At 36.1% G+C, this 72,089-nt stretch overlaps 1 pseudogene; it reads left to right on the top strand.

The window, feature by feature from the left end:
- Nucleotides 1–29,125: 29,125 nt before the first annotated feature.
- LOC149840268 (uncharacterized) lies at nucleotides 29,126–60,961 on the top strand (annotated as a pseudogene).
- The last annotated feature ends 11,128 nt before the right edge of the window (nucleotides 60,962–72,089 follow it).

Here is a 72,089-nt window from a genome sequence, read left to right as displayed (position 1 = left end):
AAATTTAAGAGTCTAAATTCTAAAAACAAAGAGTTAAAAACTGAAAATTTAACTCTTGACTCTCAAAATAAAGTGTTACTTCAAGAGATAGAAGATCTCAAGAAGGAAAATTCTTGCCAAGCATTTGAGATAAAAGAAATTGGAATTAGAACCAATCTCTTACAAAAAAAAATAACTAGTCTAAAAGAAAAATCAAATGATCTTCTTTCTATAGTGACCAAATTCACAAATGGTCAAGAGAATCTAGAAAGACTTCTTGGTTCTCAAAGATGCTCAGTTAATAAAACCTGATTGGGATTTAGTTTCTTTGATACTCAAAATGGACCAAACTATGTTGTGAAAAATCAAAAACAATATTCTCAACCATTTATTCATAGAACTAAATTTTCTAGTTCTAATAGAAATGCATCTAAACATGAAACTTATAATGCTTATAAGCCTAGACATGATTATTCTAGAAATGCTAAATCTTTTTATAGAAAGAATATTTATTATCAAAGGAAACCAAAATCCAAATGGATATGGGTTCCTAAGACTAACTCTCATGGACCCGAAAATAAAAAGGGGTCAAATGCTCTGTCTTCTAATTTTGTTGTAGGTACACAAAATAAAGAGTAAATGGATATTGGACACGGTTGTTCCAAACATATGACTGGAAGGCCGGAGTTATTTTCCACCCTTCAAAGTAAGGATGGAGGAACCGTCACCTTTGGTGACAATAGCAAGGAAAAAGTAATCGGTATTGGTAATATTGGTAATCCAAAATTTCCCTTGATAGAAAATGTACTTTTAGTAGATGGTTTAATACATAATTTATTATCTATTAGTCAATTATGTGATAAAGGTTTTCATGTTTCTTTTGTAAATGATTTATGCTTAATTTTTTATTTTCAATATAAAAAGATCATTTTTAAAGGTAAAAAAAAGAACAATGTGTATGAACTATATCTAGATGAGTTACCCACTTTTAATAAAAAATGTCTTATTGTTTCAAATGAAATTCAATGGTTATGGCACAAGAGACTTGGACATGTTAACTTTAAAATTATTTCCAAGTTATCCAAGAATGATCTTGTAAGAGGCCTACCTAGAATACCATATAAGAAAGATCACTTATGTGATGCTTGCCAAAGGGGTAAACAAATCAAAAGTTCTTTTAAAGCAAAAGATATAGTTTCAACAAAACGTCCTCTTGAACTTTTTCATTTAGATCTATTTGGACCTTCTAGAATTCAAAGTTTGAATGGTAGCAAGTATGCTTTTGTTATAGTAGATGATTATTCTCGATTTACATGGGTGATTTTTCTAAAAAGTAAAAATGATGCTTTTTCTAAATTTTCCAAACTTTGTAGAAGAATTACAAATGAAAAATCTACATCTATTATTAAAATTCGTAGTGATCATGGTGGTGAATTTGAAAATGAATCTTTTCTAAAGTTTTGTGATCTACATGGTATATCTCACAACTTTGCTTTTCCTAGAGCGGCTCCACAAAATGGAGTTGTTGAAAGAAAGAATAGAACTTTGCAAGAATGTGCTAGAACCATGCTTCAAGATAAAAATTTACCAAAATACTTTTGGGCTGAAGCAATAAATACATGTTATGTTTTAAACTGTGTTCTTATTCGACTACTCTTACATAAAACATGTTTTGAATTGTATTATGATCGTATACCAAAGATCTCATATTTCAAAATTTTTGGTAGTAAATGCTTCTTGTTAAATACCAAAGATAATCTTGATAAGTTTGATTCAAAATCAGATGAATCAATATTTCTTGGATATTCTTCTAGAAGTAAAGCTTATCGTATTTTTAATAAAAGAACATCTTGCATTGAAGAATCTTTACATGTTGCATTTGATGAGAATTGTGAGCAGATTAAACCTCTAAGCGAAGGAGAAGAACTAATACTTCAAGAAGAACCTTTGATAGAGAGTACTTCTCAAGATAATGTTCCTCTTCAATCAGTTTGGAAAGAAGTTCCTAATCATCCACATGAACAAGTTATTGGAGAAATAAAGAGTGGTGTCCAAACTAGAAGGCAATTAGAAAAATATATTGCAAATATTGCTTTCATATCTAAAATAGAACCAAAGAATATCAATGAGGCTTGTGATGATGAATTTTGGCTTTTGGCCATGTCTGAAGAACTTAACCAATTTACTAGGAATGATGTTTGGGATCTAGTTGATAGACCAAAGGATCATCCAGTAATTGGAACAAGATGGGTCTTCCGAAATAAGCTAGACGAAAATGGTGAAGTCATTTGTAACAAAGCAAGGCTAGTAGCACAAGGCTATAATCAAGAAGAAGGCATAGATTTTGATGAAACCTATGCACCAGTGGCTCGATTGGAGTCAATTCGAATGATGTTTGCTTTTGCTAGTTACATGAACTTCAAGTTATATCAAATTGATGTTAAGAGTGCATTCTTAAATGGACACATCAATGAAGAAGTTTATGTAGAGCAACCCCCAGGCTTTGAAAATGAGAAATATCTAGAAAAAGTCTACAAATTAAAAAGAGCTTTGTATGGACTTAAACAAGCACCAAGAGCGTGGTATGAAAGACTACGAAATTTTCTAGAACAATTTGGTTTTTCCATTGGTCGGGTAGACTCCACTTTATTTATTAAAAATCTTAATTCAGATATTCTTATTATGCAAATTTATGTTGATGACATAATATTTGATTCTACTAATGATTCTCTTTATAAAGAATTTGCTAAAGCTATGTAGGAAGAGTTTGAAATGAGCTTGATGGGCGAATTAAACTACTTCCTTGGACTTCAAATAAAGCAAACTGAAGAAGAAATCTTCATCAATCAGGCTAAGTATACAAAAGAACTTCTCAAGAGATTTGGGATGGACTCATCGAAATCAAGAAGGAATCCTATGAGTATAACTACTTCTCTTGATAAAGATGAAAATGGTAAAAGTGTGTAGATACTAAGCTCTACAGAGGTATGATCAGATCTCTATTATACTTAACTGTTAGTCGACCTGATATAATGTTTAGTGTTTGTATGTGTGCAAGATTTCAAGCTAATCCAAAGGAATCTCATTTAACTGCAGTGAAACAAATTCTTCGTTATTTGAAAGATACTTCAGATTTCAGTTTGTTTTACTCAAAATCATCTTCCTTTGATTTAGTTTCATATAGTGATGCAGATTTTGCATGAAGTAAATCTGATCGCAAGAGTACTAGCGGAACTTGTCATTTCTTAGGAAATTCCTTAGTCTCTTGGTTTAGTAAAAAGCAAAATTCAGTGTCACTCTCAACAACTGAAGTAGAATATATAGCGGCTAGTTTAGCGTGTTCACAAGTACTATGGATGAAACAGACCTTAAAAGATTTTGGTTTGAATTACTCCACAACAACTATTTATTGTGATAACACTAGTGCTATAAATCTTTCGAAAAATCCTGTTCAACACTCAAGAACTAAGCATATTGAAGTTAAACATCATTTCTTAAGAGATCATGTGTTAAAAGGAGATATTTCATTAAATTTTATTTCTACTAAAGAACAACATGCCGATATCTTCACTAAACCACTTAAAAATGAAGTTTTTATGAGAATTAGGAGAGAACTAGGCATTTGCTCTTTTTTGGATTTATAAAAATGCTGATTTTTGAACAAAATATCAAAATCGCACTATATTAGTCGACTGATGCCTTAAAATTTTTAGAATGAATCGCACAATATTAGTCGACTAATAAAATTTCTAGTCAACTGATGTTTTAAAAAAAAAAATTAGAATGAGTCGCACATTCTTAGTCGACCTATAAAATTTTAGTCGACTAAAATTTTTTAAAATTTTTAACTAAAGGGACCCGATACCCCTTGGATTTTTTTTAACACCCGTTTTTTTTTTTGCATTGTTTCATTTTTGTACCTTTTCATTTTTTTTAAAAAAGGAACGAAACCCTTAAAACGAAACCCTCTCTCTCTCTCTTTCCTCTCTCTCTTCCGAAAAACCCTCAGAGTGTCATTCGAACCTATCCTCGCCAGAATCCTCTTGTCGTGACAGGGAGATGCCAAAATCCTCTTGCAGTAACTGGCGCATCTTCAAATCTCGCCGAAATCCTCTTGCCGTGATGGTGCATCTTCTGTTCTCGCCGGAATCCCCTTTGTGGCAGCCTCCTCGCATCTACCATCATCCACCGCGGACTCCTCCTCGTCTATTCACTGCTTCTATTGCATTGGTTCTCCTTCACAACGCCGGACAACATCTTCCTTCTGTCGGACGTCGTTTGGAAGCTGACATTCTTTTTGGTAAATCTGTTTTTAACCATGCCTCGTTCGAAGACTGCATCTGCAAAAGGTTTAGGTTCTCCTCCTCCTACACCTTCTTCAAGACATGGATTTTCTCTCAGATTACTCTGAAATCCTCTTTTATATGATACTTTTGGATCGATTTCTGCACTACCTATTTTACCAGACCGAAATATACTATTTCATATGTTTTCTGTTACAAAAAAAGAGAATTATTTCCTGGAATTTCACATCTTTTTTATGCCTGTGCAGACACCCTTCACTATCCTTTTCTGATTCACTTGTTTTATATGAATTTACATTTTGATCATGAAACTGGAGTTTTGTCCTCTCTTGTTCGTGATGTTGAAATCGAGTTTGATTCTAAACTACTTGGAGAAATCCTAGAAATTCCATCTTCAGACACTCCTTTTAATACTGTTGAACTGAATGATGAGAGAATTTTTGAACAAATTCTTCTTCCAGGTGCACCTGACTTTCCTCCTTTCAAAAATACTAATCTTCAAACTCGTGCACGCATTGCTGGATGAATCCTTGCCCACAATGTTCTACCTAAAACTGGTTCTTTTGATTACTATTCCACAAATCTATCTACAGCTCTTTATGTCTTATTTGGAAATATTTCTGTAAATTGGGCCAATGTGAATTTTACAAATTTGTGGAAACAAAAACCATTTCTTCCTTATGGTTGTCTTCTAACTCGTATTTTCAGACATTTCAAAGTTCCCTTAACTAATGAAAAATATATTGAGCAAAAAGAGTTCTTTGATCAAACTATTTTTAAAATGATGAAAATCAAATATATGCCTCCTTTAAATGTTAATCAAACTGAACCATCTGATCCTACTGAACCATCAATTTCTGAACCCTCATCATCTTCTGCGACACCTTCATCTCAAGCAAAACGAAAGAAATTTTCTATAAGTCAAGACAATGATGACGTTTTGCAGCGACTGGAAGCTTTGGAGCTGCATCAACGCACTTTTCTTGAAGATGTGACTCAACAAGTTTCTTCGATTCAGAAAGTTGTTACTATAATCAAGGACTTGCTCAACTCACTTTTCTGATCTTTATTTTTTGTCTTTACTGAACTTTAATACTTTATGGGTTGTAATATTTTAAACTTGTATTTACATTTTGCTTATGCTATTTTTGCCCTTACTCTTTTTTATTATGACAAAGGGGGAGAAAAAGATAGCATTTTGCATAAGAAATGAGAAAAAGATATACCTTGCATGAGAAAAAGATAGAAATTGCATATTGCATTATGACATGGAAATTACATCATGTGAAAGAACTGAAAATTTCATTTATGAAAAAGATTTAAAACTACATGAAGTAATGATGGAAATACAAACCAATCAATATGTGATATATGTGCTTTGAATGGACTAACTTTTAATGTTTTGCAGCATATTGATAGGGGGAGTAAAATCTCCATCTATGCATCTAAAATGCTCCATCTTTGATTAGTTTGTCATCATCAAAAAGGGGGAGATTGTTACGACAATGAAGTCGTACATGATACTTCAAGTACAAGGTTTTGATGATGAGCAAAGTGAAATCAACTGCATTTCAGCTAAGGCAATGAAAACATTGAAGATATCGATGAAGAATCTTTGAAGACTAGTGTGCAAATGTTAAATTCATTAAAAGTCTTATATTCTTGTAAGAGCCTTACTTAGAGTGCATATTTCGGTTGCATTTCAACTAAAAATCTTTAGAAAAACTTTTCTAAAAGAACCCCTCATGAAAATCTTTTTAGAAAACTCTTTTCTTAAATTTTTGTGTTTATTAGTCAACCAATAGACTCACCAGTCGACTAATCCTTTCGCGCCATATTTTCTAAAAAGTTATTTTTGTCAAATTAGTCGACCGAAGGTTTTATCAGTCGACTAGACAGAACATCTGTTTTCTGGAAATTTAACAGCAGTCAACTAATGACTTTATCAGTCGACTGGACAGAACATGTGTTTTCTGAAAATTTAGCGGCAGTCAACTAATGCTTTTATCAGTTGACCGGACAGAATGTATGTTTTTCAGAAGATTTTAGCAGTAGTCGACTGAAAGGTTTTTCAGTCTACTGATGATATTATCAGTCGACTAACTTTTCTCTAGTCGACTAAGTTTCAAAATTTCAGATTTTCAAACGGCTCGTTAAACATATCAGTCGACCGACGATAACTGTCAGTCTACTAGCTACTGTTCCAGTCGACTAATTTTGTCGTTTTTCGTGAAACTTTAAAAAGGCGTGTCTTTTCATTTTTCAAACGTTTTGAACGTTCAAAATGGTCTGTTTTGACACCCTTTCATACCCTCAACGTATGAAAACTTTCAACTATAAATATGAGTGCATTTTACACTTAAAAGCACTTCAATTCAATCAATTTGAATCATTTACTTTTTGCTTTTCACTCATATTCATTTTCTCACTCACGTGATATTTTTCACTTCAGCTTTTCACTCAAATTCCTTTGAGAGATAATGAATTCGTGAGTAGAGTATTTCAACAACCTCAAAAGCCAATTGCATCTCATTTGCATTCAAAAGAAGGGCTCATAGGTTGTATTGTAAGTTGTTACTTATTTCAATTTTCTGTAAAATGAAGGACTCCTTGGTTTAAAGGAGTTGTTTGCTTTCAGTAGGTGTGTTACTGGAAGTCGGACCGGATTTGGTCTATGTATGATCTTGTAGTTACACAAGGTTGATAGTGGAAATCTCAAGCGGGTTTTGCTTGGGGACTGGATGTAGGTCGGGAAAGACCGAACCAGGATAAATTCTTGTGTTCCTTTGTGTGATTGCTTTTCAAATTGCAAAATCCGTTAATATTCCGCAGATAATTTTTAAAAGTACTATTCACTCCCCCTCTAGTGCTCGTTGCCTTAATCATACTGCACTTTCAGCTTTGTTGCCCCATAGTGCAAAGGCAATGAACGATTTGTCTTCAGAGCCATCAAGTCCAAGATCCTTCCTTATGTCGTCCCTTGATGACACGCAGAATTCAGAAGCAGGTCCTCCAAGCATTCAGGAGCCAACCAGTAATACCCTCTTGCTGTTGTACACCATCTACCGTGTTTAGCATATCACAGTATCTTGCTGGAATTTTTTACTTTTTTTCCTTCTCTTCCAATGTTTTCATAGCACATCAGCCCACAAGGCTGTTGTGGCTTCCTGTGCTTCAATAGCACAGCAACCCACAGGGCTGTTGTGGCTTCCTGTGCTTTAATGGCACAACAACCCTAATGTTGCTATAGCTTTCCAGGCTTTTGCAGCATCACCACCTTTCCATAGGCACCTTCTCTCATTCTTACTACACGTCTTCCATCTCATTCTCATTAGCCTATCCAACATCCCATCACAGCACTTACTACAAGTGTTGATCACCTGCCACCACCCAGCATACCCTCAATGTACCTGTTGCCATTGCACCTACTATATCCATCTCACCTTGTGCAGATTTTCTGTAAAACATACTATTCACCCCACTGTCCTGTGCACAGCCCACATCCCATGTTATTTTTATAAACCGCAGCTGCACCTCTTGCAGCATCATGTTGTCCTATATAGCAGCAACTTGCTGTGTGATTACATCATTCCCTGAACTCCGTTTCCTATTGATGATGCATGAAATGCATATCATTTTAATATAATATTCATGCATTTTTATGTGATCTTAAGGTTTAGAACCCATGATTGGATGTATTTTGATATAAAGAAGTCTTGGTTCAAATTTCAATTAAATAGGAGTTAAATTGAATGAGATATTGCAATTTTAGTGCCTGGGCATGGATTTCAAGGAAATTTGGATCAAGATCCGACCCAAATAGATCATCTCGGGTCTTGGATCAGTTCTTAAACATCACAATCCATCTCACATGGGATCCAAACCCAATGTATAAAATGTTTTCAGAAAACCCCCTTCAAAAGAGGTGCATAACATTTCTTCTTATTTTAAACCTCTTTTTGAAATTGTGAAAACTGTAGCTCAAAGTTTAAATATGCTTTTCTGAAAACCCTAGGATATTTTTTGCCTAGGGATTTGTGCCCAGCTGAAGCTCTCATCCTCCACCATGCCTCCCTCTTCACGCCATCTTCTTCCTTCCCCATTTCCAAGATTTTCTAAGCCCTCCTTCCATTTTTCTCTTATGCACTTCATTTTATATTTCCTTCATCTTCTTTCCCTTAATATTGCCTTCATTGTTTAACGTGTGCTTGTTGTTTTTACAGGTTTTGCAGATCAAAGAGGATCTATTCCTAGCTGGTGTGTTGTCTACTCCACTAGGAAGGATCAACCCTATCTCTTTGGTCTTCTTCTCCACCCGAGCATGGCTTGGTTTGCCTTCCACCCCTCGGCGCCTCTATTGGGTGTATCTCTTGCAGCAGCAGCATCCATGTTGTCATGACAGCAACCCCTAAACGAGTTCAGCATTATGAATTCTTGGCATCAGCTGCTCTTCCTTCCCCTCCACTCGTCGGACTACCCAAGAGGTGAGTTGTCTTCTTCCTCAATTTCTTTCCGGTAAAATCCAGTCTACCTATAGTCGAGTCTCCTTAATCTCAAACCTCCCTTCTTATTTTTCTGTTTGTTGACAGCAAAAACCACTGTCATTTGCATGCTTAGATCGAGTCATAGGGTATTTTATAGAGTCCAATCGTTTGGTGTTAGTCCAATAGGAAAATCGGCTAAGCCTAGCTTAGCCGATTGGGACGTGTGTCCAGTTTTATTTGCTTTGATAAAATAGTTTTTTTATATACAGTAGTTTAGTTTAGTTGAATGTTTTAGATTCATTAGAATCCCATTCAGTCATAGCTTAATTTAGCTTTCATAGAATTTTGTTTTGTCTTCGTGTTTTAGTTGATATAAAAAAATTTCTGCGTGAATTAAAGAAATCGATTTTTGTGTGTTAATGGTTGTCGTCTTCTTCATGGGAGAAGGTAGCCATGGCTGTAGCTTAGAGTTTAGGAAAGTGTTGTTTAGGCTCCAGATTCATTGAATTGAATTTTAGTAAGTTATTGATTTAATTAAGTAATTTAGTTTTGTGAGTATTAGCCAAAATAGTATTTTTCGAATTATGTGTTACATTCCATTCGTACCCTTACCTTTAGTGGTGTAAATGTTAGTTTAGTTAGGTTAATGAGAGTTTAGGTTAGCTAATTATTTAATTTTGAATTTCAGTACAAAGGGCATGTTGGTATTTTTGGTTAAGGAACAGTTTTGGTAGGTGTGGAATCTTATCTAATTTCGTGGAATCCCATTGAGGCAATTGTGACCCATCCTTCTAGTCCAGCCAAGATAGAAGTATCTCTCCTTTCAATTTTGGAAACAATTTGGATTTTCAATTCTCTTTCTAAAATTCGTGTGCAAGGTTTTGGGAAAGAATTTCAAAAGTGGCTATATTCTTTTAATGAAAAATTGAAACCGTGTGGGCCCATTGAGCTGGACGGTGTTGCAATTACAATCCTTCTAAATGGGTCCCTAAGGTAAGGATGTATGGGTGCTTTCATTTCCAAATTCGTTGCTTAGTATTTACATGCCCTCTCTTAATTCCATATCTTGACCTAGCATAAATATAGCACTAACAATTTTAGTAGGTGTTGACTTAGATTTAGGCTTTCAAAATCGTGATTAACAATTTAGGTAAGTATTATGTGTCTTCAATAGTGTTAGCTTGAATTCCATTTATGTGCTTGACTTAGATAGACTCATTACTTTTTATTTCTTTCATTTTCGTTTTTAGTAAGTAGTTTCTATTCATTAGGTGTCCATTTTAATTTAGTCTAAAACTCATTAAACCTAGTGGGTCCACTTAGGTGGGGCGTGAGTCTAGCCAAGGTCAAACATAACCCGTCCTCCTTATTGCCTTGAGTCAACTAACCCTAGTTAGATACTAACTCTCTTAGATTCAAATTAATATTTAACTCTAATTTAAAAGTATCTTTAGAATTAATTTTTGTGTTTTAGTTAATTAATTAGTTAGTTTACAGTAATTCAGTTACATTGGAGTAGTTGATTCCATTGGTTAACTGATTTAACTCTTAATTGTAGGATAATTTGACTTGACTTAACCTTTGCATTCATTCGAAGCATTTTATTATATCATTCATTTGTAATTTCCACAAGTAATGTAGATAGTTAATTTAGATTTTATGTTCTTAGTGCAATTAGTTTTATTCTCTGTTAGTTAGTAAGTATTAGGTTTGTTGATGACTGTATTGCATGTGTATTTAATAGATAGTGCACAAATTGGATTTTAACAAATGAATAGTACACTGAAATAAAAACCAGAATTTTGCACCGAATTGCATTCGTCAATTTGTGTGAAATTTTTCTGACTTTTTCCAAAAAAATTATTCTATTCTCTTTATCTATGTGTTCACTGTCTGTAGACCAAAAATCAGCTCATTTTGAGTTGATTTGCTTTGATTTTTAAGCATTTTTCAAAATCAGCTTTTTCGCTTTTTCAAATTTCGGGACATACGATTTCCAGATTTTATATGAATTTGAAATGCTTATATCTGGAGCTTCCAGAAGAGTTTTTCAAATCCGTAAAGTATGGCAGATTCTTGAATCTGTCAAGAACAGAACAAAAGAAAAATTGTGAAAATAAAACTTTGTTTGCTTCTTCAAATTTACTGTTTGTGAAAACCTATCAGAATCCACTTTTGCACTATTTGAGGGCAAAACAGTCATTGTATTGGTTGTGTGATTTTCGGTAGTTTTTGTTGTTTTTCTGCATGTTAGTTAGTATAATTGCAGCAACTAACTTAGTTAGATTTAGAATAGTTAGTGGATGTATTGAGAAATGACATTTTAGTTATTTTGATTTTTAATTATAATTTAGTTCAGTAATTCCAAGTAGAATTAGGTTCAGTATAATTTTTAGAAGTATTTATTATAATTGTGCACTAACTTTATATCTTCTTGTGTTTTAGGTTCATAAAGTTCATAACAGGTCAAAAGGTTGATTCGGAATGAGAATGAACATGCATATGTGGTGAAAGGACAAAATTGCCCCTGGCGATCTGGAGAAGACTTTAGAAATGTGTTTCTAGTTAACTGTAATTTCTAGTTTGTAATTTTCTTAGAATTGTATTGTTTAACTTAGATTAAGAGTTTGATATTAATAAATTGAAATTCTTAGACATAGATTGAATATTTCCCATTCCCTGAGTATTCGACTTGTGCTTACCATATTCGTGGAAAGTTGGTTTTTATTATTTTTGGTTGACAATTTTCCAAACCTTTTACTGAAAAATATCTTTTAAAAATACCATTGCATAAAGTTCAACCAAATTTTGGCGCCGTTGTCGGGGAACTGCGAGTATATTCTGTTATTTCTTCGATTTCAGATTATTAATCTGTATTTAGTTAGTTGTTTTTAATTGTTTTAGTTAGTAGGATTAACATAGTTAGTAAATATAGGATTCACTTACTGTTTTCCTAGGATTCACTGAAATACATACTTCAAGGAGCCATTAGACAGGTGGGTTTTAGAGAACATAGTTTGTGATTTTCTGCATCTCTTTATTTTGGTAATTTAGATTAGATTTTGTTTTGTTATTCATATAGCATAATTAGTTAATTCTGACATAGTTAGAGTAGTATTCTTTGCTCTTGTGATTTGAATTGCAGTATTTAGATTAGTTTAGTTTAAATATTTTGTAAAAATTGAAGATATGCAGTGAATTTTGGAAGATAGCCTAAGAGTGTAGGCTCGGTGTGACTAGTAGAAAGATGTTGAATCTGGGTCTCGTCCATATTTCGACTAGGGCCGTAAATATGGACTCCACCGAGTTCATCAACTCCCTAAGAGCTGGTGCACGTGCCATTCGTGTACATCCATAGTGATTTTGAAATATAATGCATGAATCACATAATCATGATATTACAGAAATTCAAACTATATGATATGCATCATAATCTAAGTGGAAAAGTAAAACTCTTATTCCAAAATTGATATTATTACATCACTAAATAAAATTAAATAAAGACAATTGCAGCCTTCAACTCCTTCCTTTGAATGTCCCTGCCAAGCTTGAAAAGGGGTTAGCTCAAATATGTGGGTTTTTTCAAGCTTTTCCAATAATATCCTGAGATTATTGGACTTAGTTGGATATAAACCTGATTTTCATACTTCCTTGATATTTAAAATAATGCAAATGCAAGAAAATCCAGCAATAAATAGTTTGAAATTCGGAATTGTGGTCAAAATAACCAAAATACCCTTAATATTGAAGTTATACCTTTAAAATCAAGGATTTTTGAAGGAATTTTTGTAAAATTTGAAATTTTAAAATTTGAATTGAACCAAATGATGATTAAATGCATAATGAGACATGATTATATGATGCTAAACATATTAGGACTGTAAAAATCAGAATTTGTGTTTGAAACTTGGCCAAAATAATGAATTTTGTTTGTTTTTCGCCCGGATCAGGGTCCTGCGGGTACCCCGATTTGATGATACGGCTAAACTGATCATCAAACGGTACTCAAATCATGCCAAATTCGGTAGAGAGCATCCTTCTACCTTTAAGAACATCATAGAATGATAAAATGCATGGAATGACATGGCCTATATACAAAACTTCAAAGAAAACACTAAAATAAGCAAATTTCGTATACGGGTACGAACCAAACATAGCATTTAACGTAATAATGCGAAAATCCACCATAGAAATGTATTATATTTTTCAGGTTCTAAAGGACATTAAAATGAACATATTTGGCTTTTACAGATCTGGGATTTGACCTATGGTGAGTTCGGTAACATGGATTTGGTTCTGACAGGACTAAAATCAACATGGTCTGATATGAAAATAGATAAGTAAATATAACTTACCATCAAAACTTCCAAAAATTAAATGGAGAACTACTGACATACAAATGAACAACTTTCATTTGTATGTATTTGGCATTTGATCAATTGGATGAGAAATAAAAATACGACATTACATGCCTAAACCAGAAGAACAGATGTAAATGCCAAAACAGAAGGCTAAAATAAAAAATCCGGAACTGGCATAAAGACTGTCTTAAAATTTGCAAAATTTTAGAATCAAATAGAGGACATTAAGAACATAAAGTTCATTTTTTATAGATTCTGATTTGGAGCTATATCCAGAGAGAACCAGTCGACCTAAATCAATCCTGAGTCTTAGAAACTCAAATCAGACTATAACACATGTCCCGAACTCTCAGATTTTTGTCAGATAGCAAAAAAAATCCAAAAACTCTGATAAAATCAGATTAAATACTAGACTCAATTGTAAGTTCAAGACATTTTTTGCATCGAAAATTGGATCTCACATGATGGAAATCTAGATTTTAGAAGTCGAGACAAAAACTTCAAAACGTTTCCCGGGTCATAAAACCCGACTCAGAATTTTGAATTTTAAACACAGTAAATAAATTCAAATGCTTCTAATTGTTTTTTAGATTGTCAGGGACAGCAAAGGTCACGTAATATGATTTTTTTGGTATTTTTAGAGAAAAATAAAAACATAAAATAATGAGTGAACCGACTGACAAAAACAGGAAATTACAAAAACTAAACAGAATTGAAATGGACATTAAATACTACCTAATTAACTTCTAAAATATACTAAATTAACAAAATAACATAATAATTAAATCTAATTAATGCACGAATGCTGAAAAATCATCAAGGAAGCATGATCCTACTTAATATATGTTGTTTTATGGGAATGGTTTAATCCATCATTCGGACGAACCCTTTCTTCAAAACGAAAATGCAATTCGAGACAAGGGAATTATTTCGATAGAACAACTTAGAATATAAACTCACCTTGTGTTCTTTTTCTGTTTTGAAACTCCAGAGACGGACGGCTACAGGATGGTTCCTTGCGAATGGACTCCAGAGAGGGCATGAATTCAGAGGAAAACAAAAGAAGCTAAAAAATGGAATTCTAAGTTGAAGTTCAGATCTAACAAAGGAGCTCTCCTCACTGGGTGTGGGCTAGGGTATTTATAATTTTTTTGGAGATTTTTGAAATTCAAACAGAGTAAATCTGGACCTTCTATGTGACGCCATCTCAGAGCATGCCATTTTGGATTTTTTGAAATAAATAAATGCAATTTTTGTAAATAAGACACCTCAGCTGGATTTGAAAATATTCAAAAATAGGGTTTGCTTGATTCTCTCTGCAGGAGCTTCCCATATGGCGCCACCTCAGAGGGATCCACCTTGGAGTTTTGCTTTTATTTGAAATTCAAAGCTTTGTTTTCTGGAAGAAGGAGAGACTGCCATGTGGCGCCACCTTAGAGTGGCTCCACACTGACATGTGTCAGAAGGAAAAACAGAGGAAGCATATGGCGCCACCTCAGAGGGAGTTTGAAATTTTGAACCTTTGCTTTTTCTGAAGGAAGCAGAGACAGACATGTGTCATTTGCTTTTTCTGAGGAAAGCAGAGAGAGACATGTGCCACTTGCTTTTTCTGAGGAAAACAGAGAGAGACATGGGTCACTTGCTTTTTCTGAGAAAAACAGAGAGAGACATGTGTCACTTGCTTTTCCTGAGGAAAGCAGAGAGAGACTTGTGTCACTTGCTTTTTTCTGAGAAAAGCAGAGAGAGACATGTGTCACTTGCTTTTTTTGAGGAAAGCAGAGAGAGACATGTGTCACTTGCTTTTTCTGAGGAAAGTAGAGCTTGACATGTGTCCGCTGCAGGAGGAAACACCTCAGATGGCGCCACCTCAAGGGGGGGGGCAATGCTACTTTTCTGGAGAAATGAGAGATGGACAAGTGGCAACTCAGGGTGACCCCAGAGTGCCATGTGGCAAGGGAGAGAGAAATAAAGGTGGTGGACATGTGGTGCTATTTTAGGGAAGCTCCACATTGACACGTGGCATGAAATAAGAAAAGGTGATTGAAGACATGTAACACCACCTTAAAGAGGCCCCACACTGACACATGGTAAAGAAATGGAAGGTGAGAGAAAATGACATGTGGCGCCACCTCTGGGTGAACCCCACACTAACACATGGCAGAGGATGGAAGGAGAGAGAAAGGGCCCAGTGACAAGGCTCCTATATTTTTGGGTTTTTCGAAATCCAAGTTTTACAATAAAAAAGTCTGTGTGGCGCCACCTCAGGGTGGACCCCATATCATTTCTTTATTGAAATAAAAGAAAGAAATTAAAACCACTTTTTGGAATTTTCATAAAAACTTCGACTAACTGGCAAATAAGAAATACTTGGCCTAATTGCAGAGATTTTGAAAAGAGGTGGCCTCTGTAGGGCGATTTTGTAAAAGAATGATATTTGAAATTGCTGACAAAAGGGCAAAACTTGAGATAAAATGGCTAAGTTCAAAGCTAAAATCCATATTGAAAACTATCAAGATCGTTTTTCTGAGAAAACCTTTTCAAATTCAGCGTCCTGGGGGTAAAAGGGGAAGAATTGACAATTTTGAAGACCCAGGGTTTTGAAATCGATTTTGAAAAGAGTTGAAATTCGAATCTGGATTGAAAAATTTAAAATCGAGAGTTCTGGACCTCGAAATGACATGTTGTGCAGTGCAGTGATATGAAATGCTCATGCGATGATATGCGATGACATGTCTTATGAAATGTAATCTTGAACCAGGATTTGGAGATTTTTGTCTCCTGTCAGAAGTAAAACTTTGAAAATCTGAGCTAAAATAGAGAAATTTTGAGAGTTGCAGATGAAAGTTGGACTTTTGCAAGTTCCAGGCTCAGAAAATGACCATTTTGCTCTCCGAGGATCTTAGGGGATGAATGATGATGTTTGGTGGAAATGTCGGGGAGGTGAGTGAAAATTTAGGGTGTTTATAGATGCCCCTTTTTTCTACTAAGTCGGCTTGTGGCCGAGCTTAGTGGCAAAGAAAAGCACACCAAATTTGGGTTATATATAAAAAAAATGCCCCAGTTAGAAGGATCTGACTGGGTATAGAGATATTATCCCTAATGAAGATGGTAGTTATGAAATAGAGAATGAAGAAGAAAGATTCACTCTACGAGAGTGAAGTTCAGGTTTTGCCCTTATCCTAGATGGGACGAAAATACCTCATATGGAACGAAGCTCAAGTGTAACCCTTGACTTGATCGGGCGGAAATGAAATGCCTCATCAAAAAAGGCTCAGGTTTGTACCCTTAACCTGATCAGGCGGAAAATGAAATACCTCATCAGATGAGGCTCAGGTTTATACCCTTAACCTGATCGGGCGAAAAATGGAATACCTCATCAAATGAGGCTCAGGTTTGTACCCTTAACCTGATCGGGCAGAAAATTAAATACCTCATCAAATGAGGCTTAGGTTTATACCCTTATCCTGATTGGGTGGAAAATGAATGGAATCCTTGAAGGAAGAGACCATGATGGAACCTTCAGATTTCACACAATAAATCCGACAAGTGTTTTGCAAAAGGAAGGAAAATGGGGTCCCTAAAGCTTGAAAAGGGATTGATCTTGGGCGTCTCATTTCTGAGACTAAAATCAGCTTTTGAATTTGCCTTTTGCGAGAAAATGATTGGTGGTTCGACCTCGAACCGAAATTGGACTGTCTATGGTTGGATAGTGGGGACACAAGGAAGTGTGCGAATCTGAGAGCCCAGGCGCTCAGATTATAAAAGAAGTGAAGGAATCTTGAAAACTCCCGTAATCAAGTCCTAAAGAGGGATTGAAAATGGTTTCAGGATGTATCAAAGCGGACATCAAGCTCTCACTTCACGCCAGGATAGCTAGAAAATATTGTCAAAATGTTGAAAATTTTGTTGTTTATTCAAAGTATTTGAAGATGATACACATTGTTGCAAAAATATTCCTTCTTTTCTACTCGAAGTATTACTTCCAAACAGGATTGACTTCATAGAATCAAGATTTGGAATCCAAATTGCTTGCGATTGACCTTCTTCAAGGAAGCTATCAATTTCCTTGATACGAACAGGAAAGTGAGAATTTAATATTATGAAAGCAATTCATGAAAGAATATTGATAATAGAATTTCACAAATTTAAAGAAGATTTTTGATAGATTTGGCAGTTTGATATCCTGGGAGCTTCTCTCATGATAATCTTTCTGCACTCTTTTGGGCTTTCTTAGGCTTCAAGGGAGTTTATTACATCATCCTTCATTTTGGAGATGTCCTGACTTTTCTTTTTTTCTTTTTCCTCTCTCTCTCTCTCTTTGAAAGGGTACGTCACAAACTCCTTCAACTTGGAGATGTTCGGATCCTTCTTTGCTCTAGGGGTTATGTTGATGATGTGGGCTTATTGGTTGGAGATCTCTGGATGATAGCGGAAATTAAATATCTTTTAGGGATTGTCGGAAGGTTCATCGCATCTGCCTTCATCTCGACAGTGCTTTGGACTTTCCCTGGAAGGATCCATCACAAACTTCATCATCTTGGAGATGTTTCAAATCTTCTTTGGCCCCGGGGGTCTACTCGCTTAATTCGCCTTCATCTTGACAACAATTGAGAGATCCCTTTTGCGAATATTTAATTGCAGCTTAGGTGATTTTGAGGAGACAGGGCTTGGGTGAATTCTCTCTTTTTCTAGCGCTCAGGATATTTTCACTACCTCATTTTTACAAGAATAGTCTTTAGAGATGTGCCATAACTGTGACCAATATCAATCATTTATGGCTTTGCAATAACATAGAATTTTCTTTGCTGGCCATATCGAGGATTTATCCTTCATCTTTTTGGTTGGTCAATGGAAAGAATTTGAATTTTGAATCCTTCTTCGCAAAAGCTTTTCCCTTTTAGAAGTAATGCCGAAGGTATTCTGAGGTAAAGATTTGTGCAATAAAGATTTTGAAATCAACAGGTAATTGATTGACAAATTGGCAAAATGTTCTTGAAATCCTTAGTGAAAGAGAGAATTTGAGATCCTGCTTAACGCATCTGCGATGAAAATTATCATCTCCTTTCCTCAAAGGAGACGACTATCAGTCGACTAGGAACAATATTAGTTCAATTAAGAACGACCATCTCTGAGAATAATATTAGTTCAATTAAGAACGATCATCAGTTTGCTGGGAACTATATCAGTTCAATTAAGAACGATCATCGGTTCGCTGGGAACAATATCTGTTCAATCAAGAACGATCATCGGTTCGCTGGGAACAATATCAGTTCAATTAAGAACGACTATCTCTAGGAATAATATTAGTTCAATTAAGAACGATCATTGGTTCGCTGGGAACTATATCAGTTCAATTAAGAACGACTATCAGTTCCTTGGAAACAATATCAGTTCAATTAAGAACGATCATCGGTTCGCTGGGAACAATATCAGTTCAATCAAGAATGATCATCGGTTTGCTGGGAACAATATCAGTTCAATTAAGAACGACCATCAATAGGAATAATATTAGTTCAATTAAGAACGATCATCGGTTCGCTGGGAACTATATCAGTTCAATTAAGAACGACTATCAGTTCCTTGGGAACAATATCAGTTCAATTAAGAACGATTATCGATTCGCTGGGAACACTATCAGTTCAATGAAGAACGACTATCAGTTCCTTGGAACACTATCAATTCAATGAAGAACGACTATCAGTTCACTTGGAATACTATCAGTTCAATGAAGAACGACTATCAGTTCACTTGGAGCACTATCAGTTCAATGAAGAACGACTATCAGTTCACTTGGAACACTATCAGTTCAATGAAGAACGACTATCAGTTTACTTGGAACACTATCAGTTCAATGAAGAACGACTATCAGTTCACTTGGAACACTATCAGTTCAATGAAGAATGACTATCAGTTCACTTGGAACACTATCAGTTCACTTGGAACACTATCAGTTCAATGAAGAACGACTATCAGTTCACTTGGAACACTATCAGTTCAATGAAGAACGGGGACCATTATAGAGAGTTGGATCACTTCTATGAATGGTTTCAGGATTATCCCCTTATCCTGAACAGGGAAATGGAAATTGGATGACCTGACGGTCGAAATTGAGAATTTGGTAATTTGAAAATTAGAAATTGGGTGACCCGGAGGTCGAAATTAAAGAATTGAATGACCCGAGGGTCAAAATTGAAGAATTGAATGATCCGAAGATTTAAATTGGAAATTGGTGGACAAAAGGTCAAATTAGAGAAATTGACTGACCCTGATGATCGAGGTGACTTGGATCAACAAAGAAGAATAAAGAGTTTGAGTCAGAGCTCGAATAAAGTAATGAGTTCACGAGTCGGAACTCGGAATGACAAAGGAAAATGAAGAGCTCAAATTAGAGCTCAAATAAGGTAGAGAGATCACGAGTCGAAACTCGGATCAACAAAGGAGAATGAAGAGCTCGGGTCAGAGCTCGAATAAAGTAAAGAGATCACGAGTCAGAACCCGGATAAACAAAGAAGAAATAATTTGAAGGAAAACCCGAGTCGGAACTCGAATCTTCAAAGGAAAAATAATTTAAAGGAAAACCCGAGTCGAAACTCGTATCTTCAAAGAGAAAATAATTTAAAGGAAAACCTGAGTCGGAACTCGGATCTTCAAAAGGAAAAATAATTTAAAGGAAAACCCGAGTCGGAACTCGGATCTTCAAAGAAAAAAATAATTTAAAGGAAAACCCGAGTCGGAACTCAGATCTTCAAAGGAAAAATAATTTAAAGGAAAACCCGAGTCGGAACTCGGATCTTCAAAGGAAAAATATAAACCAACTTGAAAGTTAGATTTTGAAAAGAAAGAAATCTGAGTCTGAACTTAAATTTCTAAAAGAAAAATGAACCAACCTGAGAGTTGGGTTTGAAAGAAAAGAAGTTTGAATCAGAATTCAGATCTTCAGAGGAGAACCCGATTAGAGGATCAAAATTTTGCAAATCGCAAGTGTGGGGACTGAATTTTGGAAAGAGGACTATATCTGAAGAATTTTGAGGAAAAATCAATAGAGATTGTAAACTGAAGTTAGGGATTAATGATTAAGATGAGAAATCATTTATAGTCTCAGGATTTATCCCTTATCCTGAATGGGAAGTGAATAAAAATTGAAGAATTCTGGGGAAATCATGGAAAATGATTCAGGTTTATCCCTTAACCTAAAGGAGAAATTTGATGCAAGTTGAATGCGAATGAATAAGAATGAGTGCAAATGAATGCAAAATTAATGCAAATGGGTGCATATACATGCAAAATGAGAGATTGGTTTATCCTACCTGCATGCAGGATGTTTTGAGGTAAAGATAAATTTTCAAAAAAATGCCCCAGTGTAACTAGGAAGAAAAATTTTGAATAAAAGAAGGATAATTTTTTAATAAGGCGACATGCTTCTTGACTGAGAGACGTCCTCAAGATCATTCCTCACAAGAGAGACATTGTGAACAAGAAGGAGAAACAAATAAGATGGCGCCAAGCTATTGGAAAATTTGTTGATTTTATTGATGCTTTGAAATCGAGGAAAGAGAATGGGATTACATTATTCTTTTGAAAAGGCAAGATGAGAAATGGGAAAGTGTTGGCATTGTCTTCTTCTGGAATGATTATGGAAAAAGCTTAGTCAGGATGACTAGTCCTCCTTTTCATCTTCAACGAGGAGCTTCTTGTCAATGTAGTCTTGAGCAATGTTCTTAAGGACGAAGCAGTTTTCTGTATCGTGCCCTACTGCTCAATGAAACTTGCAAAACTGTTCTTTGAATCTGCCCATAGTTGTTGGGGGATTAGCGCCTTTAGGCAACCGAACAATGTCTTTCGCAAGCATATACTCCAGGATACTCTCTAGTGTCTGATCCAGAGGAGTGAATTCTCGATCAGTGCTCTAGTCCTTGCGCTTTGGTTTTTCCTGATCTTTCTCCTTATGCTGAGGGCTGGATTGGAGAGGTTTATCATTGTTGACATCCTTCCCCTTTTGCCTTTTGAATCTCTCCAAACTGCTACCATGATTATTCTTGTTGCCTTTGCTATTATTGAAAGATTTGGCCAAAAAAGTGAAGTGATCCTTCTTTTTGGCATCTTGACTGTTTCTTGCAATGGTAATGCCTTCATAGACTCCATTCTCCTTTCTTATCTCGAGCCATTCAGCTCGTTCAATGAGTTCAATGAAAGACTTGGAGGGTGAGGTAGAAATGAGACTCCTCAAAGGCTGTGAAAAGTTGTTCAGGATAATTTGGAGTGCATGCTCCTTTGAAATTGGGCTCCTCATTTTATTGCAGGTCTCTCTCTATCTGCGAATGAAGTCCTTGGCTTTTTCACTGTCTCCTTGCTTCAGATTACAAAGGTGATTTAACGTTGGTAGTGCTTCAGTATTGAACAAGAATCGTTCAACGAACAAATTCATGACTTTGTCGAACTCTTTCAGTTCTATAGGATTGATATGTTCCGCGTACCATTTGGCTGCGGCTCCTTCCAGGCTGCGGGGAAAGCATAAGAACAGTGCTCTGTTGTCCCTCTTGAATTTGGAGCATTCGGTGAAGAACATGGAGAGGTGGGCTTTGGGATCACCAGAACCGTCGAATTTGATGAACTTATGGGGAAGATTCTCTAGATTATCGTCTCCTTCTAAGCCATCGTAGAAATCTTCACTTGTGAAGACTTTCTTACCCTTGTCATGGGCTTGTAGATCTTTTATTACTCTAGCCATTTCCTTCAATTGAGCTTGCAGTGGGTCTTCTATTGCTTGGACCTTTGGTTTGCGAGTTGCTTCCTGAATGAACTCACATTCTTCCTCGGCATCATCGGCTGATTCTCCTTCGTCTGAAGTATCTTGAACATGCTTCTCAGAAGACTTGGTTGCTTTCTTGGCCACACGATCTCTGATTCTCTGACTGAATGGATTTTTGTCTGAGCTGGTGCCAGCCTGCTCACTCATCATCTTTTTCATCATTTTCTGGAACATAGCATACATCTGGGGATCTATGTTGTCATCTTCTTGTTGACCCTGACTCCTGACTGATCTTGGCGAATCCATTTCTTCTTCTGAAGCTGAGGAATAGATAATGTGTTGTACTGGTGCAGTCTTCTTCCATGACCTTGTCTGAATCATCAAATGCTGCGAAGGCTCTCTGCAGGATAAAGTCTTGATTAGACTCTGAGGAAATTTTGGATTGGGAGGAAAATGATTATTGACAATATGGTAGACAATTGGAAGAATATCCCATTACTAGAGATGGAGTCGCCGTTGAAATCACGAAAATTGTGTTGTCATTCTTTGCAAGTGAAATAAACAACAAAAAATGTGCCTTGTAACCTAGGCGAGGTCGTCAACCACGAGAAAAATACCATTTTTCACAGGAAAGAGATATCTCTTGGAAAAATAATCCGCAAACGGATTTAGAATAAGGAGACAGTAAGAGGGAAGGTGGATAAACAATTTTCCTTGCAATAATCAAGGTATGCATGAGGAAAATAATGTGAAGAATTTTGCAAATAGACAAAAGGATTGAGAATCCAAGAAAATAATGAGAGAAAAACATATGATTTTAGAAAATTGCAGGCAGGATAAAAATGAAGTTGAAAATTCGAGGTCCAGTAGAATGGAAAGTCACCTGGAGTTTTGAGAAAAAAGTAGATGGTTTGGAAAAATCGTCCAGGGTTTGGATAAAATAAGAGAAATATTTTGTGAAAATCAAAAAATGAGGATATTTGGAAAATGGTCTAATAGTTTGGGAAAATGAGAAATATGAGGAATTAAGAAAGGTAAAGTACATACAATCACATCCTGCACATACATTCATGCACATAAAGCACTCTCTAGAAGGCTGACTCTAGATGCATCATTTTGAAAAGCAGCTGTAGGACCCTAATCCTAACTCTAGGCTTAGATCATCTTTATCCAATCCAGTTATGTCGATATACTTGAGTCGAGACCCGAAGTACGTGGCATAGAATTTCAACTCCGGTTCTAAGGTAAGGTTTTCCAACATCCTTGAGCGCCTACTGATATACTTCGGACTGTGGCCCTTAGTACGTGGTAGGGGGGTGTCAACCCAGATAAGTGGCCCAGTTGTGAGGCTCTGTCCCGAACTAGGGTTCTGGAAGAGAGCCCAGCAACGTGAAAACCGGGTAAAGATAGGTAGGGTGGTTTGGAAAAAATGATCACATGCAAGAAATAGAAGACTCTAAGTCCTAGAGAGATAGATTTTTGAAAACTTTGGAAGAAGCATACATTGTTTGCATTCAGATCCTAAATTGAGGAGAGTTGTGTTTAGACCTAAGTCTATGTGAGCATGAAAATATCTCCTCAATATGGTCCTACCAAACCATGCCTAAGCTATATGCAATCAACAGCTAGGTCAGAATCTAGGCTCCTAGGTTCACATGATATCAGAAAGCAAAAGAGCTGACATTTTGAGAACACAGTTTCGATAATTGATCTAAGTCAAGCACACTTTTGATGAGACAAGGACAGGTCCCATCTCGGTCGCCAAACCTGTGATTGTCGTAAAAATTTTCCCTTCCCTACGAGAGAGAGGGGAAACCTTCCGCGAGTCAAACTTGACCAGAGTTTGAAAATTGTTTTGAAATACTCGCCTCCGTTTTAAAAATAGTGGGAAATATTTCGTGGAATGGGACTCGACCTGTCAGTACGAGGTTCGACCGTTCCTGCCACCTTTAACAGAGGTAATCGAACCAAGGATCAAATGTGTGCTTGACTTAGCTAAATTATCAAAATCATGTTCTCTCCTAAATGCACAGAGAATTCAGGCATGTGCTATGAAATTTTTTAAAATGCAAGTTGGAAAACATGATGTATGCTTGGAAAATGTTTTGGAGTTGGAAAATATTTCTAAGGCAAAAGATGAAAATCAATCTCTCAGGAAAACTCTGATAAAAGGATCTGAAATCTCAAAAAAAATTATAAAGATTTTGGAAAATCATGAATGGATGAAAATCCTGGGAAAGTAGGAAGAATTCATGAGAAAACACTAGAAGATGAACCATTTGTCAGGAAAACTCCAACTTTGAAAAATTTCTTTAAAAAATGATTGGAAATTTATAGAAAAACTCTTTGGAGAAGGAAAATTAAAACTCAGGAAATTGAAATCCTGAGAATCTTGACCTTGAAGTATTTGAAAATCGATTTTGATTCTTGAAAATGATGAGAAACTCTTTTTGAAAATGAATCTTAAGAAAAGAACATTTTCCAGGGAAAATCGTGGAAACTTGGCTTGGGAAAATTCAACTTTGAAAATTTTCAGAATCTCTTGAGGAATCGATTTCCTTAGAATGAAATTTTCTTGAGAAAAGGTATAAGAAATGCATGTAATTTCATGATGCAAACTATCCTGAATGAATGAATGTCTTTTTGTGAAAACATCTTTTCAGGAAAATATGCAATTTTAAAATTAAATTAAGATAAGATTACCACATATTCCGACTATGGCCATAAATATGCTTGTAATTTACTTAGTTAATTCTAAAATATTTTGTAAAAATTGAAGATATGCAGTGAATTTTGGAAGATAGCCTAAGAGTGTAGGCTCGGTGTGACTAGTAGAAAGATGTTGAATCTGGGTCTCGTCCATATTCCGACTAGGGCCGTAAATATGGACTCCACCGAGTTCATCAACTCCCTAAGAGTTGGTGCACGTGCCATTTGTGTACATCCATAGTGATTTTGAAATATAATGCATGAATCACATAATCATGATATTACAGAAATTCAAACTATTGATATGCATCCTAATCTAAGCGGAAAAGTAAAACTCTTATTCCAAAAATTATATGATTACAGCACTAAATAAAATAAAATAAAGACAATTTCAGACTTCAGCTCCTTCCTTTGAATGTCCCTGCCAAACTTGAAATGGGGTTAGCTCAAATATGTGGGGTTTTTCAAGCTTTTCCAATAATATCCTGAGATTATTGGACTTAGTTGGATATAAACCTGATTTTCATACTTCCTTGATATTTGAAACAATGCAAATGCAAGAAAATCCAGCAATAAATAGTTTGAAATTCGGAATTATGGTCAAAATGACCAAAATACCCCTAATATTGAAGTTATACCTTTAAAATCAGGGTTTTTTGAAGGAATTTTGGTAAAATTTGAGATTTTGAAATTTGAATTAAACCAAATGATGATGAAATGCATGATGAGACATGATGATATGTTGTTAAACATATTAGGACTGTAAAAATCAGAATTTATGTTTGAAACTTGGCCAAAATAACAAATTTTGTTTGTTTTTCGCCCAGATCAAGGTCCCGCGGGGACCCCGATTTGATGATACAGCTAAACCGATCATCAAACGGTACTCAAATCATGCCAAATTTGGTAGAGAGCATACCTCTACCCTTAGGAACATCATAGAATGATAAAATGCATGGAATGACATGGCCTATATGCGAAATTTAAAAGAAAACCCAAAAATGAGCAAATTGCGCATATGGGTTCGAACCAAACATAGCATTTAACATAATAATGCAAAAATCCACCATAGAAATGTCTGATATTTTTCAGGCTTCTAAAGTACCTAAAAATGAACATATTTGGCTTTTACAGCTTCGGGATTTGACCTATGGTGAGTTCGGTAACAGGGATTTGGTTATGACGGGACTAAAATCAACATGGTCTAATATGAAAATGGATAAAAAATATAACTGACCATTAAAATTTCCAAAAATTAAATGGAGAACTACTGACATGCATATAAACAACTTTCATTTGTATGGATTTGGTATTTGATAAATTGGATGAGAAATAAAAATATGACATTACACGCCTAAACTAGAAGAACAGATGTAAATGCCAAAACAGAAGACTGAAAAAAAAAAAAAACTAGCATTAAGACTGTCCTAAAAATTACAACATTTTAAAATAAAACAAAGGACATTCAGAAAATAAAGTTTACTTTTTACAGATCCGGATTTGGAGCTATATCCAGAGAGAACCAGTCGACTTAAGTCGAGCCAGAGTCTTAGAAACTCAAATCAGGCTCTGACACATGTCCCAAACTCTCGGATTTTTGTTAGACAAAAATTAGATTAAATACTAGACTCAATACCAAGTTCAGGTCATTTTTAGGATTGAAAATCGTATCTGACATGATGGAGAGTTCGATTTTACAAGTCGAGACAAAATATTCAGAATGTTTCCCGGGTCATAAAACCCGACTCGGAATTTTGAACATTGAATGCAGTAAATGAACTCAAATGCTTCCTATTTTTTTGCAGATTATCAGAGATGGCTAAGGGCACGTAATATGATTTTTGTGGCATTTTTAGAGAAAAATAAAAACATAAAATAACGAGTGGACTGACTGATAAAAACAGGAAATTACAGAAACTAAACAGAATTGAAATGGACATTAAATACTACCTAATTAACTTCGAAAATATACTAAATTAACGACATAAAATACGAATTAAATCTAATTAATGCATGAATGCTGGAAAATCATCAAGGAAGCATGATCCTACTTAATATATGTCATTTTATAGGAATGGTTCAATCCATGATTCGGACGAACCCTTTCTTCAAAACGAAAATGCAATTCGAGACAAGGGCATTATTTCGATAGAACAACTTAGAATATAAACTCACCTTGTGTTCTTTTGCTGTTTTGAAACTTCAGAGATGGGCGGCTACGGGATGGCTCCTTGAGAATGGACTCCAGAGAGGGTGTGAATTCAGAGGAAAACAAAAGAAGCTAAAAAATGGAATTCTAAGTTGAAGTTCAGATCTAACAAAGGAGCTCTCCTCACTGGGCGTGGGCTAGGGTATTTATAGAACTTTTGGAGATTTTTGAAATTCAAAAAGAGTAAATTTGGACCTTCCATGTGGCACTATCTCAGGGCATGCCATTTTGGATTTTTTAAAACAAATAAATACAATTTTTGTAAATAAGACACCTTAGTTGGATTTAAAAATATTCAAAAATAGGGTTTGCTTGATTCTCTCTGCAGGAGCTTCCCATATGGCACCACCTCAGAGGGATCCACCTTGGAGTTTTGATTTTATTTGAAATTTAAAGCTTTGTTTCCTGGAAGAAGGAGAGACCGCCATGTGGCGCCACCTTAGAGTGGCTCCACACTGACATGTGTCAGAAGGAAAAACAGAGGAAGCATATGGCGCCACCTCAGAGGGAGTTTGAAATTTTGAACCTTTGCTTTTTCTGGAGGAAGCAGAGACAGACATGTGTCATTTGCTTTTTCTGAGGAAAGAGAGAGAGACATGTGTCACTTGCTTTTTCTGAGGAAAGCAGAGAGAGACATGTGTCACTTGTTTTTTTTGAGAAAATAAGAGAGAGACATGTGTCACTTGCTTTTTCTGAGGAAAGCAGAGAGAGACATGTGTCACTTGCTTTTTTCTGAGAAAAGCAGAGAGAGACATGTCTCACTTGCTTTTTCTTAGGAAAGCAGAGAGAGACATGTGTCACTTACTTTTTCTGAGGAAAGCAGAGCTTGACATGTGTTCGTTGTAGGAGGGAACACCTCAGATGGTGCCACCTCAGGGGGGGGGGGAATGCTACTTTTCTAGAGAAAGGAGAGATGGACACGTGACGACTCAGGGTGACCCCAGAGTGCCATGTCTCAAGTGAGAGAGAAATAAAGGTGGTGGACATGTGGCACTATTTTAGGGAAGCTCATGATGACACGTGGCATGAAATAAGAAAAGGTGACTGAAGACATGTGGCACCACCTTAAAGTGGCCCCACACTGACACATGGCAAAGAAATGAAAGGTGAGAGAAAATGACATGTGGCGCCACCTCTGGGTGAACCCCACACTGACATATGGCAAAGGATGGAAGGAGAGAGAAAGGGCCCAGTGACAAGGCTCCTATATTTTTGGGTTTTTCAAAATCCAAGTTTTACAAAAGGAAAGTTTGTGTGGCGCCACCTCAGGTTGGACCCCACATCGTTTCTTTATTGAAATAAAAGCAAGAAATTAAAACCTCTTTTTGGAATTTTCATAAAAACTTCGACTAACTGGCAAATAAGAAATACTTGGCCTAATTGCAGAGATTTTGAAAAGAGGTGGCCCCTGTAGGGCGATTTTGTAAAAGAATGATATTTGAAATTGCTGACAAAAGGGCAAAATTTGAGATAAAATGGCTAAGTTCAAAGCTAAAATCCATATTGAAAACTATCCAGATCATTTTTTTGAGAAAACCTTTTAAAATTCAGAGTCCTGAGGGGAAAATGCAAAGAATTGATCATTTTGAAGACCCAGGGTTTTGAAATCGATTTTGAAAAGAGCTGAAATTCGAATCTGGATTGAAAATTTTGAAATCGAGAGTTCTGGACCTTGAAATGACATGTTGTGCAGTGCAGTGATATGAAATGCTCATGCGATAACATGTCTTATGAAATGTAATCTTGAACCAGGATTTATAGATTCTCGTCTCCTGTCAGGAGTAAAACTTTGAAAATCTGAGCTAAAATAGAGAAATTTTGAGAGTTGCTGAAGAAACTTGGACTTTTGCAAGTTCCAGACTCAGAAAATGACCATTTTGCCCTCTGACAATCTCAGGGGATGAATGATGATGTTTGGTGGAAATGTCGGGGAGGTGAGTGAAAATTTGGGGTGTTTACAACACCTTGATGAGTTCCTTGAAATCTGTTGTACAGTGAAGATACAGAATTTCGATGACGATGCTTTTAGATTGACCCTATTCCCGTTCTCATTGAAGGACAAAGCCAAGTATTTGTTAAAGTCCTTACATTCCATAGAAATAGGGTCCTGGGATCAATTACAGCAAGAGTTCCTGAGAAAATACTTTCCCATAGGTAGGACGAACCTGTATAGGCGAGCCATCACTAGCTTTTCAGAGCTAGACGGCGAGCAATTTCATGAGACCTGGGAGAGGATAAAGGATCTCCTTAGAAAGTATCCCCATCATCAGGTGCCGAGATGGCAGCTGGTGTAGAGTTTCTACGATGGATTGTCTGACAGGAATCGTCAGATGATCGACTCTTCTTGCAGGGGGACATTCATGTTAAAGAGTGAAGATGAAGTATGGAGATTGTTTGACACGTTAGCTGAGAATTCCCTCTATCATGCTTCTAGCTCTCACTCTGATAGACCCACACCCAGCATTCCCAAGAAAGGTGGCGTTCTCGAGATTGGTCCATCTACTGTATTACAATACAAAGTGGATATGATTGCGCAGAAGCTGAATCAACTTCTCGCGGGCCCATCTCCCAGTCATCAGGTGTGTACTCTTTGTGCCAGTCCGGCACATTCGATCACTAAGTTCCCTTCGGTAGCTCAGTATCCTGAATTTGTGCAAGAGCAAGTTCAGGCCGCTCAGGGTTATGCCAGACCCCCGAACAACCCATATTCATCTACATATAACCCGGGGTGGCGTAACCATCCTAACTTTTCATGGAAGAATCCCCAGCCTTCTACTCAGCTCCCCCCCTCTCACCCTGCTCGACCGCCACCATTTGCTCAGACATTTCAGAGGCTGAGCTTTCCTCAGACCACTCTTTTTTCTCCTCAGCTCTCACAAGAGTCTGCTCAGCAGACTTCTTTCGAGGAGAGACTTCTTCAAGCATTCCAAGAGGTGAAAACCTCTAATCAGAATGCCTTCGAGAAGTGCAGTTAGATATTGAGTTCTCATACTCAGTCCATCGCGAAGTTAGAATCGCAGATAAGGCAGTTAGCAAAAGCAATAAGTTGGAGACCCGAGGGCATTTTGCCGAGTCAGGCAGTGATGAACACAAAGGGAAAGGAACCAATGACGGGAGGCCTGTACATCACCGAATCACAACAACAGGCCAAAGCTGTTATGGCCCTTAGGAATGAACGTGAGTATCACGTCGAGAGTAGAGAGAGAACAGATGAGCCAGAATCGAGCATACCATCTTCTACGGCTCAGTCCTCTACCCCAGTTCAGGAGCAGGATAGGAGTGAGCCTTCTCACAAAGAGGAGGACCCCCATATGTATATTCTAAAACTGCCCTATCCCAAAGCGTTAGAATCTTCTGTTGGCAAGGGAAAGCAAAGCACGAAGGTCCAGGACATGCTTATGATCTTCAAGCATGTACAGATCAACCTACCCTTGCTAGATGTCATTCAGCAGGTGCCGGCTTATGCCAAATTCCTTAAGGAACTCTGTACCCAGAAGAGGAAATCCAGAGGAAGAGTTCCTACCAAGGTCCATCTCACTGAACAGGTGAGTTCAGTGCTTCAGCACCAGACCCCACCAAAGCTCAAGGACCCTGGAGCCCCGATCATCGCATGCACCATAGGAAACATTCAGATAGAATGCGCCTTGCTTGACCTTAGAGCAAGCGTGAACATCCTGCCCAAATATTTTTATGATTCTTTTGGGTTAGGAGAAATGAGATCGACCCCGATTACACTCCAGCTAGCAGATCGTTCTGTCAAGGTACCGAGAGGTGTCTTGGATGATGTGCTAGTTAAAGTGGATGAGTTCTATTTTCCGATTGATTTCATTATCCTTGACATGGAAGGAATTGATAGCCAGCATCAGACTCCGATCATTCTGGGCAGACCATTCTTGGCGACAACCAATGCATGCATCAATTGCAGAATCAGAGCCATGGACTTGTCACTTAGCAACCGAAAGGTCAGGCTGAACATTTTCAATGCCGCGATGGGTCCAGTGGAAGATATGGATGTTACGACAATGAAGCCATACATGATACTTCAAGTACAAGGTTTTGATGATGAGCAAGTAGAATCAACTGCATTTCAGCTAAGGCTATGAAGAAATTGAAGAATTCGGTGAAGAATCCTTGAAGACTAGTGTGCAAATGTTTAATTCATTAAAAGTCTTAGATTCTTGTAAGAGCCTTACTTAGAGTGCATATTTAGGTTGCATTTCACCTTAAAAGTCTTTAGAAAAACTTTTCTAAAAGAAACTCTTTTGAAAATCTTTTTAGAAAACTCTTTTCTTAAATTTTCATGTTTATTAGTCGACCAATAGACTTATCAGTCGACTAATCCTTTCGCGCCATATTTTCTAAAAAGTCATTTTTGTCAAATTAGTCGACCGAAGGTTTTATCAGTCGACTGGACAGAATGTCTGTTTTCTAGAAAATTAGCAGTAGTCGACTAATGGTTTTATCAGTCGACTGAACAGAACATGGGTTTTCTAAAAATTTAGCAGCAGTCGACTAATGCTTTTTATCAGTCGACTGAACAGAATGTTTGTTTTTCAGAAGTCATTAGCAGCAGTCGACTAAAAGGTTTTTCAATCTACTGATGATATTATCAGTCGACTAACTTTTCTCAAGTCAACTAAGTTTCAAAAGTTCAGATTTTCAAATGACTCGATTAACAGATCAGTCGACCGACGATAACTGTCAGTCTACTAATAACTAACTATTAGTCGACTAACTGATGTTTCAGTCGACTAATTTTGCCGTTTTCCTGAAACTTCAAAAAAGGCGTGTCTTTTCATTTTTCAAACGTTTTGATCATTCAAAATGGACAGTTTTGAAACCCTTTCATACTCTCAACGTATGGAATCTTTTAACTATAAATATGAGCGCATTCTACACTCAAAAACATCAAATTCAATAGAATTATATTGAATTACTTCTTGCTTTTCACTCCTATTCATTCAAGTATTTGTTTTCTCACTCACGTGATATTTTCACTTAAGTTTTTTACTCAAATCACTTTGAGAGATAGTGAATTCGTGAGTAGAGTGTTTCAACAACCTCAAAAGCCAATTGCATCTCATTTGCATTCAAAAGAAAGGCTCATAGGTTGTATTGTAAGTTGTTATTTCTTTTGTGTAAAAAGGACTCCTTGGTGTAAAGGAGTTGTTTGCTTTCAGTAGGATTGTTACTGAAAGTGGGACCGGTTATGGTCTGTGTGATCTTATAGTTTACAAGGTTGATAGTGGAAAATCTCAAGCGGGTTTTGCTTGGGGACTAGATGTAGGTCGGGTTTGACCGAACCAGGATAAAATCTTGTGTTTTTTGTGTGTTTGCTTTGAGATTTGCAAAATCATTCAATATTCCGCAGAAATTTTTAAAACCACTATTCACCCCCCCCTCTAGTGCTCGTTGCCTCGATCCTAGTGCACTTTCATTTGGTATCAGAGCAAGGTTTGCTATTACTTTGATTTGACCATCATCTAGCATGGCAACTACAACATCTCAGCACAAAGAAGGAAGCTCCTCTTTTCGTCCTCCTCTCTTCGACGGAACAAACTATGGATACTGAAAAGTAAGAATGACAATATTCCTGCAATCCATGGATCTCGATATCTGGAGAGTTGTTTCAGAAAAGTACCAAACTCCATCAACTGATTTCAGCCGATGGACCGATGATGAAAAGAAGACTGTTTCACTTAATGCCAAAGCAATGAATGCCTTATATTGTGGCGTTGACAAGGTAGAGTTCAATCGCATCTCTCAATGCTCTACAACTAATGAAATCTGGCATACTCTTCTCGTAACACACGAAGGTACGTCAAAGGTAAAAGAATCTAAAATTGCTTCTTTAGTTCATAAATTTGAATTGTTCAAAATGAAGCAAAATGAATCTATATCGGACATGGTAACTAGAATGACCGATATAACTAACACTTTGAAATCCCTTGGAAAAGAATATTCACAAGTGGATTTAGTCAGAAAGATTCTAAGGTGTTTAACTCCTGAATGGGAGAGAAAAACCACTGCTATTGAAGAAGCAAATGATCTCAATACTCTCACCCTTGAAGACTTAGTTGGTAACCTAATGGCATATGAGTTCCAACTTCAAGACAAACAAGATGAAGAGCCTAAAAAGAAATCTCTTGCTTTTAAGGCTACTTCTAACTCAGAAAATTCTAAAGAAGATGAAGATGAAGATGAAGATATTGCCCTCATCACAAGGCAATTCAGAAGATTCATCAAAAAGGGAAGATTTCAAAGAAAGGCAAAGAAAGCAGATTCTTTCATTCCCAATGAAGTAAAGTGCTTTAACTGCAAAAAGGCAGGACATATCAAGAAAGATTGTCCTCTTCTCAAATTCAAGCCCAAGGACCAATTCAAGAAGAAAAAGGCATTTCAAGCCTATTGGGATGATAGTGACTCCTCTTCCGATGAAGAATCAAATGAAGAAGTCGTCAACATGTGTTTTGTAGCACAAGAAGATTCGGTAAGTCAATTTGACTATGATGAGTTATTTGAAGCATTTAATGATTTATATGCTAAATTTAAGAGTCTTATTTCTAAAAATAAAGAGTTAAAAAACTGAAAATTTAACTCTTGACTCTCAAAATAAAGTGTTACTTCAAGAAATAGAAGATCTCAAGAAGGAAAATTCTTGCCAAGCAATTGAGATAAAAGAAATTGGAGTTAGAACCAATCTCTTACAAAAGGAAATATCTAGTCTTAAAGAAAAGTCAAATGATCTTCTTTCTATAGTGACCCTATTAAGACTAATGAAGTATTACTGCAGCCATTAAGGAGAATAGTGGCTGCCGATTCCAAACAGAGAAAAGAAAATCCGTGCTTTCTCTCTCCCTCTCCTTTTCCTTTCTCGAGTTATGCAGGGGTTTTAACATGGTAACAAACGAGGTCACATCAAAGCTAACTGCTGGTTCAACCCACAAAATCGAAATAGGATGCAAAACACTAGAAATGTTGGTACATCAGGAACTGCAGGTACATTTCGTGTCAGTGATGATGCTAAGGATCTTCTACTATCTGCAATGGCCAGCTTGAATCTGAAGCAAAATGATGATGGAATATGGTATGTTGACTCTGGAGCAGCAACCCATGTGACTGGCAATGCATGTAAGTTCTCTACTTTGACTCCCTATTTTGGAAAATCTAATATTGTAACTGGAGATGGGACTCACCACCCTATTTCAAACATAGGCAACGTTCTCATTCCTTTGTCTAAGTCATCTATTCCTTTATCTGATGTTGTTCATGCACCAAATATAAAGAAAAATATTGTCTCTGTTTCTAAGCTTGTTGATTCTACCAATTCATCTGTGGAATTTACTCCTACTTCTGTCTTTGTCAAGGATCTTCAAACGAAGGAGATGTTCGCTAAAAGAGAGCGACGTGGATACATGTATGTCTTTAATGAAGATCCTGCCTCCAGTATGATGAAGCCCAAGTCTGATCCTGTCTCTAAAAGCGTCCTAAGTACATCCAAATGCAGAGAATCTAGACAAACTTCTTGGTTCTCAAAGATGCTCGGTTAATAAAACCGGATTGGAATATAGCTTCTTTGATACTCAAAATAGACCAAACTATGTGGTGAAAAATCAAAGACATTATTCTCAACCTTTTGTTCATAAAACTAAACTTTCTAGTTCTAATAGAAATGCATCTAGAAATGATTATTCTAGAAATGTTTATTCTAAATCCTTTTATAGAAAGAATATTTATTATCAAAGGAAACCAAAATCCAAATGGATATGGGTTCCTAAGACTAACTCTCATGGACCCAAAAATAGAAAGGGGTCAAATGCTCTGTTTTCTGATTTTGTTGTAGGTACACAACATAAGGAGCAAATGGATATTGGACAGCGGCTGTTCCAAACATATGACTGGAAGGCTGGAGTTATTTTCCACCCTCCAAAATAAGGATGGAGGAACCGTCACCTTTGGTGACAATAACAAGGGAAAAGTGATAGGTATTGGTAATATTGGTAATCCAAAATTTCCCTTGATAGAAAATGTTCTTTTAGTGGATGGTTTAAAGCATAATTTAATATCTATTAGTCAATTATGTGATAAAGGTTTTCATGTTTCTTTTGAAAATGATTTATGCTTAATTTTTGATTTTCAATCTAAAAAGATCATTTTTAAAGGTAAAAGAAGAAACAATGTGTATGAACTATATCTAGATGAATTACCCTCTTTTAATGAAAAATGTCTTATTGTTTCAAATGAAATTCAATGGTTATGGCATAAGAGACTTGGACATGTTAACTTTAAAATTATTTCAAAATTATCCAAGAATGATCTTGTAAGAGGCCTACCTAGAATACCATATAAAAAGGATCACTTATGTGATGCTTGTCAAAGGGGTAAACAAATCAAGAGTTCTTTTAAAGCAAAAGATATAGTTTCAACAAAACGTCCTCTTGAACTTTTACATTTAGATCTATTTGGACCATCTAGAATTCAAAGTTTGAATGGTAGCAAGTATGCTTTTGTTATAGTAGATGATTATTCTCGGTTTACATGGGTGATTTTTCTAAAAAGCAAAAATGATGCTTTTTCAGAATTTTCTAAACTTTGTAGAAGAATTACAAATGAAAAATCTACATCTATTATTAAAATTCGTAGTGATCATGGTGGTGAATTTGAAAATGAATCTTTTCTAAAGTTTTGTGATTTACATGGTATCTCTCACAACTTTGCTTTTCCTAGAGCGACTCCACAAAATGGAGTTGTTGAAAGAAAGAATAGAACTTTGCAAGAATGTGCTAGAACCATGCTTCAAGATAAAAATTTACCAAAATATTTTTGGGCTGAAGCAATTAATACAGCATGTTATGTCTTAAATCGTGTTCTTATTCGACCAATTTTACATAAAACATGTTTTGAATTGTATTATGATCGTATACCAAAGATCTCATATTTCAAAATTTTTGGTAGTAAATGTTTCTTGTTAAATACCAAAGATAATCTTGATAAGTTTGATTCAAAATCAGATGAATCAATATTTCTTGGATATTCTTCTAGAAGTAAAGCATATCGTATTTTCAATAAAAGAACATCTTGTATTGAAGAATCTCTACATGTTGCATTTGATGAGAATTGTGAGCAGGTTATTCCTCTAAGCGAAGAAGAAGAAGCAATACTTCAAGAAGAACCCTTGATAGAGAGTACTTCTCAAGAAAATATTTTTCTTCAACCGGTTTGGAAAGAAGTTCCTAATCATCCACATGAACAAGTTATTGGTGAAATAAAGAGTGGTGTCCAAACTAGAAGGCAGTTAGAAAAATATATGGCAAATGTTGCTTTCATATCTAAATTAGAACCAAAGAATATCAATGAGGCATGTGATGATAAATTTTGGCTTTTAGCCATGTCTGAAGAACTTAACCAATTCACTAGGAATGATGTTTGGGATCTAGTTGATAGACCAAAGGATCATCCAGTAATTGGAACAAGATGGGTCTTCCGAAATAAGCTGGATGAAAATGGTGAAGTCATTCGTAACAAAGCAAGGCTAGTGGCACAAGGCTATAATCAAGAAGAAGGCATAGATTTTGATGAAACCTATGCACCAGTGGCTTGATTAGAGTCAATTCGTATGATGCTTGCTTTTGCTAGTTACATGAACTTCAAGTTATATCAAATTGATGTTAAGAGTGCATTCTTAAATGGACACATCAATGAAGAAGTTTATGTAGAGCAACCTCCAGGCTTTGAAAATGAGAAATATCCAGAAAAGGTCTACAAATTGAAAAGAGCTCTGTATGGACTCAAACAAGCACCAAGAGCGTGGTATGAAAGACTATGAAATTTTCTAGAACAATCTGGTTTTTCCATTGGTCGGGTAGACTCCACTTTATTTATTAAACATTTTAATTCAGATATTCTTATTGTGCAAATTTATGTTGATGACATAATATTTGGTTCTACTAATGATTCTCTTTGTAAAGAATTTGCTAAAGCTATGTAGGAAGAGTTTGAAATGAGCTTGATGGGCGAATTAAACTACTTCCTTGGACTTCAAATAAAGCAAACTGAAGAAGAAATCTTCATCAATCAGGCTAAGTATACAAAAGAACTTCTCAAGAGATTTGGGATGGACTCATCAAAATCAAGAAGGAATCCTATGAGTACAACTACTTCTCTTGATAAAGATGAAAATGGTAAAAGTGTGTAGATACTAAGCTCTACAGAGGTATGATCAAATCTCTATTATACTTAACTGTTAGTCGACCTGATATAATGTTTAGTGTTTGTATGTATGCAAGATTTCAAGCTAATCCAAAGGAATCTCATTTAACTGCAGTAAAACAAATTGTTCGTTATTTGAAAGATACTTCAGATTTCAGTTTGTTTTACTCAAAATCATCTTCCTTTGATTTAGTTTCATATAGTGATGCAGATTTTGCAGGAAGTAAATCTGACTGCAAGAGTACTAGTGGAACTTGTCATTTCTTGGGAAATTCCTTAGTCTCTTGGTTTAGTAAAAAGCAAAATTCAGTATCACTCTCAACAACTGAAGCTGAATATATAGCGGCTAGTTTAGCATGTTCACAAGTACTTTGGATGAAACAGACCTTAAAAGATTTTGGTTTGAATTACTCCACAACAACTATTTATTGTGATAACACTAGTGCTATAAATCTTTCGAAAAATCCTATTCAGCACTCAAGAACTAAGCATATTGAAGTTAGACATCATTGTTTAAGAGATCATGTGTTAAAAGGAGATATTTCGTTAAATTTTATTTCCACTAAAGAACAACATGCCGATATCTTCACTAAACCACTTAAAAATGAAGATTTTATGAGAATTAGGAGAGAACTAGGTATTTGCTCGTTTTTGGATTTATAAAAATGCTGATTTTTGAACAAAATCTCAAAATCACACTATATTAGTCGACCGATAAAATTTTAGTCGACTGGTGTTTTATATTTTGGAATGTATCGCACCATATTAGTCGACCGATATATTTCTAGTCGACTGATGATATTTTTAGAATAAGTCACACTTTTTAGTTGACCGATAAAGTTTTAGTCGACTAAATTTTAAAAAAAAAAAATAGTGAAGGGACTCGACACCCCTTGGATTTGTTTTAAAACCCATTTAAAAAAAAAAAAAAAAAAGAGGCATCGTTTCACTTCGTACCTTTTCGTTTTTCTTAAAAACGAAACCCTTAAACCCCTCTTTCTCTCTTGCCTCTCTCTCTTCCGAAAAACCCTCGGAGTGACGTTCGACTCCATCATCGCCAGGATTTTCTTACCGTAACAGGGAGATGCCGGAATCTTCTGGAATCTTGAAACGCCGGAACTCTCTTGCCGTGACAGTGCTTTGACGGAATCCCCTTTTGGCCGACTTTTCCTCATCGTTAGCCACCACATTGTCCTTCGTTTTTGATCGCCGGAAAGCTTTTTTTCCCCTTGCCGGACGTCATTTGGAAGCCGACATTTTGGTAACCATGCCTCGCACGAAGTCTGCATCTGCAAAAGGTTCAGGTTCTCCTCCTCCTACACCTACTTCAAGACATGGTTTTTCACTAAGATTACTTCGCAATCCTCTTCTCTATGACACTTTTGGATCAATTTCTGCACTACCTATTTTACCAAGCCGAAATGTTCTATTTCACTTGTTTTCTCGTTACAAAATAAGAGAATTATTTCCTGGTATTTCACATCTTTTTTATGCTTGTGCAGACACCCTTCACTATCCTTTTCTTATTCACTTGTTTTACACGAATTTACAAATGAATCATGAAACTGGAGTTTTGTCTTCTCTTGTTTGTGATGTTGAAATCGAGTTTGATTCAAAATTACTTGGAGAAATTCTTGAAATTCCACCTTCAGACACTCTTTTCAACACTATTGAATTGAATGATGAAAGAGTTTTTGAACAAATTCTTCTTCCAGAAGCACCTCACTGCCCTCCTTTCAAAAATACTAATCTTCAAACTCGTGCACGCATTGCTTGATGAATCCTTGCCCACAATGTTCTACCCAAAACTGGTTCTTTTGATTATTATTCCACAGATCTATCTACGGCTCTTTATGTTTTATTTGAAAATATTTCTGTCAACTGGGCCAATGTGTATTTTACAAACTTGTGGAAACAAAAACCATTTCTTCCTTATGGTTGTCTTTTAACCCGTATTTTTAGACATTTTAAAGTTCCTTTAACAAATGAAAAGTACATTGAGCAAAAAGAGTTCTTTGATCAAACAATTTTTAAAAGAATGAAAATTAAATATCTGCCTCCTTTAAATGTTGATCAAACTGAACCATCTGATCCTAATGAACCATCTATTTCTGAACCTTCACCCTCTGCGACACCTTCATCTCATGAAAAAAGAAAGAAATTTTCGACAAATCAAGACCATGATGAAGTTATGCAGAGACTGGAAGCTTTGGAGCTGCATCAACACACCTTTCGTGAAGATGTGACTCAACAACTTGCTTCAATTCAGAAGGATGTAACTGCCATTAAGGATTTGCTAAACTCTCTTTTCTGATCTTTGATCTTTGAAAAACTTAATTTATGGGTTGTAATATTTTTAAACTTGTATCTCTATTTTGCTTATGCTATCTTTGCCCTTACTCTTTTTTATTCTGACAAAGGCGGAGAAAAAGATAAATATAGCATTACTTTGAAATTGCAGGGAGATCTTGAGAAAAAGATGATAGCAATTACATTACAGGAGATCTTGCATGAGAAATGCAAAATTAAGAGAAAAAGAAAGCTTTGAATGAATGTATTTCTAAATGCATGAAGAAATGATGAATGGAAATGCAAACCAATCAATATGTGATATATGTGCTTTAAATGTGCTAACTTTTAATGTTTTGCAGCATATTGATAGGGGGAGTAAAATCTCCATCTATGCATCTAAATGCTTCATCTTTGATTAAGTTTGTCATCATCAAAAATGTAAAACCCATGAATTTTAAAGAATTTTCAATGAAATAAAAATGTGTGTTTACGTGAGATAATATGGTTTATGAGATATTCAATGTGATTTTGAGGCTTGCGGGCCAGTCGAGCGAACCCAAAAACGAATACTGAAAAGGGTACTTGGATTCGGACTTTGACGAGATCCGATGATCCGACCCGGTTCACGAGTCCAAATAAGGAAACCCGATGGTTTCAGGATGATAGCGTGAGATCCAAAGCACATTTAAAGTAACCGAGTGCAAGTTTAAAACCAACGGGTGAAAAATCCACTTGAAAATTGAAGAAATCCATCAACAAAGAAAAATGCCCCAATATGACATAAAAAGAATATTTTTGCAAAAGTAAACACCAAGTGATGGTGTGGTGTTGTGGTAAGACACACGGTGTGTGATACGACAACCCAAGTTCAAAACCCCCTATGAACAAATTATTTTTTTCACAAGAAAGTGATGATTTCTACCTTGGTGAAAAGGGTAAAAACGTGGGCTCAAATTAAACCCTACCTTTTTGGTCTCTCTCCACCAAAAATGTGAGCAACTCCTCTCACCTTACCAAAGATAGAGGAGAATCCCATGCATCAAGGGATGAGGGGTACCACAATAAGGAAAAAAGAGAGTGGAAGTTGAAAAAAATGACACATGGAGTAAAGGGCAAAATCGGAAGAGATGCTATCCCAATAAAAAACGTAAGATTTGGGTGAAGATTAAATGCTTTGAAAATTTGGTAACTTCCCCCTAAATAGAGGAGTTAAATGAGAGATTTTTGGTAAGGAGTTACATTAGACGTATATCTCTCTCTCTCCCTCTCTCTCTCACGGTGGTGGTCGACCTCCATTATTAGACTGTGTGGACCTCCCTTGCTGAACGCATGAACATCCATTATCGACGTGGGGTGCCGCTCTAACGAAGAGAAGGGATTGCAGCCTTGCCGTCGTGAGACTCCAAAGAGGTAAGGAGCATTGCTATTTGTATGTAAGTGGTTGATGCCTTGTTGCACATCTATGTTGCAATATCATGGAGTTTACGTGACAAGCACCACCTATATGTAGGTATGTTTAGGGCCTTGAGACCCAGGTGGCATGAGTTGAAACACCTACTCGCCAATAGGTCAATATGTAGTGGTTCAGCCAATGGTTCTCACCCTTGGCCAACGTTGGGGCACTGTGGTGTTCTTTGTAAGGGCATTTTGTTCCTATGTGTGTGCCTGGTAATAGGTAGTACTCATTTCAAAACCTACAGTTCGAATCTATGTAGGAAGATGCATATATTTTTGGTGTGGGTGTTAGCCATGACAGATTAAAGATCGAAACAAAAAATAAAGTAGGCAAATGGCGTGGAACCTTACGTATCTTGGATTATTATTCATGAAATTATTGTTTGGTTGTATTTTCTTGTTCAATACACCTTTCCTACTTTGTAGATTGAATGGTTTTAATCAAGTCTGAAGTTATGTATACATGATTGCTATTTCACATCATGGTAAAATAAAGATATATCATTCCTATTGGGTAATTCGATTGGATTCGATATTTTTGAGTGTGGAATGCACTCATATTTATAGTTGAAAGATTCCATACATTGAGGATGAAAGGGGTGGCAAAATAGTCCATTTAGAATGATCAAAATGTTTGAAAAATAAAAAGATAAGCCCTTTTAAAAAGTTACAGAAAAACGGCAAAATTAGTCGACTGAGACAATAGTTAGTCGACTGATGAAAACCTTCAGTCGACTGCTGCAAAAATTTCCAGAAAACAGACATTCTGTTCAGTCGACTGATAAAACCTTCAGTCGACTGATGCTAAATTTTTTCCAGAAAATAGACATTTTGATCAGTCGACTGATAAAACCTTCAGTCGACTGATGCTAAAATTTTTCCAGAAAACAGGTATTCTGATCAGTCGACTGATAAAACCTTCAGTCGACTGATGCTAAAATTTTTCCAGAAAATAGACATTCTGATCAGTCGACTGATGCTAAAATTTTCCAGAAAACAGATATTCTGATCAGTCGACTGATAAAACCTTCAGTCGACTGATGCTAAATTTTTTCTAGAAAACAGATATTCTAATCAGTCGACTGATAAAACCTTCAGTCGACTAATGCTAAAATTTTCAGAAAATTGATATTCTGTTCAGTCGACTGCTGCTAAATTTTTCCAGAAAACGGGCATTCAGTCCGATCGACTGATAAAACTTTCGGTCGACTAATTTTATGATCAGTCGACTGATAAACCCTTCAGTCGACTGCTGCTAAACTTTTCCAGAAAACAGACATTCTGTCCGGTCGACTGATAAATTCTTCGGTCGATTAATTTTACAAAAAAAAAAAATAACATTTTTCTTAGAAGATTTGAAGCCAAAAAGGTTGTTCGACCGGTGAGCCTATTGGTCGACTAATAAACATGAAAAATTGAGTAAAGAGTTCTTCTAAAATGATTTTCATGAAGGGTTCTTTTAGAAAAGTTTTCTAAAGACTTTTTAGGTGAAATGCAACTGAAATATCTATGAAAAAAATAGTTTTGATGGTAAACTAAATATGTGATTCACATATGGACTTTAGGATTATGTCTAATACATAGAACACACATGATAAAGTTGGATAATGCCATGTTGCGGCATATCCAGTGGGGGTACGGAACGTACACTCGAGCTCATAAACAAAACTGAAAATGCCGAATGTTTAAGTACTCGACACAAAGTTGAACCAGAATTATGAGAAATTGTGGTTGGTGCCTTTGAGGCATTCGATGGGTAATGTGCATATACTAAGACCAACCTGAGTATGAATTGGGGTTTTAAAAGTCCCCTATGGTGCAAAGACTTGCATATAAGAATAAATACACATTAAATATGAGATTCTGGGTATACCTGAAAGATGGTATATGTTACTGGTTTTCCCAAGGTTCTGGGTACATCTGAAAGACGATGTATGTTACTGAATCCAAACAAAACAAGAATGAAAATTATGCACATATATAATAATTATGGGATTCTGGTTATACCTGAAAGACGGTATATGTTACTGGTTTCCCGGGATACTGGGTATACCTAAAAACGATATATGTTACTGGTTTCCCAGGGTTCTGGGTACACTTAAAAGAAAGTGTATGTTACCGGACCCCTTGTAGTGCGATAGCTCGCACTTGGTTATAAAGAAAATGTAAAATGAAATATAAAACCTTCGAGACTCTAGGTATACCTGAAAGACGGTATATGTTACCGGATTCTTCGTGCTCTGGGTACACTTGAAAGATGGTGTATGTTACTGGACCCATGGTTTTCCTTGGAGAGGGTAGGTGGTACAAACTTCGTGGACGTTCGTGTTTTCGTGAGAGCTAGGCGTCTCACCGTATGGTCTTGGTCCGCTACGAGGTCTATGCCTGTGCGTACCCACAGGGTAAGAGTAAGATAAGCATTAAATAATTTAAGTTGACTGAAAACTTATCTCTGAAGAATTATATACTGTTGATTTGACTTTAGTAAAACTTGTGGAATCTATAGCTTGTACTAATGTAGATAAATATACCTTTAGTTCAGTCATCTTTTGCACTGTATCATGAATTAGAAATCATAATTATCTTCTTAGAATGATATAAACTTTCATGCTAGTTATATCTGCAGTTGTTACACATATTTGTACACAGGACACTGAGCACCACATATAAATACATTGCTTCTTACGCAGACAGGGGAGTCTGACCCTTCTGCTTTAAATGTTTTTCAGGCAACGCATAAATGGAGCATCGTGGCGTCGCATTTGGAAGTAGTCAAGAGATCTCAGATTTTCAGTGTTTTCTGTTTGAACTCTGATTAGTAGATTTACATTTTTGTAATGGGATGTAATTAATAACATTAATGTTTCAATTAATGAATGGTATGTTTAGTACTTCTCTGTTTTACCCTGTAATGCGCCCGACTTGTGTTTTTCGCACTTCCGCTATTTCAAAAAAAAAAAAAAAATTAATCCAAAATTTTCACTATAAAAAGTTGGGCGTTACAGCTTTGTATCAGAGCAGGACTGAAAAATATGAGATCTTGGCTTTTCCAGCGACCGCGATGGCTCTGTAAGTATGTAGAAATGTGGTTTTCTTAATGTAGAGATAAAAACATATAATTGCATATTATATTTTCATGGATTTATAACTAAGGTTGGAATGGCCTTTTACTTCCCAAACGAATGGCTTGGGTAAACCGTTGCAGTGATTTTATGGAGATGCTACATAACTTGGCCGAAGTGGTAGGCCAGCAGGTTGCTCTAATGCAGCTGATGGGCGACAATTTACATCATGAGACCCATTAGAGGATACATAGAAGATGAGTGCCACTTAAAGTACGGTTGAGATATTTTTTTTTCTGGATGGAAAATATGAATGCGCTTGAGGGCGTAGCTTCCCAAGCTAGTTTCGTGTCAACTCCTGCGAGAGTTGAAGTTCTAGACCGAAACTCAGAGGCTGCTTATATTTTACCTTCTCGAAACTGATTTGGTGAATCGTAACAAATATCAAAATTATTATCCCAATCGCATTGGAAACGATGATTTTGTTGATAAGAGTCAGCGGATGAGGCTCTAAGTTAATGTCTTTCCTTTTTCCAACTTCGTTGGAGAGGTTAGTGACTCTATCATTGATGAGGGGTACCTTCCCGAATAATCTTTCGGACAGAAGGTGAAAGCCTTGTCTGTGCCCGTTAAACCTTTGAGTTCCTCGTTGGAGGATGTTGTAGATCCCCAGTTGTTCTTGATGATGAGAACGTAAATGATGTTATATGCTTAGCAAATGGCTTTTGGGTTGCCGATGATGGCAATCGACTCCTGAGAGGGTCATAGTTAAGGACTATATAACACCAGACTTCTGGGTGTTATGGCTTTTGAAAGAGCATTGTGGGAATTCTTGTTTCCCAATCACAGTTGAAAGGGATTGTGGTGAGTTGAGTTGGCTCAGGTGGTGATTCCGAGTAATGCCAACGTTGTCATTAGGGTGGTGATGCTCTAATGATGTCATTAGAGTGGTGATTCTCTAATGAAGGTTGCTGGAGTGGTGATTCTTCAGCGATGCCGTTAGAGTAGTGATTCTCTAACAATGCCGCTAGGGTGGTGATTCCCTAACGATGCCATTAGAGTGGTGATTCTCTAATGAAGGTTGTTGGAGTGGTGATTCTCCAGCAATGCCGTTAGAGTGGTGATTCTCTAACGATGCCGCTAGGGTGGTGATTCCCTAACGATGCCATTAGAGTGGTGATTCTCTAATGAAGGTTGTTGGAGTGGTGATTCTCCAGCAATGCCGTTAGAGTGGTGATTCTCTAACGATGCCGCTAGGGTGGTGATTCCCTAACGATGCCATTAGAGTGGTGATTCTCTAATGAAGGTTGTTGGAGTGGTGATTCTCCAGCAATGCCGTTAGAGTGGTGATTCTCTAACGATGCCTCTAGGGTGGTGATTCCCTAACGATGCCATTAGAGTGGTGATTCTCTAATGAAGGTTATTGGAGTGGTGATTCTTTAGCAATGCCGTTAGGGTGGTGATTCTCTAACGATGTCATTAGGGTGACAATTCCCTAATGAGGTTGTTGAAGTGGTGATTCTTCAACAATATCGTTAGAGTGGTGATTCTCTAACAATGTCATTAGAATGATGATTCTCTAATGAAGTGGTGATTCTTTAACAATGACGTTAGAATGATGATCTTCTAACGATGTCATTTGAGTGATGACTCTTTCTTTATGATATTGGAGTGGTAATTCTCCAGATAGTGTATTAGAGCGGAAGTTCTCTAACGTGAGTCATCTAGAATGGTGATTTTCTGACGATAGCGGCCTTATGCTGTGTCGCTTGAGGTCGTTCGAAGAATATATGTATAAAATGAGTTATTGCACCAATAAATTTTATTATGACATTGTTTGAATTGTGTATCGTACATTTGAGAACTATGAAAGATTGCTAAGGATATTACTTAGCAAGCATAATTGTGTAACCTAACGATTAACTATTATTATGCTTCTATCCTGATAGATGGCATGGGAGGCCAGGTGCAACGACATCATGGACACTGTGAACAACCTTGCTGAGGTTGTGCAACAGCAGGTGGTTGCAATGCAACAAGTGGGTGCAAACCTGCAACAGGTGGCCCAAGATAGGCAGAATATTGGTGCAGTCACTTACAAGCGCTTTATGGAAATGGATCCTCCTGTTTTTAAGGGCAAGACTGATCCTGAAGCGGCTGAGACGTGGATACGTGAGATTGAACGTATTTTTCATGTTTTGAATGTTCCAGAAGAACAAAAGGTGAACTTCGGTACTTATCGTTTGAAGGACCACGCTGAGAAGTGGTGGGATACAATCTATGCGGTCAAGTTCCTGAATGAAAAGGTTACTTGAGACGAGTTTATTGAGGTTTTTAACTCTGCATATTTCCCTAAGCATGAACGTAGTAAGAAGATGCAAGAATTTTTAGACCTACAACAAGGGGCAACAACACTGGCGGATTATATCACTAAGTTTCGTTGTCTGGAACGATATTGCCCAAATGTATACACCGTGGAAGAGGATCGAGCAATGAAGTTTGCTCATGGATTGAAGCTAGCTTTGAGAACCAAGGTGTTCACCCGAGGGCCAAAATCACTCGATGAGGCCATCGAAGTAGCGACCCTATTGGAAGAAGACTGGGTCAAAGTGCAAAAGAACCAATGGAATAAACCCGAGCAACAGATCAAGGTTTATGTGAGTACTAATGAGAAAAATCCTAGTGAAAGGGAGTTCACACCACCTATAAAAAAGAGAATGCGGCAGGAAGGCTACCCGAACCGCCAACAACAAAGGAAATCACAACAACCAAAGGTTCAACAAATTTGTCGACGGTGCGATGAGGATCATCCCTTCGGAGTTTGCCCTCTATATAATGGCAAGTGTTTCAAATGTGAGCAACCAAGACATATTGCTAAGTTTTGCCCGAAGAAGTCTACTGAAAATTTAGTTTAAGCTGATTCGACTCCATTGGAAGAAAAGACGTGCCAATAAGTAAGAAATACCATAACCTTTTTGTCGAGTGATGTTTGTGATTTCGCGGACGAAATCCTTTTTAAGGAGGGTAGGATGTAAAACCCATGAATTTTAAAGAATTTTCAATGAAATAAAAATGTGTGTTTACGTGAGATAATATGGTTTATGAGATATTCAATGTGATTTTGAGGCTTGCGGGCCAGTCGAGCGAACCCAAAAACGAATACTGAAAAGGGTACTTGGATCCGGACTTTGACGAGATCCGATGATCCGACCCGGTTCACGAGTCCAAGTAAGGAAACCCGATGGTTTTGGGATGATAGTGTGAGATCCAAAGCACATTTAAAGTAACCGAGTGCAAGTTTAAAACCAACGGGTGAAAAATCCACTTGAAAATGGAAGAAATCCATCAACAAAGAAAAACGCCCCAATATGACATAAAAAGAATATTTTTGCAAAAGTAAACACCAAGTGATGGTGTGGTGTTGTGGTAAGACACACGGTGACAACCCAAGTTCAAAACCTCCTATGAACAAATTATTTTTTTCACAAGAAAGTGATGATTTCTACCTTGGTGAAAAGGGTAAAAACGTGGGCTCAAATTAAACCCTACCTTTTTGGTCTCTCTCCACCAAAAACGTGAGCAACTCCTCTCACCTTACCAAATATAGAGGAGAATCCCATGCATCAAGGGATGAGGGGTACCACAATAAAGAAAAAGAAGAGTGGAAGTTGAAAAAAATGACACATGGAGTAAAGGGCAAAATCGGAAGAGATGCTATCCCAACAAAAAACGTAAGATTTGGGTGAAGATTAAATGCTTTGAAAATTTGGTAACTTCCCCCTAAATAGAGGAGTTAAATGAGAGATTTTTGGTAAGGAGTTATATTAGACGTATATCTCTCTCTCTCCCTCTCTCTCTCACGGTGGTGGTCGACCTCCATTGTTGGACTATGTGGACCTCCCTTGCTGAACGCATGAACATCCATTATCGACGTGGGGTGCCGCTCTAATGAAGAGAAGGGATTGCAGCCTTGCCGTCGTGAGACTCCAAAGAGGTAAGGAGCATTGCTATTTGTATGTAAGTGGTTGATGCCTTGTTGCACATCTATGTTGCAATATCATGGAGTTTATGTGACAAGCACCACCTATATGTAGGTATGTTTAAGGCCTTGAGACCCAAGTGGCATGAGTTGAAACACCTACTCGCCAATAGGTCAATATGTAGTGGTTCAGCCAATGGTTCTCACCCTTGGCCAACGTTGGTGCACTGTGGTGTTCTTTGTAAGGGCATTTTGTTCCTATGTGTGTGCCTGGTAATAGGTAGTACTCATATCAAAACCTACAGTTCGAATCTATGTAGGAAGATGCATATATTTTTGGTGTGGGTGTTAGCCATGACAGATTCAAGATCGAAACAAAAAATAAAGTAGGCAAATGGCGTGGAACCTTACGTATCTTGGATTATTATTCATGAAATTATTGTTTGGTTGTATTTTCTTGTTCAATACACCTTTCCTACTTTATAGATTGAATGGTTTTAATCAAGTCTGAAGTTATGTATACGTGATTGCTATTTCACATCATGGTAAAATAAAGATATATCATTCCTATTGGGTATTTCGATTGGATTCGATATTTTTGAGTGTGGAATGCACTCATATTTATAGTTGAAAGATTTCATACATTGAGGATGAAAGGGGTGGCAAAACAGTTCATTTAGAATGATCAAAATGTTTGAAAAATAAAAAGATACGCCCTTTTAAAAAGTTACAGAAAAATGGCAAAATTAGTCGACTGAGACAATAGTTAGTCGACTGATAATATGTTCAGTCGACTGATGAAAACCTTCAGTCGACTGCTGCAAAAATTTCCAGAAAACAGACATTCTGTTCACTCGACTGATAAAACCTTCAGTCGACTGATGCTAAATTTTTTCCAGAAAATAGACATTCTGATCAGTCGACTGATAAAACCTTCAGTCGACTGATGCTAAAATTTTTCCAGAAAACAGGTATTCTGATCAGTCGACTGATAAAACCTTCAGTCGACTGATGCTAAAAATTTTCCAGAAAATAGATATTCTGATCAGTCGACTGATAAAACCTTCAGTCGACTGATGCTAAAAATTTTCCAGAAAACAGATATTCTGATCAGTCGACTGATAAAACCTTCAGTCGACTGATGCTAAATTTTTTCCAGAAAACAGATATTCTGATCAGTCGACTGATAAAACCTTCAGTCGACTAATGCTAAAATTTTCAGAAAATTGATATTCTGTTCAGTCGATTGATAAACCCTTCAGTCGACTGCTGCTAAATTTTTCCAGAAAACGGGCATTCTGTCCGATCGACTGATAAAACTTTCGGTCGACTAATTTTATGATCAGTCGACTGATAAACCCTTCAGTCGACTGTTGCTAAACTTTTCCAGAAAACAGACATTCTGTCTGGTCGACTGATAAATTCTTCGGTGGACTAATTTTACAAAAAACAAAAATAACTTTTTTCTTAAAAGATTTGAAGCCAAAAAGGTTGGTCGACCGGTGAGCCTATTGGTCGACTAATAAACATGAAAAATTGATTAAAGAGTTCTTCTAAAATTATTTTCATGAAGGGTTCTTTTAGAAAAGTTTTCTAAAGACTTTTTAGGTGAAATGCAACTGAAATATCTATGAAAAAAATAGTTTTGATGGTAAACTAAATATGTGATTCACATATGGACTTTAAGATTATGTCCAATACATAGAACACACATGATAAAGTTGAATAATGCCATGTTGCGGCATATCCAGTGGGGGTACGGAACGTACACTCGAGCTCATAAACAAAACTGAAAATGCCGAATGTTTAAGTACTCGACACAAAGTTGAACCAGAATTATGAGAAATTGTGGTTGGTGCCTTTGAGGCATTCGATGGGTAATGTGCATATACTAAGACCAACCTGAGTATGAATTGGGGTTTTAAAAGTCCCCTATGGTGCAAAGACTTGCATATAAGAATAAATACACATTAAATATGGGATTCTGGGTATACCTGAAAGATGGTATATGTTACTGGTTTTCCCAAGGTTCTGGGTACATCTGAAAGACGATGTATGTTACTGGATCCAAACAAAACAAGAATGAAAATTATGCACATATATAATAATTATGGGATTCTGGGTATACCTGAAAGACGGTATATGTTACTGGTTTCCCGGGATACTGGGTATACCTAAAAATGATATATATTACTGGTTTCTCAGGATTCTGGGTACACTTAAAAGAAGGTGTATGTTACCGGACCCCTTGTAGTGCGATAGCTCGCACTTGGTTATAAAGAAAATGTAAAATGAAATATAAAACCTTCGAGACTCTGGGTATACCTGAAAGATGGTATATGTTACCGGATTCTTCGGGCTCTGGGTACACTTGACAGATGGTGTATGTTACTGGACCCATGGTTTTCCTTGGAGAGGGTAGGTGGTACGAACTTCGTGGACGTTCGTGTTTTCGTGAGAGCTAGGCATCTCACCATATGGTCTTGGTCCGCTATGAGGTCTATGCCTGTGCGTACCCACAGGGTAAGAGTAAGATAAGCATTAAATAATTTAAGTTGACTGAAAACTTATCTCTGAAGAATTATATACTATTGATTTGACTTTAGTAAAACTTGTGGAATCTATAGCTTGTACTAATGTAGATAAATATACCTTTAGTTCAGTCATCTTTTGCACTGTATCATGAATTAGAAATCATAATTATCTTCTTAGAATGATATAAACTTCCATGCTAGTTATATCTGCAGTTGTTGCACATATTTGTACACAGGACACTGAGCACCACATATAAATACATTGCTTCTTACGCAGACAGGGGAGTCTGACCCTTCGGCTTTAAATGTTTTTCAGGCAACGCATAAATGGAGCATCGTGGCGTCGCATTTGGAAGTAGTCAAGAGATCTCATATTTTCAGTGTTTTCTGTTTGAACTCTGATTAGTAGATTTACATTTTTGTAATGGGATGTATTTAATAACATTAATGTTTCAATTAATGAATGGTATGTTTAGTACTTCTCTGTTTTACCCTGCAATGCGCCCGACTTGTGTTTTTCGCACTTCCGCTATTTCAAAAAAAAAAAAAAATTTAATCCAAAATTTTCACTATAAAAAGTTGGGGCGTTACAAAAAAGGGGGAGATTGTTACGACAATGAAGCCATACATGATACTTCAAGTACAAGGTTTTGATGATGAGCAAGTAGAATCAACTGCATTTTAGCTAAGGCTATGAAGAAATTGAAGAATTCGGTGAAGAATCCTTGAAGACTAGTGTGCAAATGTTTAATTCATTAAAAGTCTTAGATTCTTGTAAGAGCCTTACTTAGAGTGCATATTTAGGTTGCATTTCACCTTAAAAGTCTTTAGAAAAACTTTTCTAAAAGAAACTCTTTTGAAACTCTTTTTAGAAAACTCTTTTCTTAAATTTTCATGTTTATTAGTCGACCAATAGACTTATCAATCGACTAATCCTTTCGCACCATATTTTCTAAAAAGTCATTTTTGTCAAATTAGTCGACCGAAGGTTTTATCAGTCGACTGGACAAAATGTCTGTTTTCTGGAAAATTAGCAGCAGTCGACTAATGGTTTTATCAGTCGACTGAACAGAACATGGGTTTTCTGAAAATTTAGCAGCAGTCGACTAATACTTTTTATCAGTCGACTGAACAGAATGTTTGCTTTTCAGAAGTTTTTAGCAGCAGTCGACTAAAAGGTTTTTCAGTCTACTGATGATATTATCAGTCGACTAACTTTTCTCAAGTCGACTAAGTTTCAAAAGTTCAGATTTTCAAACGGCTCGATTAACAGATCAGTCGACCGACGATAACTGTCAGTCTACTAATAACTAACTATTAGTCGACTAACTGATGTTTCAGTCGACTAATTTTGCCGTTTTCCTGAAACTTCAAAAAAGGCGTGTCTTTTCATTTTTCAAACGTTTTGATCGTTCAAAATGGACAGTTTTGACACCCTTTCATACTCTCAACATATGGAATCTTTTAACTATAAATATGAGTGCATTCTACACTCAAAAACATCAAATTCAATAGAATTATATTGAATTACTTCTTGCTTTTCACTCCTATTCATTCAAGTATTTGTTTTCTCACTCACATGATATTTTCACTTCAGTTTTTCACTCAAATCACTTTGAGAGATAGTGAATTCGTGAGTAGAGTGTTTCAACAACCTCAAAAGCTAATTGCATCTCATTTGCATTCAAAAGGAAGGCTCATAGGTTGTATTGTAAGTTGTTATTTCTTTTGTGTAAAAAGAAGGACTCCTTCGTGTAAAGGAGTTGTTTGCTTTCAGTAGGATTGTTACTGAAAGTGGGACCGGTTATGGTCTGTGTGATCTTGTAGTTTACAAGGTTGATAGTGGAAAATCTCAAGCGGGTTTTGCTTGGGGACTGGATGTAGGTCGGGTTTGACCGAACCAGGATAAAATCTTGTGTTCTTTGTGTGTTTGCTTTGAGATTTGCAAAATCATTCAATATTCCGCAAAAATTTTTAAAAGCACTATTCACCCCCCCTCTAGTGCTCGTTGCCTCGATCCTAGTGCACTTTCAATGGAGTGCTTCCAGGGTGATATAGCACATGATTTAGTAGAAGCACAATCATCTCACTGAACAGGTGAGTTCAGTGCTTCAGCACCAGACCCCACCAAAGCTCAAGGACCCTGGAGCCCCGATCATCGCATACACCATAGGAAACATCCGGATAGAACGCGCCTTGCTTGACCTTAGAGCAAGCGTGAACATCCTGCCCAAATATTTTTATGATTCTTTTGGGTTAGGAGAAATGAGATCGACCCCGATTACACTCCAGCTAGCAGATTGTTCTGTCAAGGTACCGAGAGGTGTCTTGGAAGATGTGCTAGTTAAAGTGGATGAGTTCTATTTTCCGATTGATTTTATTATCCTTGACATGGAAGGAATTGATAGCCAGCATCAGACTCTGATCATTCTGGGCAGACCATTCTTGGCGACAACCAATGCATGCATCAATTGCAGAATCGGAGCCATGGACTTGTCACTTAGCAACCGAAAAGTCAGGCTGAACATTTTCAATGGCGCGATGGGTCCAGTGGAAGATATGGAGTGCTTCCAGGGTGATATAGCACATGATTTAGTAGAAGCACAGCCAGAGTTGTATATGACAATGGATTCCCTTGATATGTACTATACAGAAGATGATAATTGTAGAGTTAGTGTAGATGTGTTGTTAGTTTCGTCAGGATTCTTTCCTTGGAGAGGGAACATTGAGCCTCTCCCACCCTTACCGGATTCACTCAAGTATGCATACCTCGGAGTTGGTGAGACTTTGTCTGTGATCATCTCGTCACTGCTCACAGAGGAGTAGGAACAGAGACTGATAGACATTTTACAAGAGCACAAGGCAGCGATTGGCTGAGGGTTGCAGATTTGAAAGGGATTGATCCTTCATTATGCATGCATTGGATTCATTGTGACGAATAAGCCAAGCCGGTGTGTGACATGCAGAGAATATTAAATCCTAATATGAAAGAAGTGGTGAAAAACGAAGTGGTCAAGTGGCTGGATTCTGGGATCATATACCCCATTTCTGATAGCTAGTGGGTCAGTCTGATTCAGATTGTGCCGAAGAAATCTGGACTCACTGTAGTGGAGAACGAAAAGGGGGAGAGCATTCCGATGAGGACCACCACAGGATGGCGAGTCTGTATTGATTATAGGAAACAAAATGCAGCAACACGAGAGGATCACTTCCCGTTGCCATTCATTGATCAGATTTTGGGAAGATTCGCAGAACAGATCTACTACTGTTTCTTGGACGGATATTTTGGATATAATCAAGTAGTTGTTCATCTTGATAACCAGAAGAAAACTACATTTACGTGTCTGTATGGCACTTTTGCGTTTAGACGTATGCCGTTTGGGCTCTGCAATTCCCCAACAACTTTTCAAAGGTGCATGTTAGCTATCTTCTCCGACATGGTGAACAATGTCATAGAAGTTTTCATGGACGATTTTTTTGTGTATGGCTCTTCCTTTGAGGATTGCCTCCAGAAACTTACTCGAGTACTGAGTAGGTGTATGGAGACAAACCTAGTTTTGAGTTGGGAGAAGAGTCATTTTATGGTCCAAGAGGGGATTGTACTTGGACACATTGTGTCCAAAAGAGGGATAGAGGTTGATCGAGCGAAGGTTGAGTCAATTTCATGATTGACTCCACCCACCACTATTAGGCAGGTACGTTCATTCTTAGGGCATGCCGGATTTTACAAGCGGTTCATCAAAAATTTTAGCAAAACCTCTCGACCGCTCTACTCATTATTGGAAAAGGATCAGCCATTTGAGTTTGGTGATGACTGCATGAAGGCCTTTGAGATACTCAAAGAGGCCTTGACCACTGCACCCATTTTGAGACCTCTGAATTGGATGCTTCCATTCGAGATTTTGTGTGATGCTTCCGACTATGCGATGGGGGCTATTTTAGGACAACGTGTTGACAAGAAGCCTTATGTGATATACTATGCGAGCAGAATTCTGTCTGATGCTCAGATGAAGTACACCGCGACAGAGAAGGAACTACTCGCAGTAGTATTCGCTTTGGATAAGTTTAGGTCCTATCTTCTCGGTTTGAAGGTGGTTGTCTATTCTGATCACGCTGCATTGAAATACCTTCTCAGCAAGAAAGACACCAAACTGAGACTCATCCGATGGGTTCTGCTACTATAAGAGTTTGATCTCGAGATTCGAGATAAGAAAGGAAGTGAGAACGTAGTAGCAGACCATCTATCTAGACTGATAGTGGAGTCCACGCAGGATCAGAGCCCGATCAGTGATTCTTTCCTCGATAAGCAGATTATGGCCGTCGGAACATCGCAGTTACCCCGGTTCGCAGATATTGTGAAATATCTGGTTTCGAGGAAGATTTCTGAGCATTGGAATAGGAATGAACGAGAGCGATTCTTATCACAGATGAGGCAGTACTATTGAGATGAACCAGAATTGTTCAGATATTGTGTGAATCAGATCATCAGAATGTGCGTCCCAGAGGAGAAGTATGAGTCCATCCTCAGTTTTTGTCATTCGTTAGCCTGTGGAGGGCATTTTAGTAGTAGAAAGACAGCTGCAAAGGTTTTGCATTCTGGATTTTTTTGGCCGACACTCCACAAAATTGCGCATGAGTTCTGCAGAAAATGCCTTCGCTGTCAACAGACTGGGAATATGTCCAAGAGGGACATGATGCCCTTGCTCCCGATCTTGATTGTTGAGATTTTCGATGTTTGGGGCATAGATTTTATGGGCCCATTTCCGCCATCGTTCGGTAATTTGTATATCTTAGTGGCGGTTGATTATGTGTCCAAATGGGTCGAGGCGGTGGCAACCAAGACCAACGATCACAGAGTTGTGCTTACGTTCATCAAGCACAATATTTTTAGTCATTTTGGTGTGCCACGTGCGATGATAAGTGATGGTGGAAAGCATTTCAGGAATGTATAGATAGCTTCTCTTTTGAGAAAGTATTCTGTCAATCATCGGTTCACCACTTCGTATCATCCGCAGACCAGTGGACAGGTCAAGGTTTCTAATAGGGAAATCAAGCGGATTTTAGAAAAGACAGTCCGCCCGGACCACAAGGATTGGTCCCAGCGCCTAGATGATGCTCTTTCGGCATATAGGACTGCGTTTAAAACTTCCATTGGCATGTCCCCGTATCATCTTGTTTTTGGGAAAGCGTGTCACCTCCCTGTCGAGCTGGAACACAGAGCATATTGGGCAATCAATAAGTTTAATTTCGACATCACCCAGGCTGGAAAAAAACGATCATTGCAGCTCACTGAATTAGAAGAGCTCAGGAATGATGCATACGAGAATGCCAAGTTATATAAAGCTCGCACTAAGGCCTTTCATGATAAACACATTATCAGAAAAGTGTTTGAGCCGAATCAGAAAGTTTGGTTGTTCAATTCTCGTTTGCATCTATTCCCAGATAAATTAAGGTCAAGATGGGATGGACCTTACATTGTGAGAGAAGTATTCCCGCACGGGGTAGTGACATTATTTGACCCACGTACCAGAGGCACATTCAAGGTGAATGGGCAAAGACTGAAGCCCTACATATCAGATACCCTACAGGCCGGTGAGTGTGAGGTCTGGGATCTCATAAAGGAATAGGATCTGAGCAGAGAAATGTATCATATGTAGATAGTAAAATTAGTTGTGTTTTTCAATGTTAGCATTTGTTTTTGTTCAGTCATTTGATTTCATATGAATTTACACTTGCTCTAATTCATGCAGGTTATCTGATATTCAATGTGTGAGGATTAGTTACCAGGTGCAGGGCACAACTTTCAAAGCAGACCACTGACCAAATTAGCAAGAAACTATGCATTTGTATATGCATAGTGGTGGTTCAAAGTCAAGTCAATCATCAACTTCAGAGGCCCGACACATATCAGGTTGTATCTATCATTTCTCCCGTATTTATTTTATTGGTCGTTAGTGTGAATTTGCATTGCATGTTTACATATTTTGTATGCCACTAGGGACAGTGTCATTCAAGCATGGGGGATGGTTTAGATGCACACTAAAAATTTTATTTTTATGTCAGGTAGCTAAAAACTCATAAAATTAGGTCGTTAAGAACAAAGTTTGTAGCATATATGATTGTTTTTGCATAATCTAACAATTTAAAAATTTTTAAGCCCCATGTAAACTTTTTTTTCTGCTCTGATCCAAAAAGATTAGTTATTTATGAAACAATTCAAAGAAAAGATAGTATTTGAATGTTAGAATGTTTTGAATCGCTTTAGTATAAGTATGCACAGTATGTTTTGTGGAAGAACTAAGCACTTGAAAGAGGTTTAGAAATATAAGCTTAAAAGAAAAGAGCTATGTTTAGTTGTTGATGTCTTTCCGATTCCCAGTAGTTGAGCTCAGACACAAGTTGAAGTGTTTGAAGTCTCTTGACGAAAAGGATAACGAAGGAGATCATCTTCTTGTCTAGTCGATATCTGTGGCTTATGAGGTTCGAGTAAGTAGAGTTTGAATAGTATTTTACACCTGGTGCCCTAAAGCCATCTGGTTTGGGAGCCACCGATTTGAAAGCATGTTACATGAACTTCATAGAAACCTAAGAGATAGAGACATTGCACATGATGAGAAGAAGACTATATGTAAACTATTAAAATAGAAGGTCTAGTGACTTGAGCAATTAAGTCCGAGGGATACTCTGTATCTGGTGCCCTAAGGTCGTCTAGCCTGGGAGTCACTGACCTAAAGCTCGTTACATGCGTCACGAAACTGGATATTTGAATTAGTGCTCAAGTGAGAAGAATGGAAAACTGGTGAAAATTGAAAATCAAAAGAATAAGAATGAGCTTAATGAGGAAAATGCATTGCTTAGGAATAAATGTGAAATACTGTGCAGAAAATATACAAGTGAGGATAAATGAATAATAACATGATAATACTTGACTTTTTTTGGAAAATCATAGATAATTACAAGTTTATAAAAGTGAAAGAAAAATGTTTTTAATGTGGTGGCATAAGAATTCTAAATTTGTTATGAGAGTGTAAATTACATGAAATATTTGCTTAAACTGATTTCTTAATTGCCTAATATTTTTGAAAACTAATTTCTGCATGACATTGATGTTTGTGGGTAGCATCTCTGCAAACCCTCACGAGACCTTACTCGTCCGCTGGGGTAACCCAGGGGTTTAAAGGGCTTGTTGCATGAGCTGAATGCAACCGTGATTCCTACGAAAGTGAGTTAGGTATTTTAATTGTTTATTGCATATTTGTCTATTTTCCAATTTCATAACTTAGTTTGTTTGTTTGTTAAGGGACTAACAAACATTCAAGCATGGGTGTATTTGATGATGCATGAAATGCACATCATTTTAATATAATATTCATGCATTTTTATGTGATCTTAAGATTTAGAACCCATGATTGGATGTATTTTGATATAAAGAAGTCTTGGTTCGAATTTCAATTAAATCAGACTTAAATTGAGTGAGATATTGCAATTTTAGTGCTTGGGCATGGATTTCAAGGTAATTTGGATCAAGATCCAACCCAAATAGATCATCTTGGGTCTTGGATCAGTTCTTAAACATCACAATCCAACTCACATGGGATCCAAACCCAATGTATAAAATGTTTTCAGAAAACCCCTTTTAAAAGAGGCGCATAGCATTTCTTTTTATTTTAAACCTTTTTTTGAAATTGTGAAAACTGTAGCTCAAAGTTTAAATATGTTTTTCTGAAAACCCTAGGACATTTTTTGCCTAGGGATTTGTGCCCAGCTGAAGCTCTCATCCTCCACCATGCCTCCCACTTCACGCCATCTTCTTCCTTCCCCATTTCCAAGATTTTCTAAGCCCTCCTTCCATTTTTCTCTTGTGCACTTCATTTTCTACTTCCTTCATCTTCTTCCCCTTCATATTACCTTCATTGTTTAACGTGTGCTTGCTGTTTTTACAGGTTTTGCAGATCAAAGAGGAGTTATTCCTAGCTGGTGTGTTGTCTACTCCACTAGGAAGGATCAGCCCTATCTCTCCAGTCTTCTTCTCCACCCGAGCATGGCTCGGTTTGCCTTCCACCCCTCGGAGCCGCTATTGGGTGTATCTCTTGCAGCAACAGCAGCCATGTTGTCACGAGAGCAACCCCTAAATGAGTTCAGCATCGTGAATTCTTGGCATCAGCCGCTCTTCCTTCCCCTCTGCTCGTCGGACTACACAAGAGGTGAGTTGTCTTCTTCCTCAATTTCTTTCCGGTAAAATCGAGTCTACCTATAGTCGAGTCTCCTTAATCTCAAACCTCCCTTCTTATTTTTCTGTTTGTTGACAGCAAAAACCACTGTCATTTGCATGCTTAGATCGAGTCATAGGGTATTTTATAGAGTCCAATCGTTTGGTGTTAGTCCAATAGGAAAATCGGCTAAGCCTAGCTTAGCCGATTGGGACGTGTGTTTAATTTTATTTGCTTTGATAAAATAGTTTTTTTATATACAGTAGTTTAGTTTAGTTGAATGTTTTAGATTCATTAGAATCCCATTCAGTCATAGCTTGATTTAGCTTTCATAGAATTTTGTTTTGTCTTCGTGTTTTAGTTGATATAATTTTTTTTTTGCGTGAATTAAAGAAATCGATTTTTGTGTGTTAATGGCTGTCGTCTTCTTCATGGGAGAAGGTAGCCATGATTGTAGCTTAGAGTTTAGGAAAGTATTGTTTAGGCTCCAGATTCATTGAATTGAATTTTAGTAAGTTATTGATTTAATTAAGTAATTTAGTTTTGTGAGTATTAGCCAAAATAGTATTTTTCGAATTATGTGTTACATTCCATTCGTACCCTTACCTTTAGTGGTGTAAATGTTAGTTTAGTTAGGTTAATGAGAGTTTAGGTTAGCTAATTATTTAATTTTGAATTTCAGTACAAAGGGCATGTTGGTATTTTTGGTTAAGGAACGGTTTTGGTAGGTGTGGAATCTTATCTAATTTCGTGGAATCCCATTGAGGCAATTGTGACCCATCCTTCTAGTCCAACAAAGATAGAAGTATCTCTCCTTTCAATTTTGGAAACAATTTGGATTTTCAATTCTCTTTCTAAAATTCATGTGCAAGGTTTTGGGAAAGAATTTCAAAAGTGGCTATATTCTTTTAATGAAAAATTGAAACCGTGTGGGCCCATTGAGCTTGACGGTTTTGCAATTACAATCCTTCCAAATGGGTCCCTAAGGTAAGGATGTATGGGTGCGTTCATTTCCAAATTTGTTGCTTAGTATTTACATGCCCTCTCTTAATTCCATATCTTGACCTAGCATAAATATAGCACTAACAATTTTAGTAGGTGTTGACTTAGATTTAGGCTTTCAAAATCGTGATTAACAATTTAGGTAAGTATTATGTGTCTTCATTAGTGTTAGCTTGAATTCCATTTATGTGCTTGACTTAGATAGACTCATTACTTTTTATTTCTTTCATTTTCGTTTTTAGTAAGTAGTCTCTGTTCATTAGGTGTCCATTTTAATTTAGTCTAAAACTCATTAAACCTAGTAGGTCCACTTAGGTGGGGCGTGAGTCTATCAAAGGTCAAACATAACCCGTCCTCCTTATTGCCTTGAGTCAACTAACCCTAGTTAGATACTAACTCTCTTAGATTCAAATTAATATTTAACTCTAATTTAAAAGTATCTTTAGAATTAATTTTTGTGTTTTAGTTAATTAATTAGTTAGTTTACAGTAATTTAGATACATTGGAGTAGTTGATTTCATTGGTTAACTGATTTAACTCTTAATTGTAGGATAGTTTAACTTGACTTAACCTTTGCATTCATTCGAAGCATTTTATTATATCATTCATTTGTAATTTCCACAAGTAATGTAGATAGTTAATTTAGATTTTATGTTCTTAGTGCAATTAGTTTTATTCTCTGTTAGTTAGTAAGTATTAGGTTTGTTGATGACTGTATTGCATGTGTATTTAATAGATAGTGCACAAATTGGATTTTAACAAATGAATAGTACACTGAAATAAAAACCAGAATTTTGCACTGAATTGCATTCGTCATTTTATGTGAATTTTTTTTTAGTTTTTCCAAAAATTTTATTCTATTCTCTTCATCTGTGTGTTCACTGTCAGCAGACTAAAAATCAGCTCACTTTGAGTTGATTTGCTCTGATTTTTAAGTGTTTTTCAAAATCAGCTTTTTCGCGTTTTCAAATTTCGGGACATACGATTTCCAGATTTTATATGAATTTGAAACACTTATATCTGGAGCTTCCGGAAAAGTTTTTCAAATCCGTAAAGTCTGGCAGATTCTTGAATCTGTCAGGAACAGAACAAAAGAAAAATCGTGAAAATAAAACTTTGTTTTCCTCTTCAAATTCACTGTTTGTGAAAACCTGTCAGAATCCACTTTTGCACTATTTGAGGGCAAAACAGTCATTGTATTGGTTGTGTGATTTTTGGTAGTTTTTGTTGTTTTTCTGCATGTTAGTTAGTATAATTGCAGCAACTAACTTAGTTAAATTTAGATTAGTTAGTGGATGTATTGAGAAATGACATTTTAGTTATTTTGATTTTTAATTATAATTTAGTTCAGTAATTCCTAGTAGAATTAGGTTTATTATAATTGTGCACTAACTTTATATCTTCTTGTGTTTTAGGTTCATAAAGTTTACAACAGGTCAAAAGGCTGATTCAGAATGAGAATGCACATGCATATGTGGTGAAAGGATGAAATTGCCCCTGGCGATCTGGAGAAGACTTTAGAAATGTGTTTCTAGTTAACTGTAATTTCTAGTTTGTAATTTCCTTAGAATTGTATTGTTTAACTTAGATTAAGAGTTTGATATTAATAAATTGAAATTCTTAGACACAGATTAAATATTTTTCGTTCCCTGAGGATTCGACCCGTGCTTGCCATATTCATGGAAAGTCGGTTTTTATTATTTTTGGTTGACGATTTTCCAAACCTTTTACTAAAAAATATCTTTTAAAAATATCATTGCATAAAGTTCAACCACCTATGTTCTTCCTGCACTATTTACCTCCCCTGCATCCTATCATACCTAGCATTTGTAATATATTGCATCCCACCTCCAGCCACTTACTACCTTCTTTACTGCCCAGTCACTTTTTCACATCCTATCACTGTTGTACACTACACCATTACTGCATAATCAATCAGCACTCTCCATCACTTCTAGTACATCATCAATGCACATAGTTCTTATACTTTCTTCACACTCCCTACATAGCCCACAACATACATTCTACCACTTGTACTATAATAGGCATTCTTCATTAAGATAATATATATATATATCCTAGAATCTATAGTTAGTTTAGGATTTGGTATGTGCACTCAATGTCTATCATCACAATTAGCTCAAGACATTGTATATACATGTTTGCTTTCATTTTCTCAGTAGCTTATTATATATCTTCTCATCATCATAAATGGCCTATGCATCTTCAGGTGTGTTTTCTCATTAGCATTTAGGCATCATCATGCATATTCTAGCTTCTTAAATTTCTTCTCATATTTCATATTTTACCTCATGCTAACCCTGTTTTACAGAAGATACATGGGAAAGTGTGATCTGTTTTCCTAAGAGTAAGATTTTAATTTTCATTAAAGGATGTAATAGCTAGATATTAATGAGAACCTTACATTTCCAGTTTAGATTAGAATGTATGAGTATGCATATATCTTAGAAATGCTTGTTTCATACCATTTTCTCTTTTATTTCAAAAATTCACGGATGAAAACACGAATAGCACGTACACCATTCTAATAAAAGGTGATTAAATCCTAAGTTGATGATTTGCATCAATGGCCATAGTCAGGGTGTGAACAAAACTTAGGGTTTTCATCTTTTATGGAATAACATTGGATCCACACTGGATCTTTTTCAAAAATCATCATATTTTAAATATTTTTTTCCTTTATCAGAGTTTAATTTAAAATTAACTCAAGATATATCAATGGTCATAGTCAGGATATATTGAGAGTTAATTTCATTTTAAACTCTATAAAGGCACCAAAATGTATTTTATTCTTCACTTGAATTTAAATATGATAACTATATAATACATTCAATGACCATAGTCAGAAATGTATTATATCTTCAATCTTGTTTCAATTCATCTAAAGAATGAAATATGCTTTTCAAAAACTCAATTTCAAATTCTTTTAAATTCATTCATCATTTAGGATAGAATTACATCATATTTTCAAAATTATTTTCATATTATTTCAAAATCCAAGTGATTTAGAGATATGTTTTCAAATAGCTTCTTCATTTATCAAACCAATCTTTAATTTTTATTCATTTTCCTATTCTCAATTCTATCTTATTTTTTTTCAAAATTCAATATTTCAATTTCAAAGTTCAATTTAACTTTGAAATTTTAAATTTATCTCTAAAATCAAAATTCAATTTCCAATTCAAATCAAATTTCAAAGTTTAATTCAACTTTGAAATTCCAAATTCATTTTTAAGATTCAATTTCAAATTCAAATTCAATATTTCAGATAGAAATTCAAAGTTCAATTCAAACTTTGAAATCCCAGATTCATATCCTGATTTCAAAATTCAAGTTTTAAAATCAAGTTTATTCTTTATTTTTCAAAATCTCCAAAGTTTTATCTAAAGATTGAGTCTTGATTCTCAATTCAAAATCAAGGTTTTGAGATTGATTCTGGATCTCAAAATTCGTTTTTCCCTAAGTTTAAAGCCCATTTTTAAATTCAAAACTAGATTTCCAAAATCCAGATCCATCCTCAAAGTCCCATTTGGATTTTCAAAATCCAATTCCAACTCGGATTCTAGATTTACAACCCAATTCCACCTTGGATTCAGATTTTTAAAACCAATCTCATCTTAGATTTCAGGTTGCAAAATCCAATTCATATCGGATTTCATATCTGAAGTCCAATTCTGTCTTGGATTCTAGATTTCAGGATCCAATTCCAAATAGGGCTCCAGATTTCGGATTCAACTCTATCTTGGATTCCAGACTTCAGATCCAATTCCATTTAGGATTTCAGATTTCGGATCTAAATCCATCTTGAACACCACACTTCGGATCCAACTCCATCTTGGATTCCAGATTTTAGATCAAATTATATTTCCAGATCTAAAAAAATCTAGTTTCATTCCCAATTCTCATTTTCAAAGCCCATTTCAAATCTATTTCTCAAGTCTAAAATTCAAAATTCAACTCCTGTTTAGGTATTGAATTCAAAATCGATTCTTGAAAATCAATCCAAATTCAAAGTCTATTTTGACTTTGAAAATTCATTCCTATTTCAAAATTTTCAAATCTAAATTCCCTTTCTCTTTATTCAATTCAAAATTTATTTTCAACTCTGATGTTAAAATGTTGTATATTAGTTTAGTCACTTGCATTGCCTCATGATTCTTATTGTGAACTATTCCTCCCTTAAAAGTCTCTAGCTCATGTTGTACAGTCACTCATATATACTCTCACCCGCAATCGCTCCCCAGCATGTTGTACATTACTATCATTTATGCACTTGACATCAATGTTTAGCCGCAGCACCTATTATCCTCTCCAATGGTTTTTGGGACAAGGAAGAGGATATACCCTGGAGTTGTCATCATCAACAGGTCTTGATGGAGCGTCACATTTCTGTTATCAGAGCAAGCTGAATTAGCTGTTTAGTTATCTTCTGCTTGGTTGAATGAACTCTTGAAATATCTGGAAATCTTGGGGGGAACTATTTTTCTTTTATAAACATTGGCTCTCTAGAATATATACGTGCAAAAATGTCAGATTTGCATTTTTAAGCTGTACATCCATTTATAAATTACACTATTCATTCACCTTCACATTTATCCATTTGTAGTTGCACTTGTTGCAACAACTTTCAGATATCCATCTTATCACCCTATAAATTCGTAGTGCCCAGCCCTTCACTCTCCAAGCCTGCTGTAGCCCACCGCATATGTTACATGTACTTGCTGCCACCCTTCTCATAACATTTTTCCTTTTTCTCATAATTGCACCCTGCTGCAAACTCACCCTACCTGCATACCATTACCTACTCCACCTTCACAGCACCATTGCTGGGATTTATCATGTCTTCATAAGCACACCAAGTATTGTAACTCCTGTCTTTCACAGCAACTCAATGAGTTGTTGTGGCTTCTTCAGCTACATAACAACTCAATAAACCTTGTGCCTCCCATACTTTCACAGCAATTCGAATAGTTGCTTTAGCTTCTTTAGTGGCATAACAATTTAATGAACTGTTGTACCCTCGTATCAGCATATTATCCAATCACCATCACCTATATTTTCCACAATATATCATATGTCCACCATGCATCATATATAGCATAGGCACCTCTTCATTAATACAAACGTGATCATATGTATATCAATTTTAGCATGATTTGCTTCTATATTTATGTATCCTTGTTAAGTGCTAACCCTGTTTTGCAGAAATTACATGGAAAATACTACTTTTTCTTCCTAAATTAGGGGCTTTTGTAATTTGAATTTTAGTTCTAACATTTGTAATAGCTAGATATAATGATAATTCTCTGCTCTAGATTAGAATGTATGAGCATGCATATCTTCTTGAATTGCTTGTTTCATGACATTTTCTCCTTTTTTTTTCAAATTTCAGAAATGGTGAAACACGAATGGCACATGCACCATTCTAATAAAAGGTGATTAAATCCTAAGTTGATGATTTGCATGGCCATAGTCAATGTGTGAACAAAACTTAGGATTTTCATCTTTTATGGAGTGACATTGGATCCACACTGGATCCCTTTTCAAAAATTGTCATATTTTTAAATATTTTCTTCCTTTATCAGATTTTTAACTTTAAATTAATTCAAAATATATATCAATGGCATAGTCAGGATATATTGAGAATTAATTTCATTTTAAAACTCTATAAAGGCACTAAAATGTATTTTATTCTTCATTTGAATTTAAGTATGATTATTATATAATACATTTTATGATCATAGTCAGAAATGTATTATATCTTCAATCTTATTTTAATTGATTTAAAGAATGAAATATGCTTTTCAAAATCCAATTTCAAATTCTTTTAATTCATTCATCATTTAGGATAGAGTTGCATCATACTTTCAAAATTCTTTTCATCTTATTTTAAAATCCAAGTGATTTTGAGATAATCCTTCAAATACCTTCTTCACCTCTCAAACCAATCCTCAATTCTTATAAATTCAAATTCTTCTTTCTATTCTCAAATTCTATCTCTTTTTAAAATTCAAACTTCAATTTCAAAGTCCAATTTGACTTTGAAATTTCAAATTGATTTTTATATTCAAAATTCAATTTCCAATTCAAAAATCCAATTTCAAAGTCCAATTCAACTTTGAAAATTCAAATTCATTTCCATTTTCAAGATGTGATTTTAAAATTCAATTACATATCCCATATCAAATTTCAAAGATCAATTTAACTTTGAAATTCCCAGATTCATCATCTGATTTCAAAAATTCTAGTTTTAAAATCAAGTTTTATTCTTTATTCTTCATTTCAGGTTCTCAAATATTCCAGATCCGTCTTCAAAGTCCCATTTGGATTTTCAAAATCTAATTCCATCTTGGGTTCTAGATTTAGAACCCAATTCCACCTTGGATTCAGATCTTCGAATCCAATTTCATTTAGGATTTTAGACTTCGGATCTAATTCCATCTAGGATTCTAGATTTTGGATTCAACTACGTCTTGGATTCCAGACTTCGGATCCAATTCCATTTAGGATTCCAGACTTCAGATCCAAATCCATTTAGGATTCTAGATTTTGGATTCAAATCCATCTTGGATTCCAGACTTCGGATCCAATTCCATCTAGAATTCCAGATTTCGGACCAAATTCCATCTAGGATTCTAGATTTCAAATCCACATTTAATTCCTATTTCCAAAAAAACCATTTTCAAATCTATTTCTAAAGTCTAAATCCAAATTCAATTCTTGCTTCAGGTTCTGAAATTAAGAATTTCTTTTTCAGAATCAATCCATTCAAATTCAAAGTCCATTTTGATTTTGAAACTTTATTTTTTTCAAAATTCTATCTCAAGTTCCAAAAATCTCCTTTTTTCCTTATTTCTTCAAATCAAAATCCATTTTTCGAAACTTTGATTATTCCAAGACTTGGAATTTCCAGACTCTTCTTTCAGATCTATTTCAAATTCTAAGTTAGATTCTAAATCTAACTTAGATTCAAAATCTTACTTTTTCAAACCAATTTCAAACCTTTGAATCATTTCTTCACTCTATCATCAAATTTATTTCAGAATCACTTGGGAAATCCCAGAATTTCTAAACTATTTTCTCAAAAGCATACATTTCTACATTTGCATTGCACATGCATGATTCTTTGTGCATTTTTAGACTTAGAATAAATTCTTAGACAATATTTATGCAAAGAAAAAATGTATAAATTCGATCCTTGGTTTGATTACCCCTGGTAAAGGCACCAGGAATGGTCAAACCTCGTACCGACGAGCAAATCCATTCTCTCCATTTTACCACAAATTTTCAAAATAGAGGTGAGTAATTTTAAAATATTTTCAAAATTTAGGTCAAGTGAGACCTTTGAAAAAAAGTTTCTCTCTCTTCTTCATTTTCTTTTCTCTCTTCTTTTTATATCTTTTATTCCCCTTCAAAAAGGGAATAGAGGTTAGAAAGGCTAAGAGAAGGAAAAAGAAAGAACACAAGAGGAAAAATTTTGCAATGATCACAGCACCCCAGTACGAGATTTTACGGAGGTAAACTAGACAGAAAAACAGATATTTCTCTTTTTAGAGATTGGAAAAAGCATCTTCGGTTAGGGAGAAACTCTTCCGGCCATCCGAACTAAAATTTAATGAATCTAACATTGGTCAAAACAGATACTTCGGGTTGAAAATATAGAAATAAATAGCAAACTTAATCAAAAAATTTTGAAATTTCAGCAGTGAATAGACAACCTAAAAATAATGAAACTCCTTTTTTACAGATTATGAATCAAATCTACGGTCTGAGATCTATGATCAACACAATTCAGATTAGGGTTTTGGTAAACCCTAACGAGTTTTAAATTTTAAATCTGATTCTCTGACAGAGGAAAAATATTAAATAGAGGCTAAAAACTATCAAAATTTCACAGTAAATAGTTTACATCAATAGGAATCCACTGAACTTTACGGATCTTGAATCGGATATCAGATGAGAGAAATATCACAACTGCTAGTTACCTATGAATTTCAATATCGATTCTAAATGACTGAAAATCACGGTTTAATCTTTTATTTTTTTGACAAGGTTCCCGAATCCCAAAACATCCGAAATGTTTACAGTAATTCACTAACATATCCATGTATCACATATAAAAAAATCAGAAATTTACAGTGAGTACTTCAATACGAAATAACATGTTCTTTTATGATCCAAACTTAAAACACACAGAAATTTAATAAAATTCAATAAAACATGTTTTAATCAATGAAAACAATAAAAAAAATACTTAAACAGTAAAACAAAATTAATTTCTATGCTAGAATACATGTAATAAACATGAATAAGTAAAAAAATAAATAAAACACAGGGAATCCATGGTTGGAATTGCTTTTACTCTTAAAATCATGGATTTAATCCATTTAATCAGATAAATCTCATGTTTTCTTGGTTAAGAATATAAAAAATAATGCAATAAACGATTCTAATGGATTAGAATCATGAAAAATAGCATGGAATAGGGTTAGATCATCTTCTTGAATTGATTTTGGGGTTCTTGGAAGAAATCCATGGTTAAATCCATGAACACAAGAGTTTCCATTGTGAAATCTATTGAAAAATCATAAAAAACTAATAAAAAATAATAAAATAATATTAAATAACTCACCTTGGGGCTGCAAATGCAATGGAGGAAGGTGGAGGTGCTGGAGAGGAGATAGAAGCCACGAAAGTTTGAGAGAGAAAAGATCTCCCTTTGACCCCCTTTAGGTCCCCTATTTATAGATTTTTTTTTTTGGATTTGTTTAGGAAGAGTTTTGATTTTTTGGACTCTTTTTAATTGTTTTTGATAAACCACATGGAGAGGACAATTCTTTTGGAGAATTCTAACCTAAATGGACTCTAATTAATCCCTAATTAACACCTAATTAAACCCTAAAAAGTCCAAATGTGGCACCACCTAGTATGGACCCACATTTGGTTTTTAAAACTTGAATTTAAAATCTTTAAAAACCAATGGTTTAAAACTTAAATAAAATCGATTTTTAAAATTGATTTTGACTCACCTAGACATCTAACCTAGGTAGGACATTGACTAATCCTAGTCTAACCCTGACTTTTACAAATGTGGCGCCACCTTGAGTGGGCCCCACTTGAATTTTCAAAAATGATTTTAAAGCTTGAAATTGAGAGATTTTTCAAAAGATTTTCAAAAGTAAACTTGAAATCAAAAGTTTTGAAATGGCATAGAGTTCTAACTGGGTCAGAACTCCTCTGGATATGGGGCCAACTGAGTGGATCCCACATCAGAGTTTTGAAAATTTGAAAAATAAATACTGAAAATGGCTTTGAAAAGGGGTTAAAATCAATAGTTGAAATTCAAAGTTTTGAAAGTAGAGTCTCAAGCGAACTGGAACTCCGGGTTAGAGTCCTGGATTTTTAGGACTCTATGATTTTGGTTTTTAAAATCCAAATGAAGGAGTTTTTGAAAAGATTTCATCGAAAATGGTGAAACAAGTCAAGAAAATACAGTCAGGGTTAGACTCCTAACTCAATCAGAACTCTGAAATAGAGTCCAGAATTAACTGGACTCTACAAAATAAACTAATTTTTGAAAAACAAATGAAAATAGAAGTAAAAATAGATTCTAGAACAGACTCTTGACCGGATTAGGACTTTGGCACAGAGTCCTAATCGAACTAAAACTCTAGATTTTTTTGGTATTTTCTGAAAAACAGTTGAAAGAACTTGTGAAAACAGTGAAAGCAATAACAAATATTGAAATAAAACAGAGTTCTGATTCAACTGAGACTCTAGAGACAGAGTTCTAATTGAACTAGGACTCTCCAATTTTTGGATTTTCTGAGAAAAAAAATAAGAGGATTTTGAAAAACAAGTGAAAACAATATAAAATTGAAGTTTTGGTTCAGAGTCCTGATCTAATTAGGACTCTGAGAAAGAGTCCTGATTCAATCAGAACTCTAAGAATTTTGGTTTTTCTGGTAGACAAATGATGAATTTTAAGCAAAGCTTTTGAAAACCAGTGAAAATGAAGTGAGAAAATGAACTTTGGATAGAGTCCTGATTCGATCAGGACTCTGGGGTAGAGTCCTGATTTGATCAGGACTCTGGGATAAAACCTCAGAATTTTGAAATTCTTTGATAAAAGTATAATAGTTTTGGTAGATGAAAAGATTTTTAAACGATTCTCTCAAAATTGAAATCAGGATCAGAGTCCTGATCCAACTAGGACTCTTTGAACAAAGTCCTGTTTTGACTAAAACTCTGAGTTTTTGACTCATTTTGAAAAATTTGGTTAAAAACAGGTAAAAATAGTGACAAAAGACAGAGTCCTAGTCTGACTGGAGCTCTGAAGAAGAGTCCTAATCCGACTGAGATTCTTTAAGAAGAGTCCTAATCCAACTAGGACTCTGGGATTTTGGCCAAAACAGTAGATTTTGAAAGGTATTCTCCAAAACATGTAGCAAAGGTAGTAAAAAGTAGAGTTTTGATCCGACTAGACTCTGGAAAAAGAATCCTGATCTAACTAGGACTCTGAAAATTTTGGAGATTTTTGACAAGTAAAGGAATTCAGAAGCGACACCACCTAAATGGGTCTCATCTGAGAATTGAAATTTGTTGAAAATTGAGTTTAAAACAAATCAAGATTGTTTTCTGAGAAAACATTTCAAAATATAAGGTCCTGGGGGTTGGCAAATGACAGAATGCTGATTAAAAACCCAGGTTTTAAAATTGATTTTGAAAGAAAAGTTTTAAAACCCGAATCTGGATTAAATATTTTGAAAACAGGAGTGCTGGACCTCAAAAATGAGATATAATGACAAGCAATGCCATGCAATGCAATGAAATGGTATGCAGAATGTAAGCAATGATATGCAATGACACATGAAACATAAGCACTGGATGAGGGTGAAAATTTGGGGTGTTTACAGATGCCCCTCTTTCCTACTAATCCGGTTGAAAGCCAAGCTTAGTGGCAAAGAAAAATACACCAAATTTGGGCTATAAAATGCCCCAGTTGGAAGGATCTGACTGGATATGAAGAAATTAACCCTGATGAAAATGGTAGATATGAAATGGAGAATAAAGAAGAAAGAATTTACTTCAAAAGAAGTGAGATTCAGGTTTTGCCCTTAACCTGGATGGGACAGGAAATACCTTGTGTAGAAACGAAGCTCAGGTTTGACCCTTAACCTGACTGGGAGACGAAATACCTCATCAGAATGAGGCTCAGGTTTAACCCTTAACCTGACCGGGAATAGAAATGGTAAGTTGGATGACAAATAAGACGACTTTCTTGAAGAGGAATAAGGAAACTCTTTTGACAATGCGAAAGATGAATAAGGCAATCCAAAAGAGCAGGGCGATTCTTTCAACAACGCGAAAGATGAATAAGGCGATGGAAGGCAATTCTTTTGACAATGCAAAAGATAAATAACGCTATCCTTTCGGAGAAAAGGCTAATCTTTTAACAACACGAAAGATGAATAAGGCGATCCAAAGGAATAAGGCGATTCTTTCGATAATGCAAAAGATGAATAAGGTGATCCAAAGGAACAAGGCGATTCTTTCGACAACGCGAAAGATGAATAAGGTGATCCAAAGGAACAAGGCGATTCTTTCGACAACGCGAAAGATGAATAAGGTGATCCATAGGAACAAGGTGATTCTTTCGACAACGCGAAAGATGAATAAGGTGATCCATAGGAACAAGGCGATTCTTTCAACAACGCGAAAGATGACAAGGCGATCCAAAGGAGCAAGGTGATTCTTTTGTCAACGCAAAAGATGAATTCTTTCGACAACGCAAAAAATGGCAAAGGCGATCCAAAGGAACAAGGCGATTCTTTCAACAACGCGAAAGATGACAAGGTGATCCAAAGGAGCATGGCGATTTTTTGTCAACGCAAAAGATGAATTCTTTCGACAACGCGAAAGATGGCAAAGGCGATCCAAAGGAACAAGGCGATTCTTTCAACAACGCGAAAGATGACAAGGTGATCCAAAGGAGCAAGGCGATTCTTTTGTCAACGCAAAAGATGAATTCTTTCGACAACGCGAAAGATGGCAAAGGCGATCCAAAGGAACAAGGTGATTCTTTCAACAACGCGAAAGATGACAAGATGATCCAAAGGAGCAAGGCGATTCTTTTGTCAACGCAAAAGATGGCAAAGATGATCCAAAGGAACAAAGTGATTCTTTCAACAACGCGAAAGATGACAAGGCAATCCAAAGGAGCAAGGCGATTCTTTTGTCAACGAAAAAGATGAATTCTTTCGACAACATGAAAGATGGCAAAAGCGATCCAAAGGAACAATGCGAAAGATGACAAGGTGATCCAAAGGAGCAAGGCGATTCTTTTGTCAACGCAAAAGATGAATTCTTTCGACAACGCGAAAGATGATAAAGGCGATCCTTTCAGAGAAAAGGTTAATCTTTCAACAACGTGAAAGACGATAAAGGTTACTCTCTCAAGGAGGTAAAAGGTGATACCAGGATGTGTCAAGATGGACATTGAGCTCTTCACTTCATGTCAAGATAGTAAG

Source organism: Nuphar pumila, chromosome 4 (genome assembly GCF_984573655.1).
Source record: "Nuphar pumila chromosome 4, dmNupPumi1.hap1.1, whole genome shotgun sequence".
Taxonomy (NCBI): domain Eukaryota; kingdom Viridiplantae; phylum Streptophyta; class Magnoliopsida; order Nymphaeales; family Nymphaeaceae; genus Nuphar; species Nuphar pumila.
Note: the sequence above shows the minus strand (reverse complement) of the source record. Positions and strands in the feature narration are given on the sequence as shown.